This window comes from Nicotiana tabacum, chromosome 2 (genome assembly GCF_000715075.1).
Source record: "Nicotiana tabacum cultivar K326 chromosome 2, ASM71507v2, whole genome shotgun sequence".
Taxonomy (NCBI): domain Eukaryota; kingdom Viridiplantae; phylum Streptophyta; class Magnoliopsida; order Solanales; family Solanaceae; genus Nicotiana; species Nicotiana tabacum.
Window position 1 is genome coordinate 72,326,940 of NC_134081.1, and position 72,089 is coordinate 72,399,028.

Genomic DNA, 72,089 nt, shown 5'->3' on the forward strand with positions numbered 1-72,089 from the left:
AATAGTATTAATACTAATAAGAGCAATATGTTTTGGAACTATTAGAACCAGTTTAAACTAGTTGACTAGGCTATAAAGGAAGTAAGTACACATGGACTAACAAGTTATACAGAAACAGGAACAACCTAATTCTTGAAAGACTAGATAGGTGTTTTGCTAATGACTCATAGATTACTGAGTACCCTGAGGTCGCTGTAACTCATCTACCTAGGACCCACTCAGACCATTGTCCTTTACTCATTAAGTTAAAAAATGATATTAGGCCTAGTAATGTTAAGCCTTTCAAGTTTGAGACCATGTGGTGTAGCCACCGCTGCTTCTCCAAATTAGTCCATGGTTCCTTCTCCCCAAACTACAATCTCATCTATGCCACCCATCAATTTTAAGTTGGTGCCACTCAATGGAACAAGAACACCTTTGGCAACATCTTCCACAAGAAGAATAGGCTTATGGATAGATTAGCCGGCATTTAGAAATCCCCCTACTACTAACACAGTCTATTCCTCCAACAACTAGAAGCTAAATTGATTGAGGATTATGACTCTATTATTAAGAATGAGGAAGATTTCTAGAAGTTAAAGTCTAGAATTAGCAGGCTAACTAATGGGGATGCTAACACCAGATATTTTCCACACTTCCACCCTTAATAGAAGAGGGAGGAACAAAATTCTTTCCCTTAGAGATGAAGCTGGGAATTGGCAACATGAACATCATGATAGCAAGGATTCCATTTTAAACTACTTCAAGTGCCTCTACTTTTTCCTATACATATTCCCCCTCCTGACATCTAATCCCCTAAGCTAGAAAAATACTTTATCCCATCTCCAAAGAGATAACCTGGCCTCCCCATTAGAGATAGTAAGGTCAGGCAAGCCATCTTCTCCTTTAAACCCTTCAAAGCTCCAGGCCGTGATGATCTACATTATTTCCTTTATCGCAAATATTGAACTATAGTGAGAATGACTATCGTTGAGTTCCATAAGAAATCATTTGACTCTCAAATAATGCATCCCACTATGAATGCCATACTTTTTTGCCTAATTCTTAAGTGTCCAAATGCCATTATGCTAAAAAAAAACAAATTAACGTATTGGGCTTTGCAATACAATCTGCAATAATGATAAAGATTGTTGTTAACAGGATCAAACCATATCTCCTCGATACCAGTCAAGTCAGTTTCTTATCCAATAAAAGACTTCTGACAATAATATCATTGTCCAAGAATACATTATCCATTTCAGAAAGATGAAAGAAAAAAATGCAAACATGATCCTGAAAATTGACCTGGAAAAAGCCTTTGATAGGCTAGAATGGTCTTCCATCAGAGACATCCTTCATGCTTTCAATTTTTCTACTACCCTTATCAAACTCATTCTCTCCTATGTCAGCTAATCTTCTATCTCACTAGCCAAGCTTGGTCAAATACATGGAATAAGCTAAAGAAGAAGCCCTTCAACAATAACTTATCATAGGAGATTCTTCCCTATTTCTTCTTCTAGCATATGTGGCTGACCAGAAACCACAAGCTTTCAACAAAAAATGAGACCATACATCAGCTCCAAATACAATGTCCAAAGCTACTGAATACCACATTCTTTTTGGCAGGAAGGTAATTGGCAGTAAGCTGACTATTACTGTTAAATGGGAGCCCCTAGAAATGGGGTACTACAAACTAAATACTGATAGTGCAGCACTAGGTAATCCAGGATTAGAAGGCAGTGGTAGTGTCTTCAGGAACTCCAGTGGTGACTGGGTAACAGGATTCCTGGGCAGCCTCATGCACACTACTAACATTTATTCTGAACTAACAACTCTTCTGGAGGATTTGCAAATTATTGAGGACATGAATCTCACTCAACTGAGGTTATAAGAATGCTAAAACTGGAAAAATGACATTATGATCCTATTATCTCTTAGTGCAGCTTGTTTATTCAAAGAATGGGCATGACAACGATCAAACACAACTACATGGAGCAGAATAGAGTAGTTGTTCTTTTGGCAAAAGAAGGAGCCAAGGAATTTTTTTTGTGGAAGATGACCATGTCGGTAGTTCCTCCGATGTTTGCAAATGAAACATCCTAGGGACTACTTTTCCTAAATATGTTTTGGAATGTAATATTGATAGTCTTCATACTTTGTCTCAATATCCATATTTGATAGGGTATCCCCTCTGATATATCTATTCAGATAGCTTAACTAGTTCTATAAATGCATCCTTTTAACCAAAAAAAAATTCATTTTCAAGAACTTCTATTTTTTATTAAATTTTTATTTTACAACTCCAAATATTATCTAATACTAATATTTGTGCGAATTTTTGAAATTAAGTACTCATTGATATAGTACACTAGCTTTCACGACCCAAAACCCACTATAGGTCGTGATGAAGCCCACGTCGCCGTTAGGTAAACCGACGGTCTATCAAATTAATTACTAATTTTATTACTTTTGAAATCATGAATTTTTAATTAATAAAGAAACTAAGTATAAAAGATCATTGTGATATAACGCATAAATAAGACATAAAAATAAAATGGTAACAATGTTAGGCAAAACCATAAACATCTACTAGTAATTCCCAAAATCTGGTGTCACAAGTGCACGAGCAATCTAGTAGAATATACATAACCCCTATAGCTACTGTCTGAAATAAAATAGACAGAAATAGTAAATACAACAAGGAGGAGACTCCGGGTGCTGTAGATCGGAGGAGGGTCGACATCGACACTTACTAGTGGTCAATAAATAAAGTGCAAGAATTATAAATAGGCATGAAATACAACAGCAACAATGGAATAAGGAACAATAAATAAGTGATTCTTTAACAAAATATCAATTTAAAATCTCCAATTATCACATGCCAATTTCAACAAATAAGATCCATCAAGTAATTATCAAATCTCAAGTCATAAAGAAATATCAAGTATAATCGGACTCCTAGCGATATTATGCACGAGTTATGTCGAGGTCGTACGGCCCGATCCATAATATTCGTGTACATACACTACTGAGGTCATACGGTCCGATCCATGGATGCATCTCAATATACATATTACCAAGGCGTTCGGCCCGATCCACAAAGTAACGAGGCTCGGCCTAACATAATCCCTAATCAAATTTTAATTATAAATTCAAGTAATTAAACTAACAAGTTGGGTTTAAATAATATAAATATTGAATGATAAAGTCATAACTCTACCCGGACATAAACATGATTTTCAGCTACGTACGGACTCTCGTCACTTTGTGCGTACGTCGCACCAACAATTAATAACAAATAACAATTTAAATACCTACGGGGATAATTCCCTCTTACAAGGTTAGGCAAGAGACTTACCTCGCTTCCAAGTTCACTACTCGGCCCTTCAACCTCACTAGTTGCCCTAAATCGATGCCGAGCAATCTCAAACTAGCCAGAGGTCGTACAAACTAATCAATATATGCTCAAAAGTTCATAATTCACCTATTAGAGTAATTACCCAACCCAAATCAGAAAGTTCCTAAAAGTCACCCCCTAGGCCCACGTGCCCGGATTTCAAAATATTTTATAGAATAATATTACCCATAACCTTACGAACTCAAATATATAATTTTTACTCAATTCTATAATTCATTTCGTGGTCTAATCCCATTTTTATCAAAACCTAAGTTTTTCAATATAATCCCATAATTTATATAATTTATATGTCAAAATCTAACAATAATCTATGTATTAGACTCGCATTATATAAAAATTACTTACCTCAAGATGCTAGGTGACAAATCCATCTCCAAAAGCTCCAAAATCATCCAAGAAATGTAAGAAATGAAGAAAATGCCCTAAGTCCCGTTTTTAAAACAAGCTACTGCCCATGTATCCCTTCTTTGCGATCGTGAAAGAAGCCTCGCGATCGTGAAGGCAAAAGTTGACACTGCCCAGATTTTTCCCTTCGCGAACGCGGCAGGGGCCTCGTGATCGCGAAGGCTAACCTTGCCAAAACTTCACGAACGCGAAGGCTAGCAGTATGTCATCCCCCAACCTCACCTTCCTCTTCGCGAATGTGAAGCTTCACAGTCCTCTCCTATCGCGAACGCGGCTCAGTCTTCGTGAACGTGAAGCACAAAATCTCCCCTAGACCAAATCCTTTATCACGAACGCGGAAGTTTCCTCCGCGTTCGCAAAGAAGGAAACCAGCACCAGCAATTTTTGTAATTTTGGACTTAGCTTCGGGTGGTCCGAAACACACTCGAGCCACCCGGGACCCCGTCCAACTACACCAATATGTTCATAAACATAATCCGGACCTGCTCAAAACCTCAAAACACATAAAATAACACCTAAACTAAGAATCGCACCCTAAAACCAAATTAATCAACTTATGAACTTCAAACTTCTTCAACTAGATCTGAACGCGACGAATCACACTTAGACAACTCGGAATGATGCCAAATTTTACGCACAAGACACAAATAACTATACAAACCTATTCCCAGGCTTGGAATCGCAAACGGACATCAATAACACCAAAGTATACTTCAAACCAAATTTAAGAAACTCTAAAACCTTCAAGGCTCCAACTCTCGACATTAAGCGCCGAAACGCTCCCGGATCACCCCGAAATTCGATTCGAACACACGCCCAAGTCAAAAATTATCATACGAACCTATTGGAACCATAAATCGTGATTTAGATGTCATTTACTAAAAATGCTGACTCAAGTCAAACTTGGCCACCTTAAGCTACTATTAAGCAACTAAGTGCTCTGAATTCAACCCGAACTTTTCCAAAACCAGATCAACCATCCCCGCAAGTCATAAAACAATAAAAGCACATACGAAAAGTCTTAAATAGGGAAATGGGGAAGCTGGTTGGCCAAGGCTTAAAGTGCCAGACAGAGACAAGCTAGTTGGACTCTCCTAATTGACTACTTATTAGGATAATAAACATTCTAGTTAAAAACTAAAAAATGAAATGCATACATTTGTCTCATACACTATGGGGATCGAGAAATAAATGTGTGATTACCTGAGGTGAGGTTGACCTTAATTCTACCTTAGAAGAGGTATAGTTTAGGCCAGTGCTCTATTTTTCTATAAAATTGAGATTTTTAGGCAATACCTATGAACTTAGCTCGGACTGAATCCGCATCCACCTACCAAGTGGACTATTCTCTCCTTATGGAGTCTAAGAAAACCATACTTTACTTTTCTGTCCAGAACTAGAATAGCTACTTCGGCCTCACCCCTGGTATTTCTATAAACACATCAATTTTTAAGACCGACTCTTTCAACCGCTCAAACATCCATCCCCTTCGCGCTTCGCCTGCCCATCTACTTCCTGGTCCTTTCGAACCAGGTAAAACCTGTAGCAAGGGATTTGAAGAACTTTATCAATGAACTGGGACTAATAGCAATATCTGCAGTGGCTATTCTGTTGATTCTATTTTTGTGAAAAGAGATCAGATTCGCAGGTTCATGTTCTACCCATATGGGGAGGTCCTTAGTGAAAGGGTTCCAGATGATGCGGATCCAATCTCATCTCCTGAGCTATACCTATAACTTATGCAAATTTTTATTTTCGAATTCTTTTTAATTAGGCTCTATAGTCTGGTCCTTGTCCCTCATAAGGTCTGATTGTTATCTGTAAGTCTTGTTTTGACCGCAGGAAGGTGAACTTTGCAAAGGTGCTTATTTAGTTGGGAAGAATAGGACTTCTAACTCCAAGGATGAAACCGAAAATCGAAAGATGTCTATCAAAGAGCGAGAGGGACTGACTAGACGATTGTCAACCAGCTCTAAAGAGAAAGAAGGGGAATCACAAGAAATTTTCATAGACCTAGGTTTAATTCCATCGATGAATCATTCAAAAATGAATTTTGGCCTAGCGAGTTCCTTTTTTTTCCAAAGAAGGTCCTTTTGTTTCCTCGGACCGATGACTCTCTTGTTCAGTACTGCTAACTATTATAGGAGGATGTCGCCCCCTAGGGACTACGCGTAACTTCGGTTGTTGAATCTCGTGCAAGTTAGGTTGTGGTTGTATTGGTTGCAAACGGAACGTAGGCGCTGATTAGTCGAATGAGCCCATCTCTATGGCCTATCATTTGACAATCCCCCGTATGGAGCCATCGTCGTTTTATCTGGCATGTACTCTTTAGTCACCACTCCTCCGAGTACGACAAAGTGAAAGGAGACAAGACTCACCTCCCCCTACTTTGTCAATCACAGTCGTCTCGTCTATTCTATTCTCGAAAGCATGTAGAGAAAGCCCTTTTTCGGACTGTCTTGTTTTCAGGCTTCCACGCTAGAAAGCAAAATGACTGGTTAGGTCGTTACACTCACAAAGCACATATCATAAGGATAGTTATATAAATAATGTTAAAGTGCTAATCTTAAAATAATTTGTATTTTAATCTGAGATTATTATCTCTTATCCCACAAATCAAATGATCATTGAACACCTAAGAAACTATCTTAATTTTTCAAACATGAAAAATTTAAACATAAAAGGGAATATGTAATAAAACAATAAAAGAAGAAGAATATTGCAGAGAAAAGACAGAGGGAATTCTTATTAGTTTTGGGATGAATTACAATGGAATATGACCCCTCTATTTATAGGGAAAAAGTGACTTAGCCACAAAGTAACAAACTCTAAGGTCTCTCTAAAATATAGACATTCACCTTAAATACAATTCTAGTTATAACACTCCCCCTTGAATGTATATTCAACAGATAATGTACCTCGTTAAAACCTTAACAAAAATAAAACCCAATGGAAAAAAATTCTAGTAAATGAAAAAGAGTACACATGTTTAGAAATATGCCTTTTAGTATCCTCGTTAAAAATCTAGCAAGGAAAACCCAGTGGGACAAAACCTTGTAAGGGAAAAAGAGTACAACGTGTATTCAATCCCCTTGATGAGAGCATCAATTCACATCTTTAAGCCTTCACATCCCAATCTTGTACGCTAGTTTCTTGAAGGTTGACGTCGGTAGAGATTTGGTGAACAAATCAACCATATTATCACTTGAACGAATCTGTTGCACATTGATATCACCATTCTTTTGAAGATCATGTGTGAAAAATAACTTTGGTGAAATGTGCTTTGTCCTATCTTCATTTATGAATCCTCCCTTCAATTGGGCTATGCAAACTGCATTGTCTTCACACAAAATCGTGGATAGTTTGTCATACTTCAAACCATATTTGTCTCGAATAAGATGTATTATAGACCTGAACCACACACATTCTCGACTTGTTTCATGAATAGCAATTATCTCAGTATGATTAGATGAAGTAGCCATGATTGATTGCTTAGTCGATCACCAAGATATGGCAGTACCTCCATATGTAAACACATAGAGTGTTTGAGATCGAGCCTTGTGTGGGTCGGAAAAAATACACAGTATCGGCATAACCAACAAGATAGGGACTGCAATCATTGCCATAAAATAAGCCCATATCAGTAGTCCCTTTTAGACACTGCAATATGTGTTTGATTCTATTTCAATGTCTCCTTGTAGAAGCAGAGCTATATCTTGCTAAGACATTCTAAAAAAGTTATGTCAGGCCTTGTAGTATTATCAAGATACATTAGTACACCAGTTGTACTAAGATATGGTACTTCAGGATCAAGTAGCTCTTCATTCTTTTCTTGAGGTCGGAACGGATCCTTATTCACGTCAAGTGATCGAACAACCATCAGAGCACTTAATGGATGTGCTTCATCCATGTAAAACCGCTTTAATACCTTTTATGTGTAGGCAGATTGATGAACAAAAATCATGTTTGCAAAATGTTCAATTTGTAAACCGAGACATAATTTTGTCTTTTCGAAATCTTTCATCTCAAATTCTTTCTTTAAATAATCAATTGTCTTTTGGAGTTCTATAGGAGTTCCAATAAGGTTTATGTCATCGACATATACGTTAAGTACAACAAATTTCGATGTTGTTTTCTTTATAAAAATACATGGACAAATGGCATTATTTATATAACCTTCCTTTAATAAATACTCACTAAGACGGTTATACTACATTCATCCTGATTGCTTTAGACCATAGAAAGATCTTTGCAATTTGATTGAAAATATTTCCCGGGACTTTGAATTATGTGCGTTAGGCATTTTAAATCCCTCGGGAATTTTTATGTATATTAAATGCATGTCAATATTTTCATGGACAGTAAAACTAATGAGATAACGAAGCGTTATAGCATCCATAACAGGAGAATACGTCTCTTCATAATCGACACCAGACCTTTGTGAAAATCCTTGTACAACAAGGTGTGCCTTATATCTTCGTACCTCATTTTTCTCATTTCTCTTACATACAAAGACCCATTTATAGCCAACAGGCTTAACACCATTAGGTGTTTGGACTACAAGCCCAAAAACTTCACGTTTCGCAAGTGAATCCAACTCAGATTGGATTGCCTTTTGCTATTTTGGCCAATCATGTCTTTGTCGATATTCTCCAACAGATTAAGGTTCAAGATACTCACTATTTTGCATAATGCTAGATGCAACATTATATGCAAAGACATAATCCACCACTATATCCAATCGATTCAAATTTGTCTCAATATCGATTGGGTTTATTGATAGTTCCTTATTTTCTTGAGTCTCAGGCTCGATGATTTCCTCATGAATCTCAATATTGGTTAAATTATGGGTTTCTTTGTGAGATTCTTTTATAGTGTCATCTTCATCATTTATTTTTCTTTTTCTAGGATTTAGATCCTTAGAACCCAATGGTATGCCACACTTTAGACGTGCTTTTGACTCATTAGTTATGACACTAGAAGATTGTCCAACAGGGACATTAATAAGGATTTGAACATTTTCTGCAGGGATATGTGGTTTTGTTATCCTTTTCAGATCCGTAAATGTGTCTGACATTTGATTTGCTATTTTCTGCAAATGAATAATCTTTTGCACCTTTTTTTCACAAATAGAGGCACGTGGATCAAGATGAGACAATGATGAATTTTTTTCACAAAATTTTCCGTTTGGTTTCACCAATTTCTTCCCCTAATTTTGGGAAAAGTGTCTCATCGAATCGACAGTCTGCAATCGAGCAATGAACAAATCCCCCGTTAATGTTTTGAGGTACCGAATAATGGAGGGCAATTCAAACCTAATATATATTCGTACCGATCCGCGAGACTCTACTAAACCTGCTTGTGACTCATAACTCCTATGAACCTAGTACTCTTATACCAACTTATCACAACCCCAAGTTCCCTCCGTAGGATGTCGTGATGGCACCTAGTCTCTAAGACTAGGTAAGCCTAACAATTTGCGGAATAACTGAATAATAAACTGAAATCCAATCTCAACACATGATATATAAATAAAAATTGTGATTTAATAATTACAACTCCCAAAACTCGGTAGAAATAAGTCACAAGCTTCTAAGAGAGAATACTAAGTATCTCTATACATCAAGTCTAAAGAGAATAAGGGAAACAACATAATAAGGATAGAGGGGGACTCCGAGTTCTGCGGACGCTGACAAATATATCTTGAAGTTTCCACGTGCGGTTGGTATCTGGTCGGGTGGGAAGAACCAGGATCTGCACAAAAAGATAGGCAGAAGTGTAGTATGAGCACATCACAACGGTACCCAGTAAGTGCCAAGCCTAACCTCGGTAGAGTAGTGACGAGGTCAGGTCAGGGCCCTACTGGTTTAAAAGATAAGCAAGACAGAAGATATAATAATATTTTAAAATGACTGAGAATTTAACAACGTGAAGTTTCAGAAAATAATAGCACAACAAATAGAGGTAAATAACAGGGGCGCTCTCGAGGTATCGCCTCGTAACCCAAATGTAAATGCTCAACAGGGGGATCTCCCGAGGTACTGCCTCATAGTCCCAAAAGTAAATATGCAAGACAGGGGGGATCTCCCGAGGTACCGCATCGTAGTCCCAAAGTAAATATGCAAGACAGGGGGATCTCCCGAGGAACCGCCTCGTAGTCCCAAAGTAAATATGCAAGACAGGGGGGATCTCCCGAGGAACCGCCTCATAGTCCCAAGATAAATATGCAAGACAGGGGGATCTCCCGAGGAACCGCCTCATAGTCCCAAGATAAATATGCAAGACAGGGGGATCTCCCGAGGAACCGCCTCGTAGTCCCAAAGTAAATATGCACCAGATAACTGAAGGAACGACGAATTCACAGCAAGAATCTTACAATTAAAGATTTAATTCAAATCAAGGGAAGCAGATAATTTAACTAAGCATGTTGCACAACTTGCAAGTAAGAGTTAAGGCACGTAGGCATGCGATACTAGGCTAAACATGATCACTACATATGCTAAGGCAACTCAGTTAAGGAATTTAAAAGAAGACAATTCGGCAAGAATCGGAATTCCCACATTTAGCCCGTGTACGCACTCGTCACCTCGCGTACACGGCGCTCACATATCACAAATTTATTACAACAGTACCAAATCCTTAGGAGATTTCCCCCACATAAAGTTAGACAAGTCACTTACCTCAAATCTCGCTCAATCAATCGATAAGGATGCCTTTCCCTCGATTTTCCGACTCCGAATTGCCCAAATCTAGCCAAAAATAATTACATATCATGAATACCATTGCAAGAAACTAATTTAAATCATAAATCTATGACTTTAGCAAAGAATCAAAAAATTGCCCCAAACGTCGACCCGGGCCCACGTCTCGAAATCGGATAAAAGTCACAAATTACGAACACCCATTCGATATCGAGTTCACCCATACCAAAATTACCAAATCCCTAAATTTAACTCTCCAAATCCCTAGCCTCCAACTCCCAAATTTCACCTTAAACACATACAATCTAAGTGAAAAAATCAATGAGGAAACATGGTTATTGATTAAAAATAAGTACAAGAGACTTATCTCAAGAAATCTCTCGAAAATGCTCTCAAAAATCACCAAGACCCGAGCTCCAAATGTCCAATAATGATAAAAATCCTGAACCCTTGAATTAATAGAGTCTGCCCAGTGTTTTCGTTTTTGTGGACCACTTGACCGCATTTGCGGTCCCGCTTTTGCGGAAAATGCACCGCTTCTGCGATTTTGCCCAGGCTGCCTTGCCTCTGCTTCTGCGATCTCCTATCTGCTTCTGCGGACTCGCTTATGCGAGAGGCAATCCGCTTTTGTGGGTCCAGCGCACCTGTGACCTCCTTGTCCGCATCTGCGGTCTCGCAGATGCAGAATTTTCCTCGCATCTGCGACCTCTGCCTACACTGCTCCAGCCCGCTTCTGCGATCAACGTGCTGCTTCTGTGGGCTTGGACCTGCGGTCAATCTTGCGCTGGTGCGATTACACCAGAGCTAGTTCCTTTAGCCATTCTCACAAGTCTAAATTTGATGCGTTAACCGTACAGAATCCACCCGAGACCTCCGGGACCTCAACTAAACCTACCAACAAGTCCTAAAACATCATACAGACTTAGTCAAGCCTTTAGATCACATCAAACAACGTTAAAAATACAAATTGCATGTCGATTCAAGCCTAATAAACTTTAAAACTTCAAACTTCTACATCCGACGCCGAAACCTATCAAATCAAGTCCGATTGACCTCAAATTTTGCACACAAGTCATAATTGACATGACAGACTTACTCCAACTTCCGAAATCGGAATCCGACCCCGATATCAAAAAGTCCACTCCCGGTCAAACTTTCCAAAAATCATCCCATTTTCCAACTTTCGCCAATTGACGCTAAAATGACCTACGGACCTCCAATTCAAAATCCGAATACGCTCCTAAGACCAAAATCAACCTACGGAGCTGTTGGAACCATCAAAACTCCATTCCTGAGTCGTATTCATACAATTCAAGATACGGTCGATTCCTAGAACTTAAACTCCCAACTTAGGGACTATGTGTCCTATTTCACTCCAAAACCAAAAACAAATCTTCCTAGCAAGTCACAAAACCCAAAAATAAAATAGAGGGAACAATAAATAGAGGTTCGGGGCTAGTACTCTCAAAACTACCGGTCGAGTCGTTACATAATATTCTTGAAATCTTACGTTTCACTTGCTTATTTTATAAGCATAGTTAATTTTTTTATTTCAAATCAAATTACCTATAATTTAGACCATTCCAACATAATAAGCTATAAGAAATGTATTCGTACCCATACTGAAACATTGGTTAAAATGAATATTAGAATTATATTCAATCAAAACGAACTAACACTATTTCATTAAACAAATAATACTAATGACTACTACTCAGGTAAAGAACTATGATTACATGATGTTTATTCACTGGTTACTACGAATAGACAAAATAATAATAATAATAATAATAATAATAATCAAACTATTCAATCATCTTTAACCACATATCCGTCACCGATTAAGTAGTCTATTTTTCCATCAGGGTGCTCAAAGAAGTCTGCCACATCCAAGTGGGTGATGTCAAATTCATTGTTAGAGACAAAATTAGCTTCAGGGCCTTTATTCTTTAGAGACGCTTGATAAAGTTCAACCAAATATTTTGGTGTACGACAAATATTTGCCCAATGCTCTTTTCCACCGCAATGATAACATTCAGTTTCTGAACCCTTTGCCTTTGGCTTCTCATCTTTTCCTTTTCACTTTTGGTGGTTATTTTTCTTTGGGGATGATTAACACCAGGAAAATTTCTTCCTTGGCCATGGCCACGACCTTTTCCACGCTTAGCATAATGGGAATATACCCCATCCACTTCAGACAATGGTGTAGATCCAGTGGGTCAATTTTCATGATTTCTCATGAGCAAGTCGTTGTTTCGTTCAACCACAAGGAGAAGAGAAATCAACTCAAAGTACTTCTTGAAACCTTTCTTTCGGTACTGATATTGCAAGACCATATTGGAGGCATGAAATGTTGTGAACGTTTTTTTAAGCATATCATAGTCAGTGATACTATCTCCACAGAGTTTCAATTTAGAAGTAATTCTGAACATTGCAGAATTATATTCAGAAACATACTTAAAGTCTTGGAGCCTCAGATGAGCCCAATCATATCGTGTTTGTGGAAGAGTGGCCAACTTTAAGTTGTTATATCTTTCCTTTAAGCCATTCCACAAAACAAGTGGATCTTTGACTGCGAGATATTCTATTTTCAACCCTTCATCAAGGTGATGGCGCAAGAAAATCAAGGCCTTAGCACAATCTTGAGTAGATGCTTTATTTTTATCTTTAATGGCGTCTCCAAGACCCATTGCATCTAAATGGATTTCAGCATCCAACACCCATGACATATAGTTCTTGCCCGAAATTTCAAGGGCAACAAAATTTCTTTTCATAATATCAGTCATAATTAAAAGAGGAGAAAAATTATACCTTAGTCTTCTCAAAGAGCTTTTCTTGAGACGGTCTCGTGCTGTTAACGTGTAATAAAATAATAAAAGAAGAAGAAGAATATTGCAGAGAAAAAAGAGAGAATTCTTATTAATTTTGGGATGAATTACAATGGAATATGGCCCCTCTATTTATAGGGAAAAAGTGACTTAACCACCAAGTAACAAATTCTAAAATCTCTAAAATATAGACTTTCACCTTAAATATAATTCTATTTATAATTGAATATTTGATTTAATTGATTATTCATAATTTTGGTTGTTGTATGGCCAGATCCACTTTGTTCGTAGTGGTTGCTATAATTAATTGTGTTCAAATCCTTTTTTTTTGGTTCGAAAGAAACGTATTTATATATGATATAAATTATCTTTAAAATATATTTATAGTTGGTGGGTTGACACTCGACACTTCTGCAAATATTACAAATACTAAAGTATATTTCAAAAATCTTTATAACGTTATTTCCAACTCTTTTTTTGCTGGATACTTGTTATTTCTCACAAAAAAATAATTAATGTATATTATAATTGTTATAAATATAACTCAAAATAACAATAGCGAACAAGAAAAAACAAGCTAAGAGATATAGAGAGAAAGAGAGGAAGAGAGATTCTTATTTCTTCTTCAATTGTGTGTTTTTTCCTATCTATTACAAGGCATTTATATAGTCATGAACAGTGAATAAAAATATGTCATTGAACATGTCATTAAGTATAGAAATATGTCATTAAGCATTTGAGAAGATCATGGAGGAAGAGTAGACATCCAACATAATTTGATTTCTCTATAACACTCCCCCTTGGATGTCCATAGATAATGTGCCTTGCTAAAACCTTATTAGGAAAAAATCCTATGGAAAAAAATCATAGTGAAGAAAAAAGAGTACACATGTTTAGAAATACACCTTTTGATTGCTTCGTTAAAAACCTTGCAAGGAAAACCCAGTGGGACAAAATCTTATAAGGGAAAAAGAGTACAATGCGTATTAACTCCCCCTGATGAGAGCATCAATTCACATCCTTGAGCTTTCGTATCCCAATCTTGTACACTAGTTTTTTGAAGGTTGACGTCGATAGAGATTTGGTGAACAAATCATCCATATTATTACTTGAACGGATCTGTTGCACATTGATATCATAATTCTTTTGAAGATCATGTGTGAAAAATAACTTTGGTGAAATGTGCTTTGTCCTGTCCCCTTTTATGAATCCTCCTTTCAATTGGGCTATGCATGCTGCATTGTCTTCATACAAAATGGTGGGTAATTTATCACACTTCAAATCACATTTATCTCGAATAAGGTGTATTATAGACCTCAACCATACACATTCTCGACTTGCTTCATGAATAACAATTATCTCAGCATGATTAGATGAAGTAGCCACTATTGATTGCTTAGTCGATCGCCAAGATATGACAGTGCCTCCATATGTAAACACATAGCTTGTTTGAGATCGAGCCTTGTGTAGGTCAAATAAATACCCAGCATCGGTATACCAACAAGATCGGGACTGCAATCATTGCCATAAAATAATTCCATATCGATAGTCCCTTTTAGATACCGCAATATGTGTTTGATTCCATTCCAATGTCTCCTTGTAGGAGCAAAGCTATATCTTGCTAAGACATTAACTGAAAAAGTTATGTCAGGCCTTGTAGTGTTAACAAGATACATAAGTGCACCAATTGCACTAAGATATGGTACTTCAGGACCAAGAAGTTCTTCATTCTTTTCTTGAGGTCGGAACGGGTCCTTATTCACATCAAGTGATCGAACAATAATTAGAGTACTTAATGGATGTGCTCCATCCATATAAAACGGTTTCAATACCTTTTTCTATGTAGGCAGATTGATGAACAAAAGTCTCATTTGCCAAATGTTCAATTTGCAAACTAAGACATAATTTTGTTTTTCCGAGATCTTTCATCTCAAATTCCTTCTTTAAATAATCAATTTCCTTTTGGAGTTCTGTAGGAGTTCCAATAAGGTTTATGTCATCAACATATACAGCAAGTACAACAAACTTCGATGTTGTTTTCTTTATAAAAACATATGGACAAATGGTATCATTTATATAACCTTCCTTTAATAAATACTCATTAAGGCGGTTATATCACATTCTACCTTATTGTTTTAGACCATACAAAGATCTTTGCAATTTGATTGAAAATATTTCCTGGGACTTCAAATTATGTGCGTCAGGCATTTTAAATCCCTGAGAAATTTTTATGTATATCTCTTTATCAAGTGAGCCGTAAAGGTAGGCTGTAACTACATCCATTAAATGCATGTCAAGCTTTTCATGGACAGCAAAACTAATGAGATAACGGAACGTTATAGCATCCATAACAGGAGAATACGTCTCTTCATAATCGATACCAGGCCTTTGTGAAAATCCTTGTGCAACAAGGCGTGTCTTATATCTTTGTACCTCATTTTTCTCATTCCTTTTACGTACAAAAACCCATTTATAGCCAACAGGCTTAACACCATTTGGTGTTTGGATTACAGACCCAAAAACTTTACGTTTCGCAAGTGAAGTTAATTCTGCCTGGATAACATCTTCCCATTTTGGCCAATCATTTCTCTGTCTACATTCATCAACAGATTTTGGTTCAAGATCCTCATCTTGTTGCATTATTTCAATAGCGACATTATAAGCAAAAACGTTATCGATAACAATATTATTTCGGTTCCATCTTTTTTCCGTTGAGACATAACTTATTGAGATCTCTCCATTCTTATCATTTTCAGGTACCTGAACCTCCCTTGAGGTTTTATCATTTGTTATGTCTTTGTGCTCTTCTTAAGTCACTACCTCCGTATTATGATCACTTTAATCATTTGCTCTTTTTCTTTTTCGAGGATTTTTATCCTTAGAACCAATAGGTCTACCACGTTTCAAGCATGGTTTAAACTCATTTGCTTTAATTAATTGTCCTACGGGGATATCCACTCTAATTGGAGCATTAGCAGTTGGAATATGTGACTTAGTCACCCTTGGTAGGTCAGTGAATGCATCTGGCAGTTGATTTGCAATATTTTACAAATGAATTATCTTTTGAACCTCTTGTTCACATTGATTTATTCGAGGATCTAAATGAGATAGTGATAATACATTCCAATCTATCTTCTTTCTCAGCTGCTTATTTTCTCCTCTTAATATTGGGTATACTAATTCATCAAAATGACAATCAGAAAATCTTGTTGTAAATAAATCTCCAGTCATAGGCTCCAGATATTTTATAATAGAAGGAGATTCATACTCAACATATACTCCCAACTTCTTTGGGGACCCATCTTTGTGCGTTGTGGTGGAGCAATTGGAACATATATCACACAACCAAAGATTCTAAGATGAGAAATATTTGGCTCCTGACCAAAAGCCAATTGCAATAGGGAGACTTTATGATAACTTGTAGGCCTTATCCGCACAAGTGCTGCTGCATGTAAAATAGCATAACCCCATATTGAAATGGGAAGTTTTGTTCTCATAAGCATTGGTCTAGCAATTAATTGGAGGCGTTTGATCAATGATTCCGTTAGACCATTTTGTGTATGAACATGAGCAACCAGATGCTCAATTATTATCCCAGTTGATATACAATAATCATTAAAGGCTTGGGATGTAAACTCACCAGTATTATCAAGACGAATTGTCTTAATTGCATAATCTGGAAATTGTGCTCTTAGCTTTATTATTTGAGCCAACAATCTCCCAAATTCCATATTGCGAGTTGATAGTAAGCACACATGTGACCATCTTATAGATGCATCTACCAAAATCATATAATATCAAATGGGCCCATATATATATCACCCTGTATATATTTCAGAAATGTAGGGGATTCCATCCTAACTTTAATAGCTGATGTTCTAATAATTAATTTGCCTTGAGAACACGCAGCCCAAGAGAATTCTTTAAATTGAAGAATCTTTTGGTTTTTCATTGAATGTCCATGTGAATTCTCAATTATTTTATGCATCATAGTAGAACCAGGATGACCCAACCGGGAGCAGGTAATATTTCAAGCACATATTAATTACCAGACATTATTGTAGTAATATAAAGATATTCAATCTTTTCATCATTTGTAGTCTCAATATGGTAGCTATTTTGGCGAATATTTTTGAAACTTAATAAGTTTCTTTGAGAATTACTACAATATAGTGCTTCATCAATAGCCAAATTTGTTCCTCCTGGTAGTAATAAATTGGCTCTTCCAGAACCTTCAATTAATTTTGTACTACCGGATATTGTATTAACATTAACTTCTTTCATTACCAAATAAGAGAAATATCTCTTATCTCTTAAAATAGTGTGTGTTGTAGCACTATCCAGAAGACATATCATCTTTATTAATCTTGAGTCCAACTGAAGACTGGAAAATTTGCATATTCTTCATAAAAAAAATCAAAAAGTACATTATAAGAAATATGAAAGACAAACAAAATATATATTAAGAAATACATTAGGAATGTAGAAACTAGCAACACATGATACATTAGGAAAATACACTTAAGAAAAATAAATTAGTTGCAAACATCACAAAATGATAACTTTTATTATAGCTTCATTCCCAGTAAGATGATTAGTTCTTAAGTCGATATCCTCAAAGAAGTCTCCAGCTTCTAAATGAGTAATATTTGCTAGGCCTCCAAAATCATCATCTTTATATGCAAGATGTGCCTCAGAATCATATTTGTTTGAGGGGCCTGCTTCATCATCATTATTTTGAAATGTCAAGTGTGCCTCCACATTATTTTCTTTCTTTCTAAGGGAGGCTTGATAAAGTTTGACAAAATAGTCTGGCGTACGACAAATGCGTGCCCAATGACCTTTCATACCACATCTGTGACACATATTAATTTTACCTTTTGAAGGATTAATTTGAGAACCCTTATTGTTCTCCTGTTTATTTTCACCATAATGATGATAATTGTTTCGTCCCCTGCCACGTCCACGTCTACGACCATGTCCACGACCATGGTAATTATTTTATTTTCTTTCAAACTTATCATATGCTGCTATAGCATTCACTTCTAGGAATAGTGCTGACCCAGTGAGACGGGCTTCATGATTTTTCATTAATAGAGTATTATTCTGCTCTGCCACAAGTAGGCATGTGATTAACTCAGAATATTTCTTAAAACCCTTTTCATGGTATTGCTGTTGTAGCACCACATTTGAAGCGTGAAAAGTAGAAAATATTTTTTCTAATAAGTCCTCATATGTGATAGTGTCTCCACATAATTTTAATAGAGAACTTACTTTAAAGATAGCAGAATTATACTCACTTACGGTTTTAAAGTCTTGCAACCTTAAATGTATCCACTCATACTGAGCTTTCGGTAATACCGTAAGTTTTAGGTGGTCATATCGATCCTTCAAATTAATCCATAACTCAAGTGGATCTTTTACAGTTAAATATTCAGTTTTTAACCCTTCATGTAGATGATGACGAAGGAAAATCATGGCCTTCGCTTTATCCTAATTTGATGCTTCATTTTCTTGTATAATAGTATTTCCAAGACCTTTAGCGTCAAGGTGAATTTCAGCATCAAGGACCCGTGATAAATAATTCTTCCCGATAATGTCTAGTACCACGAATTCAAGCTTTGACAAGTTTGACATATTGAAACTAATCACAAAAGTAAATGGGTTAGAACGAATAAAAATAATTTTCAATTAAAATATACTTGTAAAAATAAATCAGACAACTAATTAAGAAGTTGATCACTTCAAACATGTAGTATAAAAAAAGAGAGGTGTAAGTAACATATAATATATATGTCAAATAAATAAGAATTATGGAGTATACGAATAAACACAAAGAGAGATATTTAGTATAGTAAAAGAAAAGCAATTTATTATAAACGTGGATTTGAGAAATAACCATATACGGTGATAAGAGTGAATGTATTCAAATATTACTTTCCACCAATTGTAAAGTAATTAAACTAGTAGTACAATAATTACTTTGTCACCTTGATTATCACGATTTTATTTTTGTAGAAAGTCTTGAAGATAAGTTTTGCTCTACGCAAGTCCACACATATTTATTAAATTATTTTTGTTAGTTTAACGTACTCAAGATCTATATCTTATATTTTCTTTAACAATAAGCAAGGTAAGAGAACTTCAATAACATGATCAACTAAAATAAATGCTTAATAGTATATGAATTTGTTAATAAATAACATATTGGTGCATATATATTATCATAAACTAAAAGAATATATAGTGATATACCTAAAGGAGAATCGAACACAACTAGGATGTGATTGTGAAAATGAAGGTAACAATCGTGCTGATAACGTGTTATAAATATAACTCAAAATAACAATAGCGAACAAGGAAAAACAAGCTAAGAGATATAGAGAGTAAGAGAGATTCTTATTTCTTCTTCAATTGTGTGTTTTTTCTTATCTATTACAAGGCCTTTATATAGGCATGAAAAGTGAATAAAAATATGTCATTGAATATGTCATTAAGCATAAAAATATGTCATTGAATATGTCATTAAGCATTTGATAAGATCATGGAGGAAGAGTAGAAATCCAACATAATTTGATTTCTCTTATAACACTCCCCCTTGGATGTCCATAAAGACTTAAACGGATTGTTTATAATTTCTTGTTTCTATAAAAATTTAAACCCTGATTGTCATAATTTTCGCCTACACAATTGAGGCTGTTCAACATTTGGTGAAATTTCAAATCCACAAGTTGTGTGAAGATAATTTCAACAGTTACCGAGCTCAACCTTCTTTTTGGTAGCAAATTCAATACTGAAATTTGGCTAAAATAATAGTAATATAGTAGGAAAAAAGGAACCAAAAGAACTGAGGAAGGCAGTCCACTTTGTACGACTTCATCGGAGACTCCACCAAAACTCCGATCTACCCACCCTCCTAATCCCTATGGATATCACCCTAAATTCCCAAATCTCCGGCGACTCCCCTTCTTCCTCCACTTCCTCCACCGTTCAAACCCCCTCCACTTCCAACCACCACCACCAAAACGGCGGCACTCCGATCATCAACAACAACAACAACAATAATGATCCGAACCCCATGCATTCTTGGTGGGAATCCATCTCCAAAGCTCGTTCTCGCATTCACCTCCTCTCCTCCCTCCTCCTCCCGTCCGACTCCTCCGCCGCCGATTCTCTCTGCTCCCTCGCCGACTCCGACCGCCCTGCACGATCCCTCCTCCTCTCTCCGGCGGCCTACTTCTCCATTTCTTCCTCCCTCTCTTCCCCTTCCTCCGGCTCCGGCGATGACCCTCTTTGTCACTGGCTTTACGACACTTTCCTTTCTTCCGATACTGATCTCCGCCTCGTAGTCCTCTCCTTTATTCCCCTTTTAGCCTCCATTTATCTCTCACGAATCCATTCTTCTACTTGTACTACTTCTCTTTCTGGTTTTGAAGCTGTTCTTCTTGCCCTTTATTCTGCTGAAACCAAAGCGCGAAATGGAAAGCCCATACTCATTTCAATCCCCGATCTATCTCAGCCTTCTTTGTATCATACTCCAAGAAACCCCACGTCAGCAAAATCAAACCCCAGATCGAGTGGGGCCCAGAATCAACGTCCTTTGGTAGGAGTTTTATCGCAGCCTCTTGAGCACCAAATTGCTGTGAAGTCAACTAAACGCGCTTGCATTGTTGGGGTCGCTTTAGATTCTTACTATAAACAGATTTCCCACATGCCCACTTGGTCAAAATTGGATCTTTGTAAGTTTGCTGCTGATTGGGCCGGTCAAGATTGTGCCTGCCTGTCGGATTTTGATGAAACTGATGGGAATTCAGAGAATTCTGTTGAAATTAGTAATGGTAGTTTGGAGGGTGTTTGTGAAACAATGGAGAATTTGGGAATTCAAGATGGGTATGATGAATTAAGGCCAAAGGGTGCAAGAATTCCGCTCCCGTGGGAGCTGTTGCAGCCTGTGGTTAGGATCTTGGGGCATTGTTTGTTGGGTCCTTTGAATGCTGAGGATGTGAAGGATGCTGCTTCTGTGGCTGTGAGACGGTTGTATGCAAGGGCTTCGCATGATTTGGCCCCACAGGCTATTTTGGCAAGTCGGAGTCTGATTCAGCTTGATAAGAGAGGCCGTGAGGCAGCTAAAGTAGCTGCTGCAGCAACTGTTGTATCAAATGCTAACACGCCGAGTAAAGCTAAGAAGCCCGAGATCCTTCTGGTTTCCAAATGACTGCAGTGTATCCTGATGGTTTGACTGGTTTTCTCTTATTGATTTTTTTTTCCTCATGGTTTTCCCTTATTACTGAAGAGTTTGTGTAGGGTTAGACTTATAAGTATATTGTTGCTATTATTTCTGTAATTAGACCTTGGTAGTATTTATAATTAGTAGTAAATGTCTAATGATGAAGAAGTTCTGTATGATTTTGAATTTGACGAATTGCTAGCATGCTTTGTAACTTCTTGATGTTCTTTTTTTAATATATATTTTGGAGAGAAAACATTAGTGATTCTGCATAGTTTACTGCCTTTTCTCTAATGGATTGTGTATTATTCATCTGCTTTGCCTATCTCTTTTTTGTCTATCCATGTCTTGTCTTTTAGCTTTGAGACTTGTAGCAGTTAATAACTTGGTGTGCATTGTATTTCTCGGCCAATCTCATTAGGTTGGCATGTACGTGTGTATATATATATATATATATATATCCTTGTTTATGCCACTGCCGATTCATGTACTTGTCAACTTACTGAAGTCAAATCCTTTAGTTGAATGTTCATATTTGTGCTCAGTTTTGTCATATGGTTTATATAGTAGATGAATTAATTTTAGAATTATGATTGATGAATGTGTTAATTGCGTTGTGTTTCATAAGGTAATTTTTTTGTTTTAGCATTTGTGCTCCCAATATGTGTATAATAAACTTCTGCAATCTTCTTTTGTTACCTGCAATGTTTTGTACTCCTCCTTAGTGCCAAATTGATAAGTTATTGTATATATTTACTTATCAAAAATAAAAAAGGTACTTGTGTAAATTTAGCCTAGATAGCTCGTCCACTATTTGTGTCTATACTATATGAAAAAATGAGCCGAGGGTCCATCGGAAATAGCCTCTCTACTTTCCCAAGGCAGGGTTAAGGTCTGCGTACACATTATTCTCTCCAGACCCCACTTGTGGGATTACACTGGGTTTGTTGTTGTCGTTGTTGTTATTGTTGTTGTATTTTTTGTTTCTTTGGGATTATTGGATTGTAGTATTCTATGGGCAAGTGTGTCGTATGCTATGGATATACACGTCGAGTACTCAATAAAGGTACTTTTCCCTTTTAAACAAACTTGTTGTCTCAGTCTCTCATATCAATTAAAATTAGCTTCAATATATTATTTGATATGTGGACAATGTGGATGATAAATTAGGCAGACTTTAACAAATAGTTGAAACTTTTGTCGCTTAGTGAAAATGCAGCAGTTCTCTAAAGGAGGGAAGTTCATTTCCATAATTAGCTTTTCTGGGTTTATTTAAAGATTTAGATTATAAACTTCATATACATAGGGCCTTCTGAGTGTTAGATGTTGGAGCAAGCATAGTGTTTGGAAATTACCAACTAGTGAATGAAGCGAGTCTCCAAATTTTTTTTATGTAGTTTGGCCAATAAATTTATTAAAACTCTTGATCCTCTTTTAAGCTTGCACTAGATTCTGTTCAAATGTGCAGGTGGGTCCTGGGTCTAACCAGATCTAAATGGGGAAACATGGTAAATGAATATTTATATAGCTGACCCCAACTTGTTTGGGACTTTGGCGTAGTTGTTATTGTATATATGTATTTTAACTAGGTGATTTCTTTTGAAAACTGTGAAACTCATATTTGGTACATGATGTATTTGTTGTTTTACACTGAATAGATTCTGCTACACTGTCATTGGGATCTGACAGGAATGATATTTTGCATTGCACAATTGATGCAGAATGGAACTAATTATGAATTTGAATGTACATAAGTTTAAAGATCAGTGGAGTTATTTCACAGCTGCTCTTGTTCATTTTCTTATGTTTCTGGTCTTAGCAGTAAAGTTCTTTATTTGAATTTCATAGAAACGTACCTGACTTCAGTTCTCAAGCACTGTACTTCAAATTTTGTTGCTCCCTGCTTTATACCCTAAAGGGAGGGGCAAAGAATCTTTTGGTCCTCCCTTCCCCAAGACGTGTATTCCAGAAGTTGGGATTCTAGCAACCTCTACTTCATGTATATGCTTTATGCACGTGTTGCACTCGACCTATTCAACATTTCTCTGAGATACCATGTTCATTTTCGCATGAATTTGTTGGAATGATGACTCATTCCTTCATTTAAGTGCTTTCTTTACACTTTGTTAGTCACGAACATGCCTGAAGTGACAATCTTTGAAATACTGGCACATCATTTTTGTTTCTGTTACCAATGAGTTATCTTGCAGCGTTTGCACATTAATTTTATGTTTTAGTATAGCAATTGGAGAGGAAAAATTACTGTTTCTGCGTGCCATTCCTCTAATGGATTACACATTATTATTCATCAGCCTCGCCTATCTCTTTTGTGTCTATCCATGTCTTGTCCTTGTAGCTTTGAGACTCTTAGCAGTTAAAAAAACTAGGTGGATTTTTTCTTTATGTGCCACTTCATTAAGTGGGTAAGTATCTGTATATTTACATTGTTTAATTGAGGTATTTGTCAACTTAAGAAAGTCAAATTTCATATTTGTGCTCGGTTACATCATATGGTTTATATTAGTAGATGACTTGTGATTGAATGTGTTAACAGTGTTGTGTTTTAGAACCTTTATTTATTCACCGCTATATTCATTCTTAAACCTGCAATGGTTTGTGCTCCCTTATAATCCCCATGTATTTGCATCTGTAGTCTGTGTATATATGGAGGTCAGGTCACCAGGAAATCTGATTTTAGTATTCTAGGGATTATGAAACATCAAGTGTTTGTATTGTAATCCTATTTATTGATTTGATTGATATACACTTGGAAGGAGGGAAAATGATAGGCTTTTCTGGCTTATGGCCTTTTTTGTAAACGAAATAGTTTACCACATGAATCATCATCGCATACCTCCTAGTGTGGGTCTTTTTTTTTTTTAATACCTCCTCGTTTTTCTTTATATTTGTTTTTGTTTTTGTTGTGTATACCTCCTAGTACCAATAAATACATAACAACTTGAGGGCAGTTGCAAAAACTGGGTAAATAGCTGAAGAAGAGTAGGTCACTTTCTTAAAATGGGATAGTTTGAAAGCAGCAAACTTTGTGAATTTCACCCTAAAACTCCAGGCAAGAATTGAAGACCAAAAATAGAAGTATTGCTTGAATCATAAGGCAATTCTTCCATTTTCCTTTTCTCAAAAATAATGTCCAAATATGAATTTCATAATCATCTTAATTAGAGTTTTAGTTCTCTCTAATGTGGGTATGAGAATTACATTTAAATAATTTGTGCTCATCTAAACATAAGGTTGCTGTGGTGTAGTGGTTATCACGTCAGTCTTACACACTGAAGGTCCCCAGTTCGATCCTGGGCAGCAACATTACATTTTTTTATTTTATATTTTTTATTTCCTGCTTTCCTTTCTTTAATTGCATTGAAGCAAAGAGATTCTTTCATGTTTGGGAGCAATCATGAAGAATGGAAACCAATCTATAAGACGACATGAATAAAGGAAAGGGAATATGACTACATAATATAAATCTTCCGCTTTCCTTCTACAGTTATAAAATGTATTATCCTTTGTCACCTTGCCTAAATTATCTATATGGTTTTCTAATTGATGTGCCTCTTCTTCAATCCATTGATTAAATTAAGTAATTAAGCTCGAAATTGTATTGATTAGAATGAGAAAATGTAAGAGCTTTTGAATCTTTACAATCCAACAAGATAAAGAGGATTAAATTATAAATTTGTATTCTCCATTATCTTATTTATCCCCTCTCACTTCACCCACCAATAACAACTCAGAATCAGATTCAGATCCCATGCCCGTGAATGCCATCCTTTTTGACTTTCTATGCCATCGTTGTGATCAACCCTCCAACTTGAACAATCTCTCCTTCTCAACTTATTTTCTTCCAATTTTATTATTTAAGGATGTCATGTTTATGGAAATTACACTTGAAAAGACGGTGCAAATTTCACCCCAATATCTAACGGAAAAAGAGTGACACAATTAGTTTTTAGAGAATTAAATAATTTTTCACTTGATTATGATTTTTCCTATATTTTATTATTTTAATAGTATAAATCATTTAAATTTATTAGCCTAAATGGCACATTTACTTGTTCTAGTTTGTCATCCCGGTTTCGGTACTTGCGATTTTATAAAGTAAACACTTACACTCATTCAAATCCTGTATAATACACGCTTATAACTAGAGGCTGAGCTTATGTGTCATAATTGGTTCTAGTGCGTGATTCACATGCCTGTAAGGGACGTGAGGATAGCTGAAAAAGCCCAAATGGTAACATTTTGGCCTATTTAACAACCATCATCTTCTTTCTCCTTCATTCTCCATTATTGAATATGATAGAAGCTCACTTCTATCCAAATCGAATGCCTTCTTCTTTCTCGCGTTAATTTAAGACAGTTAAAATTGAATTTTTTGTTGGGATTCTTCATTGCCCATCCATTTCTGCCATCTCCTTTTTCTTTTCAAGGTCCATTTTATTCTTCTTATTTGGTAAGAAATAATAGCTACTCCCGTATTTGTCTTCTTCCTCAGCAATGAAGAAGGAACTTTTGTGTTATTGTGGAGTTGTTGCAGATCTTAAAATATCACGAACACCCACCAATCCTGGAAGAAGGTTCCTAGGCTGCCGAAGATATGAGATTTGTGAAGGTTGTGACTTTTTTCAATGGGTTGATCGTGCGATTGATGAAAAACACAAGTCTCTTCTTGCGGGTCATATTAAAAAGAGTGATCGATGTCATTGCCATAGAAGACTATTGAAAAAATTAGTGGTATCTCAAAATGGAATGTGCATTATTTTGATTAGGAAAAGCTTTTCTTTTTATTAATACTTATTATGTAGTAAATTATTTTACATTTAATAGAGTCAACCGTTACTACCCGTGTAATGACCCGGCCGGTCGTTTTGAGTATTACAACCCCGTTTTTCCATTTAATTCTCAAATTGTACTTTACAGTTATTGTGTGAATTGTCGGAATAATAGGTTCGAGTCCAGTGAGGTTTTGGAAGGAATTGAAATACTTAGTTCCAATGTTTAAAGCTTAAGTTAAAATAGTGACCGGATGCGGACTTATGTGTAAACGACCTCAGATTCAAATTTTGATAATTTTAATAGCTCCGTATGGTAATTTTGGACTTAGAAGCGTGTCCGGAAAATTATTTGGAGGTCCGCAGTGGAATTTGGCTTGAATTGCCGAAAGTTAAATTTTTGGGAAGTTTGACCGGGGGTTTGACTTTTTGATATCGGGGTCAAAATCTGATTCTGAAAATTTGAATAGGTCCGTAATGTAAAATTTGACTTGTGTACAAAATTTGAGGTCAATCGCACGTGATTTGATAGGTTTCAGCGTCATTTGTAGAATTTGAAAATTTGGAAATTTATTAGGCTTGAATCCGTATGTAGTTCATATTTTTGAGGTTGTTAGGTATGATTTGAGGCCTCGAGTAGGTCCGTGTTATATTATGGGACTTGTTGATATAGTTGGTTGAGGTCCCGGGGGCCTCGGGTGAGTTTCAGATGGTTAACGGATTGATTTTTGAATTTGGAAGACTGCTGGAACTGAAGCCTTCTGGTATAATCGCACCTGCGGAAAAGTGGTCGCAGGTGCGAGCTCGCAAGTGCAAGCAGGGGTGCGCTGAAGCGAGGTGCGCATGTGCGGAAGATGCTTCGCAGGTGCACAATCGCACCTGCACGTGAAAGAGCGTAGATGCAGGCAAAGGGCTGTGAGACATTGGTCGCAGGTGCGAGAAAAAATTCCGCACCTGCGTAAGCGCAGATGCGGACGGATGCACGCAAAAGCAGAAACTGGGCAGGCGAGTGGAGTCCGCAAATGCAATGTTTTGCTCGCACAAGCGGAGGCGCAGATACGCAAATCTTGTCCGCAGATGCGAAAATCGCTGGGGCAGAACCTTAAATTCGAGGGTTCGACATTTTCACCCATTTTTCGAATTTTGGAGCTCAAGTTGGGCGATTTTGGAGAGAAAATTTTCCACACAACTTGGAGTAAGTGTTCTTAACTCCCTTGTGATTATATTCCATGAATTAATCTTTATTTTTGGTGTAAGATTATTGAATCTTCAAGAGAAATAGAAGAAAATTTCTATAATGTCACAAAACGAATTTTTCAAGTTTGAATACCGATTTGGAGTCGGATTTGAGTGAAATTAGTATGGTTGAACTTGTAATTAGATGTGTTATCGTATTTGTGAGTTTCATTGAATTTTAAGACTTGGGCCCCACGAGTAATTTTTTTTGAGCGTAATTTCGGATTTTATGGAAAATATTAGCGTTTTGATATGGAATTAATTCTTATAAATTGTGTGGACTGAGTCAAATTATTGTGACTAGATTCAAGCCGTTTGAAAGATGATACGCGCAGAATGGAATTTCTGGAGCATTGCTTAGCTTGCTCGACATTGGATTTGGCCTGTTCGAGGTAAGTAACTCTTGTAATCTTGGAGTTGAGAGTATGAACCCTGAATATATGTATTTTGTGAATTGTTAGGAGGTGACGCACATGCTAGGTGACGGGCGTGTGGGCATGCACTATAGAAATTGTGACATAATTATTTCTGTGAAATTTGTAGTTAAATAATTTTGGTATTTTCCATGCAGTTTTATGAGTTATTGATATTGAGCTGAAAAGCATATTAAAAATCATGTTGAGGCTATATGCCAGTATTATTGGGACCCCCAGAAGTCATATTGCTGTAAATTATTTATTTTAAATTAAAAATCCACACTTAGTCATATTCATTTCATTGCATATCATATCATATCTCAATCTCTGTTGTTATTTATTGATACATCATATCATCATTTTTGGGCTATTTTCTATGACATTATGAGCCCGAGAGACTCGAGAGATTGATGACTGAGTGAGGTCGAGGGCCTGATTTGTGAGGATACTTATGGGATCGGGCTGTACGCCGCAATATGTTGCATATTTATGGGATCAGGATGCACACCGCAACATGTTTCATATCGGCCGAGGGCCTAATTGTGAGGATGAGTGTGGATCGGGGCTACTCACATGCAACATACTTTATTATTATAGCACGTGAGTTGTCCGTGTAGATTATAGCGCTTGGGCTAAAGGAGCCCCTCTGGAGTCTGTACACACCCCCAGTGAGCGCAGGTAACTACTGAGTGCGAGTGTCGAGTGCTGAGTGACTGGGAGGCATGAGTGATTTTGAGGTATGCCCGAGTGGCAAGAGTGATTGTGAGGTATGCCCGAGTGGCACGAGTGACTGTGAGGTTTGCCTGATAGGCTGTTCATGATTTTATCACTGAGCTGCATTGCATTGGCATGCACACATGACATACAGGCATAGGGATATATTTTTTCTCATGTTGTACAACATCACATCATTCATAATTTCTCACACATTTTGACAGATGGGCATAGTGATGCATTTGTTTTACACGGGTTATCCGGAAGGAAAATGAAACATCTTATTTATTATTGAAAAGATTTTTGGAGAAATTTATTATTTTCAAACTATTCATATTATTGGCAACTTCGGCAAACGATGTGGGTTTTCACTGATGTATTTGAAAGAAATAACTAGTATTTTTGAAATCATGATTTGGCTGAGTATTTTATCCCTGAGTTACTTCTGGTATTATTTGCTTTATGTTATTATGGATTGTTGTGGACTATTGGTTTTGGACCCGAACTTGGTGGAAACTCATCACTACTTTCAACCTACGGCTAGGTTTGTTACTTACTCAGTATATGGGGTCAGTTGTACTGATACTACACTTTTGCACATTGCGTGCAGATGTTGGCTGCTATTGTTGTTGTGCTCGATGGTTGCAGGATTTGAAGATGTACATCCGTTCCTGTTGTAACTTCCTCTTGTTTAGGGTAGCCTTAGATTTATAAAAGCTCTGTTTATATATTATTCAAATAGACTATGTATTTATTTTATTTCCGCTTTGTATACTCTATTCTTAGAAGCTCATGATTTGTACTACCAGTTCTTGGGGATTGTATACGATCAGAATCTTTATTCACTTAAATTGCTTTAATAATTATTATTGAAATTGGATTGTTGGTAATTGGCTTACCTAACGGGTTGGGTTAGGTGCCATCACGACTAGTTGGATTTTGGATCGTGATAAGGTAATATTAGAGCCCTAGGTTCATAGGTTCTACAAGTCATGAGCAAGTGTCTAGTAGAGTCTTGCGGATCGGTATGACGTCGTTCATACTTATCTTTGAGAGGCTACATGGAATTTAGGATATATACTTCCCATCTTTCTTTCCTTATCGTGCGAGATTTATTCAGCTTGAGACATAACTCTTTGAATTCCTTCCACGTATTCGTATGCGCACATGAGCGCTCGGTATCAGCTGTGCAACGCCGGCTTGTGATTCCATAAATGAAGTTCGAGATGAGTATTCTATATTTTGGTGATGGGCCAGTCTGGAGGACTTGAGGCCAGGTTTAGACCGCAGCTTAAGCTTGGTAGCTTCAGTTGTAATCTGTACAATTGGACTCATATGTACGGTAATGACCCTGTAGTGGAATTTGTGGCTCGATGAGCGGTGGAATGGCTTTGTGATGAGTATGATGTAACTACAGAATGTGTTAAGATGATTTGAATGTGACGAGAAGTGTTTCCTTGAAATGTAAAGGAAGGCCATTGGGTGCTTGATTTTCGTTTTGATGTGATGTGCAATATTGAGTGTTAATGTTTTGAAGGATCTTTCACGATTATTAAATTTTGGGACCAATTTAAATTCTCATGTCTGGTTAGTGAGTTTGGACTCAGATAGACTAAGTGATTGGATAGTAATTGTGGTTGCGAAAAAATAACAAGATGCAAATTTGAGGCTAGGGAGGTGGGTTATCTCCTAGAGAGTAATCTACTTAGGTGTGTTCCTTGTGATGTGAGTTGAGGGTTTCTTTTCTGCCAGTGGGGCGCATGTGTGGAGATTTGAATTCGAATTTGGCTGAGAAAGTCGACTTGAGTATCAAGAGAATGATTGCGATCTTAGCGGATGATTTGGGGTGTTTTTATGGTTGACATTGCATGAGTTTGAGAAGAAGCTTCGTTGAACTGACTGTGGCATTATGACAGTAATAGAGTATTGGTATTGTGAGTTATGGAATGTTTTAATCTATGGCTTTGAGCCAAGTGGGGGAGCCTGGTATTGATAATTCAATTACATAACTTTTATGTAAAGGTTTAGTTTTGGGCCGAGGCATACTAGTGGGTCAGTTATGACTTGCAAAGTTGAGACCGATAATGACTCGAATAAGGAAATTCTTGGATACGAGTTATATTGTACTTTATGAGTATGTGGAAATCATGGGGTGAGTGAGTTATTATTTTCAAAATATGTAGTACGCACGGAGTATGAATTTGATTGGGGGTATTAGAGTAGAGTTACTTCTTTGAGTGTTGTTGTGCTAATGGGGCACATGTCCTTGGCCCATTTGGGCGGTGTAATTTATATTGGAGCAAAGTGGGTGACTTATGAGAGAATTCTAGTGGGTTTGAGAATTCTATATAAAAATTGAGAATTTCTCCGGACTTGTGTATGGATAAAACCTGAGATTTGTATTTGATGGTGCCTAGACTTACGAAAGTTCTATATGACTAGGGATTCTACATTTTAGTATAAGGAAGGTAAGAAGAATAATTTCAAATTCACATAAGGTATTCTTAGAGTGAGTGTTATAGTTGTGGTATTTTTGAAGGTGCTTAAGAAGAATACATTTGCTAATGGGCCGTAGGGCGTTGTGGTTCTATGCTAAGGTTTGTAGGATGAGTTGTGGTTAAGGATCATGGTATTTTAGCAAGAATAAGTATCAATCTGAAGACAAATTCAGAAGGGACTCGGAGAAAATAGGACAACTGGGTAGTAGGTTGGATTAGTATGGTAATGGATAAGATCAGTTCTTTGGGTGCTTAGGATGTGGGGGTTTTCTATAGGTGCTTTGTGGCAATACACCTGGACTTGGCGACCTGCGTGGCTTGGTCGATTCTATGCTAAGGTTTGTAGGGATTGATTATGTGCAAATGGATTCCAAAGTATTCTTGATGGTTTCTACCGGTATGGATAACGTGTTGTGTATTGTGATTTCTTCCTGGAAAGAAGCAAGAGAAAGGTTTCTAACTAAAATGGTATGTAAATTATTGGTGACTCAAAGTTGATAATAAGATTCTTGTGCTTTTCACATGATGGCAAGATAGATGTTATGTGTTATACGAAAGCTAGATTTTCATGTACAAGGTGGCAGTACATTCTTGAAAAGAAGGTAACGAATGTTGGACAACATGGACTGTTTCAAATAACTAGATGAATACTATTATTACTTGGTGTTGTATGAGAAAGGGGCGGACTTCAAAAGGCACATTGTATTTTAACTTACGAATGTATAAATTAGTATTGCGGTACTCACATGGTTGATAGACTGCTGATATTCAATTTTTGTCAAGTGGCACGGAAGAACTTTTAAAGTATTTCTCGTGGGATGATCGTATATGAGAGAGGTGTTAGGCATTCGGGCGGTGGGAATGGAATCAAATATGGCGATTCGCGTGTTCTATGGATTTGGAGATTGGGAGTTCCCAGGAGCAGATTGTTTAATGGTTGTGAATTGTGAAGTTGTGGCCGGAGCTAGCCAGATGATAAAATGTGTTATGATTCAGTCATTATGGATTTTCGGAGGGATTTTTATCTATTTGTGGGTAACCCGAGTTGATTTGGGGGTCCATAGGTAGGCCCTATTAAGATGTGTATTCTACACTGAGCCGGAATGGTTGGCTTTATACTGATATTATTGAGGGATGTGTCATTCGATTGATGTTGAACTTATTCGTGTTCTCAATGATCTGTGAGTTACTCCTTTATGCTACGAGGAGTTGTGATTCATTGGTTATGTGCACAGATGGTGCGGTTCTATTTGAGCTTTATAGCGAAATTTGAGTATGATGAGTATTTGGGTATTGCATGATCGATAGCGTAATGGTTATGTCCTTTCAGGTTTTGTATGGTATTTTTGTCATTTGCCTCCCCGTCGTTATTAATTTGGAGCAGGGTGGCTCGGAGTATATAATATGAACCTCGTGTTAGAATTGGGTGATGATTCTACGGTGTATGATGAATTTTCAGTATTTCGTTGTGACAGTACTTGTTAATCTGGTGGGGCAGTTCTCTCATTTGAGTCATTTTCCATGACTGGATACATTTGAATGTTGCGTATTGGTGCACGGATGGCACGGGAAGTGGCTCCAAGTTATATTGGTGCGGTATTTCTGTGGACCAGCTATGTTTAGTAATATAAGGTCATTGGACTTGGAATGGGTACTATCAAGTTTAATTACGGTATATTCGGGAGTATAATATTGAAAGTAGGCTCAGAAAGTGATTATGGTTCCGGTTGGGGGGAGAGATCTCCATGATCTGTTGGTCTGATAAGGGGTTACGAGATTCTACATGTTTCTTTTATTATCAACAGTGTACGAAGGTTTTGGGAAGAGGTTTGGTTCTATATGGGTTTAATACTAGTATGTGGTTGGTTTTGGAGTAGTCACTGCGATCAGGAATGGTGATACGAGCATGCGAGTTGTGTAATATGTTGGTTGATTATATCCGAGGTTATAGTTATAGCTCGATGCAACTTATTCGGACTTATACAGAGTGTAAATGTAAGATTTGTGTCTTGAAAGAAATTTTAAAGGTTGGAAATTAAACTCCAAGGTTTATGGGCTAAGGTTAAATTAATGATTTTCAGTTGCATTGTGTAGTCAAGCCATGTGTGGGATAGGGTGATGTGGGTTTACCCCCGGGTACATTTGTGGTAAGATGGAACGATGATTTGATGGCTTGGAAATAACTCTTGGCACGTTCGAGGACGAAAGTATGTTTAAGTGGGGGAGAATGTAACGACCCGGCCGGTCGTTTTGAGTATTACAATCCTGTTTCCCCATTTACTTATCAAATTGTACTTTACAGTTATTGTGTGAATTACCGGGGTAATAGGTTCGGGTCCAGTGAGGTTTTGAAAGGAATTGGAATACTTAGTTCCAAGATTTAAAGCTTAAGTTAAAATAGTGACCGGATGCGGACTTATGTGTAAACGACCTCGGATTCAAATTTTGATGATTCCAATAGCTCCGTATGGTGATTTTTGACTTAGGAGCGTGTCCGAAAAATTATTTGGAGGTCCGTAGTGGAATTTGGCTTGAATTGCCGAAAGTTGAATTTTTGAGAAGTTTGACCGGGGGTTTGACCTTTTGATATCGGGGTCGAAATCTGATTTTGAAAATTTGAATAGGACCATATTGTGAAATGTGACTTGTGTGAAAAATTTGAGGTCAATCGCACGTGATTTGATAGGTTTCGGCATCGTTTGTAGAATTTGGAAATTTATTAGGCTTGAATCCGTGTGTAGTTCATATATTTGAGGTTGTTAGGTATGATTTGAGGCCTCGAGTAGGTACGTGTTATGTTATGGGACTTGTTGATATAGTTAGTTGAGGTCTCAGGGGCCTCGGGTGAGTTTCAGATGGTTAACGGATTGATTGTTGAATTTGGAAGACTACTGGAACTGAAGCCTTCTGGTGTAATCGCACCTGCGGAAAAGTGGTCGCAGGTGTCAGTAGGGGTGCGCTGAAGCGCGGTGCGCATGTGCGGAAGATGCTTCGCAGGTGCGCAATCGCACATGCGCGTGAAAGAGCACAGATGCGGGCAGAGGGCTGCGAGGCATAGGTCGTAGGTGCGAGGAAAAATTCCGCACCTGCGTGAGCGCAGATGCGGACGGATGCGCGCAGAAGCAGAAACTGGGCATGCGAGTGGAGTCCGCAAATGCGGCGTTTTGCTCGCACAAGCGGAGGTGCAGGTGCGCAAATCTTGTCCGCAGATGCGAAAATCGCTAGGGCAGAACCTTAAATTCGAGGGTTCGATAGTTTCACCCATTTTTCGGATTTTGGAGCTCGAGTTGGGCGATTTTGGAGAGGAAATTTTCTACACTACTTGAGGTAAGTGTTCTTAACTCCCTTATGATTATATTCCACGAATTAATCTTCATTTTTGGTGTAAGATTATTGAATTTTCAAGAGAAATAGAAGAAAATTTCTATAATGTCACAAAACAAATTTTTCAAGTTTGAATACTGATTTGGAGTCAGATTTGAGTGAAATTAGTATGGTTGAACTTGTAATTGGATGGGTTGTCGTATTTTGTGAGTTTCATTGAATTTTAAGATTTGGGCCCCACGAGTGATTTTTTTGGGCGTAATTTTGGATTTTATGAAAAATATAAGCGTTTTGATATGGAATTAATTCTTATAAATTGTGTGGACTGAGTCAAATTATTGTGACTAGATTAGAGCCGTTTGGAAGTTGATACGCGCAGAATGGAATTTCTGGAGCATTGCTTAGCTTGCTCGACATTGAATTTGGCCTGTTCGAGGTAAGTAACTCTTGTAATCTTGGAGTTGAGGGTATGAACCCTGAATATATGTATTTTGTGAATTGTTGGGAGGTGACGCACATGCTAGGTGACGGGCGTGTGGGCATGCACTATAGAAATTGTGACATAATTATTTCTGTGAAATTTGTAGTTAAATAAACTTGGTATTTTCCATGCAGTTTTATGAGTTATTGATATTGAGCTGAAAAGCATATTAAAAATCATGTTGAGGCTATGTGCCAGTATTATTGGGACCCCCAGAAGTCATATTGCTGTGAATTATTTTTTTAAATTAAAAATCCACACTTAGTCATATTCATATCATTGCATATCATATCTCAGTCTCTGTTGTTATTTATTGATACATCATATCATCATTTTTGGGCTATTTTTCATGACATTGTGAGCCTGAGGGACTGGAGAGATTGATTACTGAGTGAGGCCGAGGGCCTGATTTGTGAGGATATTTATGGGATCAGGCTGCACACTGCAGCATGTTGTATATTTATGGGATCGGGCTGCATGCCGCAACATATTTGATATCGGTCGAGGGCCTGATTGTGAGGATGAGTGTGGATCGGGGCTGCTCGCCTGCATCATACTTTATTATTATAGCACGTGAGTTGTCCGTGCAGATTATAGCGTTTGGGCTGAAGGAGCCCCTTCGGAGTCTGTACACACCCCCCAGTGAGCGCAGGTACCTACTAAGTGCGAGTGCCGAGTGCTGAGTGACTGGGAGGCATGAGTGATTCTGAGGTATGCCCGAGTGGCAAGAGTGATTGTGAGGTATGCCCGAGTAGCACGAGTGACTGTGAGGTTTGCCCGATGGGCTGTTCATGATTTTATCACTGAGCTGCATTGCATTGGCATGCATAGATGACATACATGCATAGAGATGTATTTTTCCTCATGTTGTACAACATCACATCATTCATGATTTCTCATAAATTTTGACAGATGGGCATAGTGATGCATTTATTTTATACGGGTTATCCGGAAGGAAAATAAAACATCTTATTTATTATTGAAATTTTTTTTGGATAAATTTATTGTTTTCAAACTATTCATATTATTGGCAACTTCGGCAAACGATGTGGGTTTTCACTGATGTATTTGAAAGAAAGAACTATTATTTTTGAAATTATGATTTGGCTGAGTATTTTATCCCTGAGTTACTTCTGGTATTATTTGCTTTATGTTGTTATGGATTGTTGTGGACTATTGGTTTTGGACCCGAACTTGGTGAAAGCTCGTCACTACTTTCAACCTACGGCTAGGTTTATTACTTACTCAGTACATGGGGCCGGTTGTACTGATACTACACTTCTACACATTGCGTGCAGATATTGGCTGCTGTGCTTGATGGTTGCGGGATTTGAAGATATACCTGCGTTCCTATTATAGCTGCCTCTTGTTCAGGGTAGCCTTAGATTTATAAAAGCTCTGTTTATGTATTATTCAAACAGACTATGTATTTATTTCATTTCCGATTTGTATACTGTATTCTTAGAAGCTCATGATTTGTACTACCAGTTCTTGGGGATTGTATAAGATTAGGATATTTATTCACTTAAATTGCTTAAATAATTATTATTGAAATTGAATAATTGATAATTGGCTTACCTAACGGGTTGGGTTAGGTGCCATCACGACTAGTTGGATTTTGGGTCGTGGCAAGCTGTTAGCTAGTCGTTGGAGTAACGCCTATATAAACATGATATTTGGAGAGCTAAAGACAGACTTTCTAAAATAACTTTCTGAATCATCTTCTTCCTTCTATATGCTGTGTTTCTTTCTTGAATTTTCTGCTAATTCTTTACCCAGTTTTGTAACTGGAAGAGCTTGTTGAATCCTGGGAGATACACCTAATTTTATTCATCACTGTGTGAGCGATATATACTTAAGGACAGTGTCCTTAACACGCTTCAAGCTTTGATAAATCCTATTCTCCATAATCAAATATTTTTCCAATAATCTTAAGGATAGTTGCACATTTGGTATTATGGAGAATCAAATTTGACATGTTCCAAGTTATTCTTCTAATTCTAAAAATGAACACTTCAAGTTTGCAGAATGGTCTTATGGAGAATACCACTGTCTATTCAAATTATTTTTCTGAGCTACGAAATGTTAATCAAGTTGTTTTAATCTTGTGCATTATCGCATTATGGAGGATAAATTGCACCACAAAATTAAGGTACACTTTTTCTAGTATTGGAATGCGCCTAAGCCTATGTAAGTGTAGATTTTGTATAGTTATATAATTCAATCAGTGGTACAAAATTATATTTATTTAAGAAATCACTTTATTCTAAAATCTCTAAAAAAATATTCTTTCATACTTTTTATTATCATCCATGCCTCACTGTAATTTCTTCGAGAACTAATGTGTTTAACTTCAGTACAAACTATGTGAATTTGATAGTAGGAGTTTCCTGCAGTGAATTATTTTATTCTTGTTAGATTGATTCTTATTGTTAATTAAGAATTACATTGAAAAGTGGGTGACTGAATGAATCTCTTCAATAGCAAAAATTGACTAAATTTGCTATGCCAAGTTTGCCAAATTTTCAATTGAAGTATTTTCATTTTCTTTGCAATCACATGAACAATGTTTATCCAAACCTTTATCAAGACATATGTGCTTTGAAAAAAAATTTCCTAGATAAATTTCTATCTCTTGGACGAGTTAATTCTATTCCTGTAATTGGAGATTTGGGTGAAGGAGAATTGGAAAAGCACATAAGATTAAATAATTTAATTTTTTGTGATGATGTGCTGGATTTAAATATTTATTTTACTGTAATTACTTAAGATATTGTGACTTTTTAATTAATTAATAAATTACATGCTTGTTGGTCCTTATGATAATCATCGAAGTGAAGCTATATTATTAGCTTGTTAATTATAAAATAGAATTCCTTATGAGTTGTGAAAAAATTATCTCCTTATACCTAAAATTTTTGAAAGTGTGGGGGTCGAGAATGTATTGCCACAATTATGTATCCTGATCATAAGGGGAATAATGAGAAAAAGTTTTTATTAAAATTATTTTAATGAAGCCTTATAAATTTGAGATTTTTTGTGGTGAAAATTTGTATTGGAAGATCAAAAATATATGTTGTATTTCTGGCTTTGAAAAATTATTTTGCTTCGTGTCTCTTAGTCATTTGGGTGAATACATCATTGAATTATGATCCGTTTTCTATTAATTTGAGATATTTCTGTAGAAGTTAAAGTTGCTTCTTAAAAAAATTTACTTTGATATCTGAATATGGAAGATACCAAAAGAAAATAAATTCTTATATTGTGTTGAAAGATATTTCAAAAGATACTTGTATGGAAGCCAAGTTTCTTTTCATTTGAGATGATTTTATGCCTTACTTGAAAAACACTATGAGTTAGTATTCTATATGTGAATTTTTCACTGTATTAGAAGGATACTCATGTTAGAAGAGCAATTGATGTTATTCAAGAAAATAATAGAAAATCTAGACTTAGAGAATTTAAGGCTAAGCGTACTAAATATAACTTTAACCCGAGATTCATGCCAGATGAAATTGTTACTAGGTGAAATTTATCACGACCTAAATTTTCCTCCGTAGGATGTCGTGACGGCACCTAGTCTCTAAGACTAGGTAAGCCTAACACTTACTGAATTAATAGAAGAATTTGACCAACAATTGATAATTATGAAATATAACCTTATTACACAACTTACAATTTTCAAAATCGGTAGTACAAGTCATAAGCTTTACTGAGTTTGCTAGAAAATCCTACAAATATGCAAGTACAATATAAGAAGGTGACTCTGAGGCCTGCGAACACGATAACATATTTACCTTGAGTCTTCACAACAAGACTCGTACAACTAGCTAGCGATCAACCAACTCTGAAATACCTGGATCTGCACAAAATATGCAGAAGTGTAGTATGAGTACACCACAACGGTACCCAGTAAGTATCAAGACTAACCTCGGTGGAGTAGTGACGAGGGACAATCAAGATACCTACTGGACTAAACAACCTGAACAAGTATGAAGGTGAACTAACGAAAAAACAATGTTAATATAAAGCTAAGCATGGTAAGGAAGACAAAACAATATTCGCAATGAAACACTAGAAACAATAATTAGCAACAAACAAACAAATAGTAATATTGTAGAGTAAGCTGGACACAGTCAAAGTCCAATGAAAACAAATAAGGGAGAACAAGTAACAACTCAACAAGATCAACCGCTTTTACACCAGATCTATTCAAGAATTTCTACGAGGTACCAAACCTCTTAATCACAAGTCACGGGTCATAATTCTTGAACCCTAATAACTTAGCCTCTTGTTCCCACATTACAAATTCATTACCGCACGGATGACTCGCGTGCCAAGTGAGTGAAAATATTTAATATTCTCACGGAACACTCACGTGCCAACAATAATAATGACTTATGACTGCACGGACAACTCACGTGCCAACAGGATAACTCTCACACAGAAGGCAAGTACACGGGAGTACATGTAAATGGTCAATAACATCAGGATTCATCTTCTTAACCGATATGGGTGATTTATTTACATGTATGCTTGTGCAAGTGTTCTACCATAATTTAAGTCAACAAGTAAGAGTAGAGACAATGAATGGCATATAAAAAATGATCACCACGAAATGTATACGGTATAACTCACACAGGGTAGGTACACAACTACTAAAATAACAACAATAATAATGCCCCCAGGCCATCACAAGTCACCACGAATAATTCCCCGACATAGCCCACCTTGTCTCGCCACGTGCGCAATAATAAAGTAAATGCCCGCCTTATCTCACCGCACGCGCATAATAATATTCCCACCTTGTCTCACCACATGCGCAAACCCACATATATAGCCCGCCTTGTCATGATGTATGTGCAAATATCAATAGTAACCATTGCATGACAGAAACCTCGTGCAAACACCCAAATAAATCTTCCCAACAATTTCACGCGCCAAAAACATGACAACACCATAAAATGTCCCTCACAATACGTGCACATATTCAACAACATTTCCTCGAAACAGTTTCAATACCACAACCGCAACCCTTGGCTCACAATACTGAGAATAACAACAACAACAACAACAACAACAACAATAATGACACGAGAATACGACAAGTAAATCAACTCAAGTACTTAGGAACACAAAGAAACGGCAAAACGAGCTCACAAAGAAAGACGAAACAAAGAATACTAGTCTCAATAAGAATAGCTCAACAAGGAAGGAAATAATATATAACAATGACTCCACAAAAGTAAAACTCGACAACAAGAGAGGTAACCTGAGTCAATAATTCCAATTAAGGATGATACAACTAGGATAACGGATAACTAAACTTCATTTAGGGTTGAGCTATTACAAAAGAGATACAACATATTCAATTAAGGATAAACAATTAGGGAAGGATATCATGGCAATAAAATAGGCAACAACTTCAGTTAAGGCACATAAGAGTCAAATAGGTAATAAGAGTGGAACATGAATAATTAATTCCAATTAAGGCATGTAGATGTGAAACTAGCAAATTTACTAAATGGGGGATTTAACATAACAAAAAAACTTCATATCTAATGAACATAAGAACCTAAGAGCCCTAAACGATAAAATTTCTACAACTAAGCCCGAGCACGTACTCGTCACCTCGCGTACACAGGCTTATATTGAGACAATTAGCACCAAAGACTCAAATCCTAAGGGGTAGTTCCCCCCCTCCCCCCCCCAAGGTTAGGCAAGATACTTACCTCAAACCGCACTCAATCAATCAATTAGAAGTCCTTTCCCTTGATTTTTCAACTCCGAACGACTCGAATTTAAATAACTATAGGAAACTAATTTAAATAATGAAATAATGATCTTAGCTAAGAATTAAAAAATCGCTCCAAAAAGTCGACCCGAGCCCGCATCTTGGAACCCGACCAAAATTACAAAAACCGAACACCCCATTCGATATCGAGTTCAACCATACCAACATTATCAATTTCCGACCTCAATTTATCCTTCAAATCATCATTTTACATTTTGAAAGATTTTACAAATTTTTCCCAAATTTCCAACTTAATTCACTAATTAAATGATGAAAATAGCAATGGATTCATAAAATATAACAAGATTCATGTAGAGAGCACTTACCCCAATGAGTTGCTTGAAAAACCCACGAACAATCTCCCAAAACCGTGGTCTACAACTCAAAATATGTTAAAATATCAAACCCTCGACATTTAAGTGTTCTGCCCAGTGCCTTTTGCATTTGCGAACAGAAAAGTCACACCCGCGGCCTCGCATTTGTGAGACAACATTCGCATCTGCGAACCCAACTTACCAGGCCTAGGTACGCATCTGCGGAGAATACAGTCGCACCAGCGACACTACAAAAATGCCAACAGGAGCGCATAAGCGAACCACTTTGCATGTGCGATCGCTGGACCGCAAAAGTGGCCTTCGCATCTGCATGCCAACCTCTGCAGAAGCAAGCTCCTTCCCACGCCACTATGATCGCAGAAGCGACTAGGCTCACGCAAAAGTGGAGCCGCACCTGTGCTCCAAAATTTCGCAGGTGCGAAGCACCAGAACTGATCACAAGCATGAAAATCATCTGACACTCGTCCGACACACACCCGGGCCCCCCGTCCAAATATACCAACATGTTCCATAATACAACGCGGACCTACTCATGGCCTCGAATCACATCAAACAACGCCAAAACTATGAATCGCACCACGAATCGAACTCAAGAATTTCCAAGTCTTCTAACTCCCTAAACTCGTGTCGAACATATCAAATCAACCTGGAATAACACCAAATTTTGCATGCAAGTCCCATATGATATAACGGAGCTAATACAACTCTTGGAATCGTATTTCGACCCTGATAATACCAAAGCCAACTCTCGATCAAACCTCTCAACCTTCCGAAACTTCAACTTTCTAATGTTCACCGAAATTCTCCAAATTACCCTACGGACCTCCAAAACCAAATCCGGATGCACGCCTAAGTCCAAAATCACCGTACAAAGCTATTGGAACCATCCAAATGCCATTTCCGAGCCATCTACATAAAAGTCAAATTCTGGTCAACTCTTACCACCTAAGCTTCTAAAATACGAATCCTTCTTTTAAATCAATCCCGAATCATTTGAAATCCGAATTTGGCTGCGCAGGCACGTCATAACACATAATACAGAGCTTCTCGAGACTTTATGCCACCGAACGGGACATTAATTTCTCAAAATGACCGGTCGGGTCATTACATTCTCTCCTTCTTATACAAACGTTTGTCCTCGAACGTGCCAAGAACTATTCTGAAGTCATCAAATCACTGAGTGAACTTACCATATATACACCCGTGGGTGATCCCATGTCACCCCAATCCACATAGGCCCAACAACACTATCTCAACTGACATTTTCCTCTTTCGCCAATACTAATAATCCTTAGAACCAAATTTCTCATCATCCCATCATTCCTAAAAGACCCGATTCCAGCATCAACACACGGTACCAACCTCAACCAGCTGCAACAACTTATGCCTATGCCCACATGGCACCACCACACGACGTAACACATCACACATATGCCCTTAACAACAATCCTAGCCACAACAGCTGCCCATAACCAAATCTAGCACCGACAATTAGACTCACATCCGTTAGAACCATATTTCAAACCTTCACAACACTAACAACGATGTAATAAACATGAAGACCTCACAAATATTCACCCAAATCAACAAATTACATCTAATGCCACCTGGGCATATACCTCGCAAGCTAAAACCCAATAGGCACAACGCGAATATGACTAAATATGCAAAGAGAAACACACGAGAGAACTATCAAACAAGTTTGACAGGAACAACCCCTATCAGTACTGCACTACGAATCAATTTCACAAAGGAGAATCAAAGTATATGATATAATCACAAGGATCTCATCCTAATATAACTTCACTGCGGCCCTCAGCCCAATTCAAACATATCAAATCACATGAAGATGCGAGGATCCCATCCTCAGCTCTGAATCGCAGGTAGCATACACATCATACCGACCGAAACCTTCCACTAATTCAATTCCACCAAAACATATCGAAATCTCACATCGATAGAGCATCTAAATCACAAGTCGTAACCTATCACTAGAAATCACATCAAAACTACCGAAATTCGGAACAAAAGTCACTCAAAATCTGATAACTCTCAATAATGAATAAAAACAAAATGGTAGACACGGGCTACCACTATAGAATCTCCTAACAGAGATAAACACATAAGCATAGTACTAAATCATGAAACTCACTCACATATGAAGCAAAATAGGAGGACTCATCCCGATAAACAAAACCAAAACAAAATACGAATGATGCTCCTATATAACAAATCGAAACCATACATGTATGACATCATCTATTGCATCGGCCTCAGGCCTACTGTAGGAAACACAAGTTGGGCCTTCCCTTCTTGGGTTCCCTCTACTCGCCTGACATGTAACCCAAGCTGGCGGTGCAGGGATATTAGCAGTTGGAACTGAATCCATAGCCTAAATACCCTACTTTGATACATCTGTTCGGAGTCTGGGACATTCCCTCACCATATGGCTGGTATCTCAACACTCAAAGCAACCTCTCTGCTGATGTGGCTATGGAAATTATGTGGTACGTGTACTCTGAGACCCGTGGGTGACTAAAACATGGTGCGAAGACTGAAGTGCAAACTGAACTGGCTGACCCACAAAACCTCTACCATGTCGTAGCCTGCCTCCAAAATAAGGCCCCGCCTGTCTTCTCTATCCTGGTCCCACATGCCCTCCAATCGGCGAGCGATATATCCCAACTGCTGAAATGGAACATCTGACTCCAACTCCCGAGCCATGCTAAGCCAGATACTATGTTTGAGCCCCTTAATGAACCTACAGACTCGTTCTCTAACTGTAGCAACCAAAGTAGGTGCATGTCTAGATAAATCAATGAATCTAACGGCATACTCTGATACTAACATAGTGCCCTATAGCAGCTGCTCAAACTCTGCGCGCCATGCATCCCGAAGGGTCTGAGGGAAAAACTCTCTGAGGAACATCTTTGAAAACTGAGCCTATGAAAGTGAAGCTGCATCGGCCGGGCGACTTAACTCATACACTCGCCACTACCGATATGCCGCTCCCTTAAGCTGAAACATAGTAAAATCAACCCAACTCATCTCCACAATGCCCATAGTGCGAAGAATGCGATGGCACTCCTCTAGAATACCATGTGCACCCTTTGAAGCCAAACCACTGAAAGTAGAAGGGTGATACTTCTTGAACCTCGCAAGTCTAAGCTGTTCTCCCTCAGATTTTGTTGCCCTACCCACGGGCTGAACTGGGATCACACGTTTTGTCGCCATGACACCTGAAACCTGACCAACGTGGACTCACTGCTCTGGAGTACGGGCGATGGGAGTCTGAGCTCCTCCCCTAGTCTGTGAAGTAGCTGGTGCAATCGGAATCAACCCCGCTTGAGCTAATATACCAAATATGCTCAGGAACTGTGCTAAGGTATCCTAAAGTCTGCGGGCAACAACAGGCGCCTCCGTTGCCTGTCCCCTAACATGATCTACTGGCGGCTCCTCAACTGCTACTCTGACAGGTTCTCTAGCTGTAGCACATGCTCCTCCTCGGCCCCTATCTCTACCCCGGCCTCTAGCAACACTGGCTCTAGGGGCAGTGTCATCAATAAGTGCAGCTCGTGTCCTCACCATTTGTGAGAGAATAGAATGATAAAGGCTCAAACTCTAAGGTCAATAAACTCACACGATATGAATGGAAGAAGTGAAACTATCCTAATAGTTCCATAGCCTCTCGAAGATAAGTACAGACGTGTCTGTACCGATCTGCAAGACTCTACTAAACTCGCTTATGACGCGTAGCGCCTATGAACCTAGAACTCTGATACCAACTTGTCACGATCCAAATTTTCGTCCGTAGGATGTCGTGACAGCACCTAGTCTATAAGACTAGGTAACCCTAACACATACTGAATTAGTAGAAGAATTTGACCAACAATTAATAATTATGAAATATAACCTTATTACACAACTTACAATTCTCAAAACCAGGAATACAAGTCATAAACTCTACTGAGTTTGCTAGAAAATACTACAAATTCAACCGTTTCGAAATAAAGATAAAACAGTGCAAGTATAATATCAGAAAGTGACTTTGAGGCTTGCGAACACGGCAGCAAGTTTACCTTGAGTCTCCACAGCAAGACCCGTACAACTAGTGTAATGACCCAGTCGGTTGTTTTAAAAGTTGTAGCCCCGTTCTCCCATTTACTGCTCATTTTGTACTTTATAACTGCTATATGACATACCAGGGTAGTTGGTTCTGGTCTGGAAAGGTTTTAGAATGGGCTGGGGCACTTAGTCTTAAGGTTGGAAGCTTAAGTTAAAAAGGTTGATCGGGTGTTAATTTACATGTAGGAAACTCCGAAATGTAGTTTTGATGGTTTTGTTAGCTCTGTTGAGTGATTTTGGACTTAAAAGCATGTCCAGATTGTGATTTGGAGGTCCGTAGTGGAATTAGGCTTGAAACAGCGAAAGTTAGAAATTTGAAAGTTTGACTGAGAGTGGACTTTGTGGATACCGGGCTCGAATTGGGATTTTAGGAGTTGGAGTACGTCCGTGGTGTTATTTGTGACTTGTGTACAAAATTTGAGGTCAATCGGACGTGATTTGATAGTTTTCGGCATCGTTCGTAGAAGTTGGAATTTCCTTAGTTTCAATAGGCTTGAATCGGGGTGCGATTCGTGTTTCTGAACCTGTTGGTATATTTGGTTGAGGTCCCGGGGGCCTCGGGTTGATTTCAGATGGTTTTCGGATCGAAATTTGAGTTTGAGTGACTACGGCAGCTGAAGCCTTCTGGTGCAATCGCACCTACGGAACATTGGTCGCAGGTGCGAGCTTGGGAGCGTAGGTGCATCCGGGAGTGAGGAGAACTGGGGAAGTATGTGCGAATGACTTTTCGCACATGTGTGGTCGCACATATGGCGTGAGGGGTGTAGAAGAGGTGTTTGGCGAGTGGGGAGGCTGCGGAAGTGTGATGGGAATTCCGCACCTGCGGTTGCGCAAATGCGAGGGCAGGATCGCAGAAGTAGAGGCCCAGTCCCAATGGTTCACAGCAAAAGCGGAAGTATTGTCTCTTTTGCGACGCCGCAAATGCGGTTAAGTTTTCGCAGAAACGGAAGGGCTGGACAAAACATTTAAATTCAAGGGGTTTCTGGAGGTAAGTCCCTTGTGCTTATTTTTATTTAATAATCTTGTTTTCCCATTGAATTTCCCACCTAGTTTGTGTGTATTTAAGGTGGAATTTGGGAGTTTGAGGCTAGATATTTGGAGAGTTGAATTTGGGGATTTGGGTGGCGATTTGGTGTTGGATTTTGGCAAATTTAGTATGGTAGGACTCGTGGTTGAATGGAATTTTGGGTTTTGTGACTTTTCTCGGATTTTGAGACGTGGGCTCGGGGCCGGCTTTTGAGCTGATTTTTGAGTTTTGATTAATAACTTAGTATTTTCTTGCGGAATTGATTCCTTTAGCCCGTATTAATTGTATCACACTGTTTGTGGCTAGATTCAAGGCACTTGGAGGCTAATTCACTAAGCAAGAGCATGTTGGAGTAGGGATTTGCACGGTTTGAGGTAAGTAACAGTTCTAAATTTGGTTCTGAGGGTATGACCCCCATAATATATGTCATGTGATTGGTTTTGGAGGTGACGCACATACTAGGTGACGAGCGTGTGGGCGTGCACCGTAGGAATTATGGCTTAGTCAATTCCATGGAGCTGAATAGTTGGAAAACTTTATTGTTATCCATATATTCTCCATGTGTTATAGAAATTGAACTGCAAATCATGTTCAAAATCATGTTTAGACTATGTGTTGGCACTGTAGGGACCCACAGAGGTCGTTTACATGTTAAATTATCTGCTAAATTGATGTTTTGTACTCAGTCATAGTTTTACTTGCATATTACATCTTAGTCTCTATTGTTCATTATTGATACATCATATCATTATTTTTTGGTCTGATTATTATGATTACTAAGAGCCCGAGAGATTGGAAAGGTTGATGATTGGGTGAGGTAGAGGGCCTAATTTTGTGTGGATATTATGGGATCATGCTGCACTGCAACATGTTTTATTGATTTGTGCCGTAATTAACATGTTATAGCACTTGGGATGAAGGAGCCCCTCCAGAATTTGCACACCCACATTGAGCGCAGTGGATTTATATTGAGGGATGGATCTTCCCTGGGCATGGATCTTGCCCGAATTATTTATATTTAGGAATGTATTTTCCCTGGGCTGGATTGGCCTTATACAATACTGAGTGACTGACTTTAAGTCGATGTATATATATTTGGGATGGATCTTTCCTGGGCTGGATTGGCCATATACAATACTGAGTGATTGTGTATTCTGAAAGTGTGAGTGCACAAAGCTTCTAGTGTGGTGCATTACATACAGCATGTACATTGGCATGTAGATATAGAGAGGTTGTATTCATAATATCATTCAGAATTGATCTATCTTACTTGCACTGAGTTTAACCATTGAACTTGAAAGCATTTATATCTTTCTATGTTGAAATTTCTATAATTGAATTATATCCGTGAAGCTCGTCACTACTTTCAGTCCATTATTTAGTCTTGTTACTTCACGCTACACCCTGCACTTGGTGTGCAGATCCAGGTGCTTCTGGACACGGTGGGTGTTGATTTCCTCGCGTAGCTTGATTGTTGGAGATTCCAAGGTAGCTGCCCGGCGTTTGCAAACCTTGTCTCTCCTTCCCTATCTTCCCGCTTTATGTATTTGGTATTAGTCTTTCATAGACATTACTTCTAGATTAGTGTTGTGTAGACGGTCATGTACTCAGTGACACCCTGATGTTGGGAACTTTCGTATTGGGTTTTTGACTTTCTATCCAGTTTTTGAGGGTTTTGATGATTTACACCTGTGTTATTCTTATTTTTCATTTAAAAGTGTTAGTCTGTGTGAGGTGCCGGCTTGCCTAGTACTATGATAAGTGCCATCATGACAGGTCGAGTTTTGGGTCGTGACAAGTTGGTATCAGAGCCTAGGCTACATAGGTCTCACGAGTCATGAGCAGGTTTAGTAGAGTCTTGCGGATCGGTACAGAGATGTCTCTACTTATCTTCGAGAGGTTGCCAGACCCTTAGGAAACCTCACATTCTTGTATTCTTGTCGTGCTAACTTGTTGATTCCGGTAACTAAACTTTTGTATTCTATTTTTTAACAGTTGGTGAGGACACATGCTATCAGACATGATGGATAGCCACTAGTACCACCAGCTAGGGCCACGAGATGCCAAGGTCATGGTAGGGGCAGAGGTGCAGCTCGTACAACAGCTAGTGCAGCATCTGCAGATCCACCAGTTGTTCCAGCTCAGGAGCAATTTCCCGATAAGGTTGAGCCAGTGGGGCCAGCTCAGGCACCAGCCGTGCCCATTGTGACTCCAGGCCTTCAGGAGGCTTTGGCCCAGATATTGATTGTTTGCACTGGCCTTGCTCAGGTAGTTTTGGCTCAGGCCGCGCCAGTCACTTCTCAGGCCAGGGGAGGTACTCATACCCCCGCCGCTCGTACTCCAGAGCAGGTGATACAGGGACTTCAGATACCGGGGGTACTACCAACCCAGCTGGTTGTAATTGCTTAGGCCTAGGTGGGTCCCGTTATAACTGATGATGAGCAGAGGAGATTAAAGATATTTGGGAGGCTCCAGCCTCCAGCATTCAGTGGGCCGAGTCTGAGGATGCCCAGGACTTTTGGACAGGTGCCAGTGGATTTTTCGCACAACATGTATTCTGGAGACCATTGGGGTCTCGTTCACTACTTTTCAGTTTACTGGGGCTGCCTTCAAATGGTGGGAGGATTACAAGAGGCGCATGCCAGTTGGTGCAACACCATTTACATGGCGTGAGTTCTCTGTTCTCTTCTTGGAGAAGTTCGTGCCACAGTCTTGCAGGGAGGAGCTACGCCAACAGTTTGAGTAGCTACGTCAGGATGGCATGTCTGTGACTCAGTACGAGATGAGATTTTTTGAATTGGACCATCACGCAGTTTGGTTGGTTCCCACGGATAGGGAGAGGATTAGGAGGTTCATTGATGGCCTCACATATCAGCTGTGGTTGCTTATGACTCGGGAGAGGGTATCTGGTGCTACTTTCGATGAGGTGGTCGATATTACTCGACAGATAGAGATGGTCTGTAGTCAGGAGAGGGAGGCCAAGAGGCCTCGAGGTTCGGGTGGTCCCAGTGGTGTTCATTCTGGGGGACAGCCTTACCACAGCAGAGGTCGTCCTTATAGGCTCGTTGAGATGGCTCGTCCAGTTCACCGTGGTGCATCATCCAGCCATGGTTCATACAGTGCTCATCAGAGTCAGTCATCTCTCACTGCCCTTCCAACTCAGAGTTCGTCCCGTGGTCCTTTATTTTAGGGTTCATCTATACCGGGTGATTCTAGCGGGTATTCTGGTTCTCGGGGTACGCCTTAGTACTTGCCGCCATTTTCAGAGAGGGGTTGTATTGATTGTGGAGATTTGGGTCACATAAAGAGATATTGCACCCCACCTTTCGGGAGGTCCAGATCAGCATAGGAGTCAGACTACGACTTCAGCACCAGTTACTTCACCACCCGCCTAGCCAGCTCGGGTTGGGGCTCAGTCAGCTAAGGGTCACCCAAGAGGGGGAGGCCGATCAGTTGGCCGTCAGGCCCGATTCTATGCTATCCCTGCCAGACCAGATGTTGTTGCTTCAGATGCAGTGATCACATGTATTATCTCAGTATACCACAGGGATGCCTCTATATTATTTAACCATGGTTTCACTTATTTGTATGTATCATCATATTTTCCTCATTATCTGGATATGCCCCGTGAGTACTTAGTTTCATCTGTTCATATATCTATGCCAGTGGGCGACACTATTATTGTGGACCTTGTATATCAATCATGCGTAGTGACCATTGGGGGATTGGAGACTAGAGTTGATCTCTTATTACTTAGTATGGTTGATTTACATGATCTTGGGTATGGATTGGTTGTCTACATGTCATGATGTTCTGGATTGTCATGCTAAGACCGTGACGTTGGTGATGCCGGGGTTGCCAAGGATTGAGTGGAGAGGTTCTCTAGACTATGTTCCCAACATAGTAATTTCATATTTGAAGGCCCAGCAGATGGTTGGGAAGGGTTGTTTATCGTATTTGGCCTTTGTGAGGGATGTTGGTGTTGATATTCCTACTATTGATTCTGTTCCGGTGGTGCGTGACTTTCCGAATGTGTTTCCTACATACCTACTGGGCATGCCACCCGACAGTGATATTGACTCGGGTATTTACTTGGTGCCGGGCACTCAGCCCATTTATATTCCTTCGTATCGTATGACACCAGCTGAGTTGAAGGAATTGAAAGAGCAGCTTCAGGAACTTCTTGATAAAGGGTTTATTAGGCCTAGTGTGTCGCCTTGGGGTGCACCAGTTCTGTTTGTGAAGAAGAAGGACGGTACTCTGCGGATGTGCATCGACTATAGGAAGTTGAACAAAGTTACAATCAAGAACAAGTTTCCTTTGCCGCGCATTGATGATCTATTTAACCAGTTTCAGGGAGTGAGGGTATTTTATAAGATTGATTTGAGGTCTGGGTACCACCAGTTAAAGATTCGAGACTCGGATATTCTTTTGGGCTGACCAATGCCCTAGCAGCATTTACGCATCTGATGAACAGTGTATTTCAGCCTTATCTCGACTCGTTTGTCATAGTGTTCATTGATGATATCCCGGTGTACTCTCGTAGCCAGGAGGAGCATGCCCAATATTTGAGGGTTGTGTTGCAGCGGTTGAGAGATGAGAAGCTTTATGCCAAGTTCTCCAAGTGTGAGTTTGGGCTTAGTTCAGTGGCGTTCTTAGGGCATGTGGTGTCCAGTGAGGGGATTCAGGTGGATCTGAAGAAGATTGAGGCGGTTCAGAGTTGGCCCAGACCGTCCTCAACTACGGTGATTCGGAGTTTTCTCGACTTGGCCTGTTATTATCGTTGCTTCGTGGAGGGTTTCTCATTTATTGCATCGCCCTTGACCAAATTGACCCAAAAGGGTGCTACTTTCAGGTGGTGGGATGAGGGTGAGGATAACTTTCAGAAGCTCAAGACTGCCTTGACCACAGCTCCAGTTCTAGTTTTTCCTTCAACTTCAGGCTTTTATACAGTGTATTGTGATGCTTCTCAGATTGGTATTGGGTGTGTCTTGAGGCAGGAGGGTAGAGTGATTGCATATGCTTCGCGTCAGTTGAAGCCCCATGAGAAAATTTACCCTGTTCATGACTTGGAGTTGGCTGCCATCGTTCATGCATTGAATATTTGGAGGCACTATCTCTATGGTGTGTCTTGTGAGGTATTTACAGATCATTGTAGTCTCCAGCACTTGTTCAAACAGTAGGATCTAAATTTTAGGCATCGGAGATTGTTGAAGCAGCGAAAGGATTATGGCATCACCCTTCTATATCATCCCAGGAAGTCAATGTGGTGGCTGATGTCTTGAGTAGAAAAGCGGTAAGTATGGCTAGCCTTGCATTCATTCCTATTGGTGAGATACCTCTTACAATTGATGTTCAGGCCTTGGCTAACCAGTTCATGAGATTAGATCTTTCGGAGCCCAGTCGGGTTCTAGCGTGTGTGGTTTCTCGATCTTCCTTATATGATCGCATCAGAGAGCTTAAGGACATGGTTTAGCACGATGATGCCAAAGACGTTACTATTGGGGATGATGGGGTCTTGAGGATGTAGGATCAGATTTGTGTGCCTAATGTAGATGGGCTACGTGAGTTGATTCTTGAGGAGGTCCACAGTTCACAGTATTACATTCATCTAGATGTCGCGAAGATGTATCAAGACTTGAGGCATCATTATTGGTGGAGGAGAATAAAGAAAGATATAGTGGGATTTGTAGCTCGGTGCCTTAACTGTCAGCAGGTGAAGTATGATCATCAGAGACCGAGTGGATTGCTTCAGAGGCTTGAGATTCCAGAGTGGAAGTGGGAGCGGATCACCATGGATTTTTTAGTTGGGATTCCATAGACTTCGAGGAATTTTGATGCTATTTGTGTGATTGTGGATCGGCTGACCAAGTCCGCACACTTCATTTAAGTTGGGACTACTTATTATTCAGAGCGGTTGGCTGAGATTTACATCTGCGAGATTGTTCGCCTTCACGGTGTGCTAATGTCCATCATTTCAGATTGGGGCACGCTGTTTACATCGCAGTTTTGGAGAGCCGTGCAGCGAGAGTTGGGCACCCAGGTTGAGTTGAGTACAACATTTCACCCTCAGACGAACGGATAGTCAGAGCGCACTATTCAGATATTGGAGGACATGCTACGTGTTTGTGTCATTGATTTTTGGGGTTCTTGGGATCAATTTTTGCCGCTCGCGGAGTTTGCCTATAACAACAGCTACTAGTCAAGCATTCATATGGCTCCATATGAGGCTCTATATGGGAGACGGTGTCGATCTCCGGTGGGTTGGTTCGAGCCGGGGGAGGCTAGGCTATTGGGTACTGACTTGGTTCAGGATGCTTTAGACAAGGTTAAATTGATTCAGAATCGGCTTCACACGGTGCAGTATAGACAGAAGAGTTACGCCAATAGGAATGTTCATGACATTTCTTTCATTGTTGGGGAGAAGGTACTGCTCAAGGTGTCACCCATGAAGGGTGTTATGAGGTTCGGGAAGAAGGGCAAGTTGATCCCTTGGTATATTAGGTCATTTGAGGTACTTCAGAGGATTGGATATGTGGCTTACAAGCTTGCCTTGCCACCTAGTTTGTCGAGTGTGCATACAATGTTTCATGTTTCTATTCTCCAGAAGTATGTCGGCAATATGTGTCATGTTTTGGATTTCAGGACGGTTTAGTTGGATGGTGATTTGACTTATGATGTGGAACCGGTGGTCATTTTGGATCGGCAGGTTCGAAAGTTGAGGTCAAAGAACATAGCTTCAGTGAAGGTGCAGTAGAGAGGTCAGCCAGTTGTGGAGGATACTTGGGAGACCGAGCGGGAGATGTAGAGCATATATCCATACCTATTGAGACTCCACGTATGTTTTTAGACCCGTTCGAGGATGAAAATTTATTTAAGAGGGGGAGGATGTAATGACCCAGACGGTCGTTTTGAGCGTTGTAGCCCCGTTCCCCCATTTACTGCTCATTTTGTACTTTATAACTGCTATGTGACTTACCGGGGTAGTTGGTTCGGGTCCGGAATGGTTTCGGAATGAGTTGGGGCACTTAGTCTCACGGTTGGAAGCTTAAGTTAAAAAGGTTGACCGGATGTTGACTTATGTCTAGGCGACTTTGCAATGGAGTTTTGATGGTTCCGTTAGCTATGTTGGGTGATTTTGGACTTAGGAGCGTGTCCGGATTGTGATTTAGAGGTCCGTAGTGGAATTAGGCTTGAAATGACGAAAGTTAAAAATTTGAAAGTTTGACCGAGAGTGGACTTTGTGGATACTGTGCCCGAATTGAGGTTCTAGGAGTTGGAGTAGGTCCGTGGTGTCATTTTCAACTTGTGTGCAAAATTTGAGGTCAATCGGACGTGATTTGATAATTTTCGACATCGTTCGTAGAAGTTGGAATTTCCTTAGTTTCAATAGGCTTAAATCGGGGTGCGATTCGTGTTTCTGATGTCGTTTGATGTGATTTGAGGGCTCAACTAAGTTCGCATCGTGTTTTAGGGCTTGTTAGTATATTTGGTTGAGGTCCCGGGGGCCTCGGGTTGATTTCAGATGGTTTTCGGATCAAAATTTGAGTTTGAGTGACTGTGGTAGCTGAAGCTTTCTGGTGCAATCGCACCTGCAAAACATGGTCGCAGGTATGAGCTTGGGAGCTCAGGTGCGGCCAGGAGTAAGGAGAACTGAGGGAGCAGGTGCGAAGGATTTTCCTCACCTGCGTGGTCGCAGATGCGGTCTGAGGGGTACATAAGCGGAGTTTGGCCAGTGGGGAGGTTGCGTAGGTGCGATGGGAATTCCGCACTTGCGGTTGCGCAGATGGTAGGGTAGGATCGCAGAAGCGGGGGCCCATTCCCAGTGGTTCACCACAGAAGCGGAAGTATTGTCGCTTCTGCGACGCCGCAGATGCAGTTAAGTTTTCGCAGAAGCGGAAGGGTTGGACAGAACATTTAAATTCAAGGGTTCGCGATTTTGCTTCGTTTTAAACATTTCAAGCTCGGGAATGAGCGATTTGTGAGAGGATTTTCAAGGGGTTTCTGGAGGTAAGTCCCTTGTGCTCATTTTTAATCAATATTCGTGTTTCCCCATTGAATTTCCCACCTAGTTTGTGTGTATTTACGGTGGAATTTGGGAGTTTGAGGCTAGGGATTTAGAGAGTTGAATTTGGGGATTTGGGTGGCGATTTGGTGTCGGAATTTGGCAAATTTGGTATGGTTGGACTCGTGGTTGAATGGAATTTCGGGTTATGTGACTTTTATCGGATTTCGAGATGTGGGCCCGTGGGCCGGCTTTTGAGCCAATTTTGGACTTTTGATTAATAACTTAGTATTTTCTTATAGAATTGATTCCTTTAGCCTGTATTAATTGCATCAAACTATTTGTGGCTAGATTCGAGGCTTTTGGAGGCCGATTCTTGAGGCAAGAGCATGTTGGTGTCGGGATTTTCACGGTTTGAGGTAAGTAACAGTTCTAAATTTGGTTACGAGGGTATGAAATCCTATAATGTGTGTCATGTGACTTGTTTTGGAGGTGACGCACATGCTAGGTGACGGGCGTGTGGGTGTGCACCATAGGAATTATGTCTTAGTCAATTCCATGGAATTGAATAGTTGGAAAATCTATTGTTATCTGTATATTCTCCATGTGTTATAGAAATTGAACTTCAAATCATGCTAGAAATCATGTTTAGACTATGTGTATGTACTGTAGGGACCCACAAAGGTCGTGTACATGTTGAATTATCTGCTAAAATTGCTATTTTATACTCAATCATAGTTTTTCTTGCATATTACATCTTAGTCTCTATTATTCATTATTGATACATCATATCATTGCTGTTTGGACTGATTATCATGATTACTGAGAGCCCGAGAGACTGGAGAGGTTGATGACTGAGTGAGGCCGAGGGCTTGAGTTTGTGAGGATATTATGGGATCGGACTGCACGCCGTAGCATATTTTATTGATTTGTGCCATGATTGGCTTGTTATAGCGCTTTAGCTGAAGGAGCCCCTCCGGAGTTTGCACACCCACAGTGAGCGCAGTGGATTTATATTGAGGGGTGGATCTTCCCTAGGCATGGATCTTTCCCGAATCATTTATATTTAGGGTTGGATTTTCCCTGGGCTGGATTGACCTTATACAGTACTGAGTGACTGACTGTCAGTCGATACATATATATTTGGGATGGATCTTCCCTGGACTGGATTGGTCATATACAGTACTGAGTGATTGAGTATTCTAAAAGTGTGAGTGCACGGAGCTTCTAATGTGGTACATTACATACAGCATGTACATTGGCATGTAGATATAGAGAGGTCGTATTCCTCATAGCGTTCAGAATTGATTTATCTTACTTGCGCTGAGTTTAACTGTTGAAATTGAAAGCATGCCTATCTTTCTATGTTGCAATTTCTGTAATTGAATTATATCCGTGAAGCTCGTCACTACTTTAAGTCCATTATTTAGTCTAGTTACTTACTGAGTTGGTTGTGCTCATGCTACACCCTGTACTTCGTGTGCAGATCCAGGTGCTTTTGGTCACGGTTGGTGTTGATTTCCTCGCGCAGCTTGATCGTTGGAGATTCCATGGTAACTGCCCGGCGTTCGCAGACCTTGTCTCTCCTTCCCTATCTTCCCACTTTATGTAACTGGTTTTAGTCTTTCATAGATATTGCTTCTAGACTAGTGTTATGTAGACGCTCATGTACTCAGTGACACCCCGATGTTGGAAATTTCCGTATTGTGTATTTGAATTTCTATCTAGTTTTTGAGGGTTTTGATGATTTACACCTGTGTTATTCTTATTTTTTATTTAAAAGTGTTAGTATGTGTGAGGTGTCGTCTTGCCTAGTACTTTGATAGGCGCCATCTCGACAGGTAGAGTTTTGGGTCGTGAAATCTAGCTAGCGATCGACTGACCCCAAAATACCTGGATCTGCACAAAATATGCAGAAGTTTAGTATGAGTACACCACAGCAGTACCTAGAAAGTATCTAGACTAACCTTGGTAGGGGAGTGACGAGGGACAGTCAAGAAACCTACTAGACTAAATAACCAGAACAAGTATAAAGGTGAACTTACGGGGAAACAATGTTAATATAAATCTAAGCATGGTAAGGAAGACAAAACAATACTCGCAATGAAACACTAGAAACAACAATTAGCAACAAGAAGCAAATAGATAGTAATGTTGTAGAGTAAGCTGGACACAGTCAAAGTCCGATGAAAACAAATAAGGGAGAACAAGTAACAACTCAACAAGATCAACCACTTTTACACCAGATCTATTCAAGAATTTCTACGAGGTACCAAACCTCTTAATCACAAGTCAAGGCTCCCAATTCTTGAACCCTAATCACTTGGCCTCTTGTGCCCACATTACAAATTCATTACCGCACGGACGACTCGCGTGCCAAGTGAGTGACAATATTTAATATTCTCACGGAACACTTACGTGCCAACAATAACAATGACTTATGACTGCACGGACAACTCACGTGCCAACAGGATAACTCTCACACAGAAGGCAAGTACACGGGAGTACATGTAAATGGTCAATAACATCAGGATGCATCTTCCTAACCGATATGGGTGATTTATTTACGTGTATGCTTGTGCAAGTGTTCTACCACAATTCAAGTCAACAAGTAAGAGTAGAGACAATGAATGTCACATAAGAAATGATCACCACGAAATGTACACAGTATAACAACTACTCAAATAACAACAATAACAATGCCCCCAAGCCATCACAAGTCATCGCAAATCATTCCCCGACATCGCCCACCTTGTCTCGCCACGTGCATAATAATAAAGTAAATGCCTGCCTTGTCTTGTCGCACACGCATAATAATATTCCCACCTTGTCTCGCCACATGCGCAAACCTACATATATAGCCCGCCTTGTCACGTCGCATGTACAAATATCAATATTAACCATAGCATGACAAAAACCACGTGCAAACACCCGAACAAATCCTCCCAACAATATCACGTGCCAAAAATATGACAACACCATAAAATGTCCTTCATAACACATGCACATATTCAACAACATTTCCTCGAAACAGTTTCAATACCACAACCATCCATAGCTCTCGGCTCACAACACTGAGTACAACAGCAACAACAACAACAATGACACGAGAATACAACAATTAAATCAACTCAAGAACTTTGGAACATAAAGAAACGGCAAAACGAGCTCACAAAGAAAGACGAAATAGAGAATACTAGTCTCAACAAGAATATCTCAACAAGGAAGGAAATAATATGTAACAATGATTCCACAAAAGTAAAATTCGACAACAAGGGAGGTAACCTGAGTCAATAATTCCAATTAAGGATGAGTCAACTATGATAATGGATAACTAAACTTTATTTAGGTTTGAGCAATTACGAAAGAGATACAACATATTCAATTAAGGATAAACAATTATGGAAGGATAGCATGGCAATAGAAGAGGCAACAACTTCAGTTAAGGTACATAAGAGTCAAATAGACAATAAGAGTGGAACATGAAGCAATTAAGTCCAATAAATACATGTAGAGGTTAAACTAGCAAATGGGGGGGGGAGAGGGGGTTAACATAACAAAGCAACTTCATATATAATGAACATAAGAACCTAAGAGCCCTAAACGGTCAAATTTCCACAACTAAACCCGAGCACGCACTCGTCACCTCGCGTACACGGGCTTCACATGACACAATTAGCATCAAAGACTCAAATCCTAAGGGGTAGTTCCCCCACACAAGGTTAGGCAAGATACTTACCTCAAACCACGCTCAATAAAATAATTAGAAGGCCTTTTGCTCGATTTTCCAACTCCGAACGACTTGAATCTAGCCAAAACAATTTCATACTATAATTATAACTATAAGAAGCTAATTTAAATAATGAAATAATGATCTTAGCTAAGAATTGAAAAATTCCTCCACAATATCGACCCAGGCTCGCGTCTCGGAACCCGACCAACATTACAAAAACCGAACACCCATTCGATATTGAGTTCAACCATACCAACAGTATCAATTTCCGACCTCAATTTGTCCTTCAAATCATCATTTTATATTTTGAAAGATTTTACAAATTTTCCCCAAATTTCTAACTTAATTCACTAATTAAATGATGAAAGTAGCAATGGATTCATAAAATATAACACGATTCGGGTAGAGAACACTTACCCCAATGAGTTGCTTGAAAATCCTAAAACAATCATCCAAAATCGAGGTCTACAACTCAAAATATGTTAAAATATCAAACCCTCAACATTTAAGTGTTCTGCCCAGCGCCCTTCGCATTTGCGAACAGAAAAGTCGCACATGCGGCCTCGCATTTGTGAGCAAACATTTGCATCTGCGAACTCAACTTATCAGGACTAGGTCAGCATGTGCGGAGAATAAAGTCACATCAATGATATCGCAGAAGTGCCAACAGGAGCGCAGAAGCAAACCACTTCGCATGTGCAATCGCTGGACCGCAAAGGCGGCCTTCACACATGCGTGCCAAACTCCGGAGAAGCGAGCTCCCTCTCACACCACTATGATCGCAGAAGCGACCAGGCTCACTCAGAAGCTGAGCCGCACCTGCGCTCCAATATTTCGCAGGTGCGAAGCACCAGAACCAGACCTGATCACAACCATGAAAATCATCTGAAACTCGTCTGACACACACCCGGGCCCCCCGAGACCCCGTCCAAGCATACCAACAAGTTCTATAACACAATGCGTACCTACTTGAGGCCTCGAATCATATCAAACAACGCCGAAACTACGAATCGAACTCACGAATTTCCAAGTCTTCTAACTCCCAAAACTCATGTCGAACATATCAAACCAACACGGAATAACGCCAAATTTTGCATGCAAGTCCCAAATGACATAACGGAGCTAATACAACTCTCGGAATTGCATTCTGACCCCGATAAGACCAAAGCCAACTATCGGTCAAACCTCTCAACCTTCCAAAACTTCAACTTTTCAATTTTCACTGAAATGCTCCAAATATCATTTTGGAGTCGTCTATACAAATGTCCAAAATAACCGTACGAATCTATTGGAACCATCCAAATATCATTTTGGAGTCGTCTATACAAATGTCAAATTTCGGTCGACTCTTACCGTTTTAGCTTCTAAAACACGAATCCTTCTTCTAAATCAATCCCGAATCATCCGAAATCCAAATTCGACTACGCACGCACGTCATAACACATAATACGGAGTTGCTCGAGACCTTATGTCACCATATGAGACGTTAATTTCTCAAAATGACTGGTCGGATCGTTACATTAAGCTGACAATATTTGTGTCGATGAATTATGATTTCCAAGGTGCAATAGCCATTGTAAGAAAATTAATTTTTCAATGCGAAGTGTAGATGCATGTTCTTGAGACATAATTGGATAAAGAAATTGCTTAGTGATGAGAATTCTTCATACATATTATGTGTAGTCAAAAAAGGAATTGGCCGCTGACTTATAAGTGAAACATCGAGGGGTGGAGACTTTTGCCAATTTGAAAAATATCAACAATAATGGTAACCCAGCCTATGTGATTGGAGATCTCATGAAGTAGTTTCATATGGGTAATAACAAGTCATTAGTTGATCGAATATGCACTATTAAATGATGTCCCTTCCTATGGTGAGTGTATATAGTGCAAGACTTCAAGGAATGTGAGGCTGAGTTATTAAACTCTTAATCTAATAATCCATATCCTTTTATAGGTGGTGTATTGCACTGTAGAATATACTTGATGGATGGACCTATATGAGCGTGGAGTGGTGGCGCTCCTATGAAATTTATGGCAAAAAATTTCTAGAGCACTCATGAAAATCAGGCGCTCGCATGGCCTATTAGCGCAAAATCGTGATAACAACAGAATTGTGGAGGGTGTAATATGATGAATAAGATCCCTAGCTTGCAACAAGAATATGGTTCATAGAAGTTATTAACTTCATCAATTATTCCATAAGTTAAATCTTATTTTATCTATATCTAGTTTATAGTCTATAAGACACCAGATGAATTTCATTATACCCGAAACCCAATAAATTATACTTTCACTCTTTATTTATTATTATTACTAGTAGATGTGCCCGCTCTTCGCGCGGTAATGAAAAACCTAAATAATATTTTACAAATATTCTAGTCTTGAAATCTTAAAAGATTAGATTTTAAGTTGTGATCTATTTTATTATTAAGAATTAACATCAGTTAAGTCTTTTTAGTTTTCTAAGATAAAAAGAAATATTAATCTTCTTAAGTGAATGTGTAACAAATTTATAAGCATGGCTTTTCCGCTGAACATTTATTACAAGTATCTAACTTTTTTCTTTTTAAGTATCTAACTTTTTTTATTCGAATTAAATACTAAATACTTTCATAAAATTCTCGTTGTTTAAAATGTAAAAAAGAAAGGATACTACATAAATAACACCTCTGTAATGACCCAACCGGTCATTTTAACTTTTAGAACACCGTTTCCTAAAAATAAAACTTTTCGTATGTGCTTTTAATGATTTATGACTTACAGGGATGATTGGTTCGGGATTTGGAAGGGTTTGGGTTGAAACCGGAACACCTGGTTCCTTAAGTTAGCCTTAAAAGGATAAGTTTGACTTCGGTCCACAATTTTAGAAAACGACCTCGGAATCAGGATTTGACAGTTCCAATAGCTCCGCATGGTGATTTTGGACTTAGGAGTGTGTTCGAAATTTTATTTGAAAGTCCATAGTTAAATTAGGCTTGAAATGGATAAACAAGAATTTAAGTTTGAAAGTTTGACCGAGGAGTTAACTTTTTAATATCTGGGTCGGAATCCAGTTTTGAAAATTTTTATAGCTCCGTTATGTCATTTATGACTTGTGTGCAAAATTTGAGGTCAATCAGACTTGATTTGATAGGTTCTGATACCGAATGTAGAAGTTGGAAATCTTAAGTTTCATTAAGCTTGAATTGAAGGATGATTCGTGGTTTTAGAGTTGTTTGGCGTGATTTGAGAGCTCAACTAAGTTCGTATTATGTTTTGGGACTTGTTGGTATAATTGGTTGAGGTCCCGAGGGGCTCGGGTGAGTTTCGGACGGCTAATAGAACACTTTTGGCCTTTGGGAGACTGCTGATAGCTGCTGATATTTTTCTTCTAATTTCCTTATACGCGATCGCGTAAGTTGGTCTGCGATCACGTAGGGTAATTTGGGCAAGAGGTGAATTTGTTTTACGCGATGGCATGAATGGGGTTGCGATCGCGTAGGCTTAATTTGGGCAGCTGGAAATATTGTTCTAGGCGATCGCGTGGAAACGTCCGCGATCGCGTAGGTTGGGCCAGCATGTACATCGCGATCACGTGGCGTTGTTTGCAATTGCGTAGGGGAAACTGGAGAGGAAGCTGGCCACGTGTTTGCTCTATGCGATCGCGTGAAGAGGGATGTGATCGCGTAGACCGCGATTGCGTGAGGAAGTTCGCGATCGCATAGAAGAAATCACTGGGCAGAGAGTTTAAGTCCATTTTTAACGATTTGGAGCTCGGATTTGGACAAGTTTTGGGAGATTTTCAGAGAAAACAATAGGGTAAGTGTTCTTAACTCAATATTTGTTAAATTACCCGAATCCATCACTGTTTTTATCATTTAATTGATGAATTGAGTTGGAAAAGTTTGAAAACCCTCTTGGATAGATTTGAAGATTTGAGGGCCGAATTGTTATCGGAATTTAGTGATTTTGGTATGGGTAGACTCGTGGTTAAGTGGGCGTTCATATTTCGTAACTTTCGCCGGATTCAGAGATGTGGGCCCCATGGGCTATTTTTGAATTAATTTCGAATTTTTATTGAAAAATGTAGTATTTTCTTATGGAATTTATTCCTATAATTTTTAGTGATTGTATCGAATTATTCTTGGCTAGATTCGAGCCACACAGAGTTGGATAATCGTGGAAAAGGCCTTCTATTGGATTAAATTGGAGCAAATTGAGGTAAGTCTCTTGTCTAATCTTGTGAGGGGGAAATTACCCCATAATAATTAAAGTAATAATTGTTGCTAATTATGGGGGCTACGTATGCACGAGGTGACGAGAGTCCGTGCGTAGCTACTATTAATGCTAAAGTTCGGGTAGTTTAGGACTCAAAGCATGAATTACTTGTGTAAATTATATTCTTTGTTTAATTAATATTATTTGATATATATATATATATATTGTGAATTTGATATATACATATATTGTGAATTGTTAGATAAAAATATTAAAGGATGAAAATCTCATATACTTGATTTTCTGTTTTAATTAATTAATTGTTAAGAGAAATTTGTTCTTCCTCCTGAATTTATCTTATAATAAATATACTCTCATTCCGGAGGTACATAAGAAAATGCCCTCCTTTCTTGTGAAGCGGGCCGAACACCTCGGCAGGATAGATGCATCTATGGATCGTGACGCACGTCTCTCGGCAGTGTACCCGACACTCTGGATCGGGCCGTACGACCTCGGCAGAAATCGTGCTTAATAATAATAATTACACGATACTTTGATAGTTTATTGCAGCTTGCGAAACTAATTGATAAATTAAAAATCTTTGGAATTTAATGAATTATTATTCCTGCTTGTTAAGAAATTATTGTTATTCCTGTAAATGAGACTAATTGATAAATTTGAAAATTTATTGGAATTGAAGGAATGTAATTATTATATTGAGAATTGTTGCATTTGAAGGAATTTAATTATTTCTGTTGGTTAAATAAATTATTATAAATTCTGTGAATCATGCTCATTTAGATATTCTAGTTTTATTTCAATTATTATTATTGACCCATAGTGAGCGTCAAAATCGGCCATCTCGTCTCTACCACTTGGAGATTAGGCTTGATACTTACTGGGTACACATTGTTTACGTACTCATACTACACTTGCTGCACTTTTTGTGCAGGATCTCAGACAAGTACTAGTGGGCGACCTATCATCTTACACCCACGTTATCTAGGGGCATAGTGGTGAGCTGCCTTTCTGAGCCGTTCTACAGCTACCCGGTGTCTCTCCTTGTATTTTTCATTCTGTCTATTTTTATTTCAGACAGTGTTTGAGGTTTTGTATAATCTACTAGATGCTCATACACTTGTGACACCAGGTCTTGGCACACACATTGGTAGAATTTGGAATTGTATTATTATTCTTTTTTGGATTTAAGTTAATGGGTTTCTTTTCTAATTTCTTAATATTGCTAGTAAAATAATAAAATTTCTTAGAAAAGTATTCTGAAAATAATTAATGAATGTTTGATTTATTAAGTTGGCTTGCCTAGCCGTAGTATTGGGCGCCATCACGACCTATAGGTGAAATTGGGTCGTGACAATATGGTATCAGAGCACTAGGTTCACGTAGGTCTCACAAGTTATGAGCAGACCTAATAGAGTCTTGCGGATCGGTACGGAGACGTCTGTACTTATCTTCGAGAGGCTATAGGGTGTTAGGAAACTACCTTTCTTCATATTCCATCGTGCAATTAATGTAGTACTAAATATCCTTCTCTTATTCTCTCACAGATGGTGAGAACGCGCTCTAATGAGGTTCCAGACCAGGGAAGAGCTACTCTCCCAGTTGGTAGAGGCCGAGGCAGAGGCCAAGGGAGGGCTCCAACCCATGGTAAAGGGCGAGGACGTCCCAAGACTGTTCCAGTTATGCCGCCAGTAGGTCCAACAAAGAATCCCATTATTGAGGAACAGGGTGAGGTGCCTGTGGCAGAGCCAGCTCCGGTGGATTTCACATATGCACCTGGATTCCAGGATGCTATGGGTCGTATGTTGCGGTTCATGGACAATATGACTCAGGCCAGTTTTGTTACACCCTATATTTTCGTATGTAAAAATGCGTCGTAAGCAAACTAATGTAGGACAAAAAAATGAGATAATATTTAAAAGTATATAAAGTAAGTTAATCATGTTACCTCTGAGGTTACAAATATTGAAGATCATGAACAACAAGTACAAAGAGGGTTGGACAGTTCAGAAGCTAAAGCAATTAAATAAAACAATGTTTCATCGAAAGTCGACAAGTTGGGAATGTTATAACATGTACCTTTGGGGTGAGACTAGGGTGATTAACATGATAAAGAGATTATGTTATGATTTATATTAGTCGTATTACATCCGTGTGTTATGTTTTTAAGTCAAGCGAGTTGTGGAACAAAAGTCGATGAAAGTCATCACAAGTTACATTCATAAGTTTTACTGAAACTTTGGGTCAAATGTAACTGCAATTTTCTCCCAATATACTTAGAGTTATGGTGTGTTCCACACATCAAATTAAAGATCTATGAGTCTATTTTCCAACGCATTAAACCATTTGTCAATACGACATCGGAGTAGAGAGATATGTGCATTTTTGCGATACTGCGCAAGCTGCTAGGTGACAAGTAGGTGTGTCACCTACTTGCTTAAATGAAAGCCCAAAAATGGGCCATTTCGGGTCGTCCAAAGAGGCCTTTTAAGGGCCTATTTTCTTCATATATTAGACTTAAAATAGAGCATAATAACCAGACATAAGCTCTGCAAAGAATCCTCCCAAAAATTTCCCACAAACCCTAATTGATTTTCTCTCCCTTTCAAGTTCCAATTGGAGGTAAAACTTAGAGTTTGAAGAACCAAGATAGGAGCTGAGTTATCCAACAAATAAGGTGAGTTTACTGCTCTCTTTCATCCATTTTTTCTTCTGTAAATTCATGGTAAGTCGTTCTATACTTGTAAGAACTCACGGGATGGTGATCGGAAGCCGTGAGTTCGAGTTATTCACTTGTAGCGGACTGTTTTGTGGACTGTTTTGTGTTGCTGTTGGGCTGCGTGTTTTATTACTATTTTGTGGAGTTTTGGAGTAGGAAGGGGGTTTATAAACACCATATAAATGTAGGGTGGTTGGCTGGTCGTTCGTCATAACATTTTTGGGTCGTTTGACACTACTACAGTGGTCGTTTTGTGTACGAAGAGATTGGGGTGTGTTGGGCTGTTTTGTAGTATTTGATGGTGTATATAGGGCTGGAAAATGATGTATATATGTTGTTATTGTTCTGTCCTTGTATTGTTGGTGTTATCTTGAAGTTGGAGGAAGGGCATATTATAGGGGAGATGCTGCCCGTTTTAATACAAAATAGGTTTGTCGTTCGTTGTGCGATAGTTGTACCTTTCGTAACTTAACGATAGTATTATTATCATTCTTGTAGATTAAGGTGCGAAGAGGTGAGTTCAACTTGGTGATTGAAAAGATTGTGATAAGGTATGTTAAGGCTAAGCCTTCCTTCATTTTGGCATGATCTCGTAGCTACATGTGTTAGTAATGAGACAAAAAGAGAAGTTCATATTCATGAATTTATTCACAGTATTCTAGTCTCATAAGTTACAATATTATTCCTTATCGAGACTCTATATTCAATTTTAGTATTGTCTTCTTTCAGTCAAGAGAGCAGCAAGCCTATATATACAGTATTACAGTATTTTCATTACCATCGAGCTATAATCGATGGGCAGGCCCCTATTGGGCAACCTCTGATCAGATGGAAAGTTATATACCGAGCCTACTGTGGCCGAGCGCCTATGAGCGAGCCCAGCATGGTCGAGATACATAGCCTAGTATGGCCGAGCGCCTATAAGCGAGCCTACTATGGCAGAGCAGTTATATATACCGAGCCTTATAAGGCCGTACAATTATTTTACTTACTATATTGAAGGAGTTGAGTCAGTATCAGCAGGTAAGTATATCTCCAGATCATCTTTGACTCCCAGTTAATTTCAGTTATCATATTATCAGTTCAGTTTCAGATTTCAGTTATTTTATTGCCTTACATACTCGGTACATTATTTCGTACTGACGTCCCTTTTTTGGGGGCGCTGCATTTCATGCGTGCAGGTTCAGACAGACAGACGGGTAGACCTCCTCAGTAGGTGTTTTCCGAGTTCCGCCTGATCGGTAAGCTCCACGTCTTTCGGAGTTGCCAGGACTAGAGTTTTGTGTACATCTTATGTATATCTGTATATATGTTATGGGTAGGTCGGGGCCCTGTTCCGATCACAGTACATCTATCAGTAGAGGCTTGTAGGCATATCCTGTTGGTTAGTGCAGTATGTTGGGTTTGTATAAATTGGTGGTTTGTCAGCTGTAGTAGCTATGACGGCCTTGTCGGCCTAGCTTTATATTGATATTTAGTTAGTGCTAGTTTCCATTCAGTTTTATATTTTGCTTCGCAAATTGTCTTGCAAGGTGGCCCCATGGCCAAAGTATGACATTATGTGTTCAGAGTCCCTTAGTCGTAATTTGGTACGCCAGGTTAGGTGAGGCACGGGGTGCTTGTCTCGCTCCTAGGTTCGGGGCGTGACAAACTTGGTATCAGAGCAGTTCTGTCCTAGGGAGTCTACAAGCCGTGTCTAGTAGGGTCTTGTTTATAGATGTGTTGTGCACCACATTATATAAGCAAGGAACTACAGGGCATTTAGGAGTTGGTTACACTTCTTTGAAATCTAAATCGTGCTATAGAACTGAGTTATAGGAAATTTGAATTAAACTTATGTGTTGGTGTTTGCATGCACAGATAACGGTGACTAGGAAGACCACGGCTAGCCAGAGGAGAGATACAGTAGTAGGTGAGGGGACCAACAGGGTACCCCCAGTAGATGGGGCCCAATCTGAGGCTCAAGGGGAGACCCCTACTCAGCCATTACCGGCTCCTCCACCAACTACGGAGATTCCTAGGGAAACCGCACATCCAGTTCCCCCTCCACTTCCATCAGATCAGGACTTAAGGAGTGCGGTGCATTTGTTGACACAGTTGGTAGCTACCCAGCAACATGCTAGGGCATCAGCTAGTGCAGGAACTTCTGAGGGGTCTGGGAGTTCAAGGGTCCGAGAGTTTATTGCTTTGAGTCCCCCAGAGTTCACGGGGACAGATCAGAGGGAGGACCCGCAGGATTTCATAGATCAGCTTCACAGGATCTTTCGTGTTATGCATGCCACGGAGAAAGAGGCAGTTGAGCTAGCAGCTTTTCGACTCCGAGATATAGCCATCCTTTGGTATGAGGGATGGGAGAGGTCCAGGGGACGTGATACACCTCCAGCTATTTGGGAGAATTTTTCAGATGCTTTCCTTGACCAGTACTTACCGCGGGAGATCCGACAGGCTCGAGTCGATCAGTTTCTAGCCCTCAAGCAGGGTAATATGAGTGTTCGAGAGTATAGTCTCCGTTTTGACTCATTGGCCAGATATGCACCATCCATAGTTTCTACTATGCGGGACAGGATTCACAGGTTTATAGCAGGGTTAGCCCCAGAGTTAACCGAGGCATGTGCCACCGCTGCATTGCAGGATAGTATGGATATCTCCCGAATTCAGGCATTCGCCCAGAATATAGAAAGGGGTAGGCGTCGGCAGCAGGGTACAGAGAGGGCTGAGCAAGGGCAACGTAAGAGGATGAGATTTCCCAGGTCTCAGGAGCAATCTCAGGGTAGTTATAGGACCCAGTACTTCGGATGGCCACCTAGGCCTCCTCCACCTCAGTTACAGGGTTACGGGTATGACCGCTATACTCAGTCAGGACCAGGTGAGAGCTCACGGGCGTCGGGTTTGCAGCGACAACGAGGTTCTGCGCAGACATGGTCATTTCCTCCGCGGTGTGACATCTGTGGTAGAGGACACTTGGGTCAATGCCGAGCAGGTTCTGATGCTTGTTATACATGTGGGCGTCCGGGGCATATGATGCGAGATTGCCCAAATAGAGATTCTGGGGGAATGGCACAACCAGCGAGTTCAGCAACAGGATCGTCTATGTCCGTGCATCCTTCAAGGCGTGAGTCTCAGTCTTCGGCTGGTAGAGGTCGAGGCAGAGGTAGAGGTTCCAGTTCAAGTGGTAATCAGAACCGTATCTATGCTTTAGCGGGTCGACAGGACCAGGAGTCTTCACCAGACGTTGTGACAGGTATATTAACCATTTTCTCTCACGATGCTTATGCTTTGATAGACCCAGGATCTACTTTATCGTATATTACCCCATTTGTCGCGAGGAAGTTTGGTATAGTGCCTGAAATACTAAGTGATCCTTTTGCGGTATCTACACCGGTCGGAGAATCGATTATTGCTAGACGGGTTTACCGAGGTTGTACGGTGACAATTTGTAGTCGTCAGACCTCAGCTGACCTAGTTGAGCTAGAGATGATGGACTTTGATGCTATCATGGGCATGGACTGGTTGGCAGCTTGCTATGCCACAGTTGATTGCCGAGCAAAGGTAGCCAAATTTCATTTTCCGGGTGAGCCAGTCCTTGAATGGGTAGGTAATACACCAACACCCAGAGGTAGGTTTATTTCCTATCTGAAGGCGAGGAAAATGATCGCAAAAGGGTGCATTTATCATATTGTGCGAGTTAGAGATGCAGATGCTGAGATACCTACACTTCAGTCTATTCTCATAGTCAAAGAGTATGCAGATGTGTTTCCAGATGAGCTTCCAGGTATTCCTCCAGAGCGAGAGATTGATTTTAGCATCGATTTGCTTCCAGGAACTCAACCAATATCCGTCCCTCCGTATAGAATGGCACCTGCCGAATTGAAGGAGTTGAAGGAGCAGTTAAAAGATTTGCTGGAGAAAGGTTACATTAGGCCCAGTACCTCACCTTGGGGTGCACCGGTACTATTTGTGCGGAAGAAAGACGGCTCGCTGAGGATGTGTATCGATTATAGGCAGTTGAACAAGGTAACTATTAAGAATAAGTATCCACTTCCAAGGATCGATGACTTGTTTGATCAGTTGCAGGGAGCTAGATGCTTTTCCAAGATTGATTTGAGGTCGGGGTACCACCAGGTCAGAGTTCGGGAAAAGATATTCCGAAGACAGCCTTCAGGACCCGATATGGCCACTTCGAGTTCCTTGTCATGTCCTTCGGGTTGACTAATGCACCCGCTGTATTTATGGACTTGATGAATAGCCTATTCCGGCCATTTTTAGATCTGTTCGTGATAGTATTTATTGATGATATTCTGGTTTATTCCCGTTCAGAGGATGAGCATGCGGACCACCTGCGAGCGGTACTCCAAACCCTCCGTGATCGTAAGTTGTATGCTAAGTTTTCTAAATGTGAGTTCTGGTTGAAGTCTGTAGCATTCTTGGGGCATATTGTATCAGATGAAGGGATAAAGGTGGACACTCAGAAGATTGAGGCCGTGAAATCTTGGCCTAGACCTACCACTCCGACAGAGGTTCGTAGCTTTCTAGGCTTAGCAGGATACTATCGGAGGTTCGTAGAGGGTTTTTCTTCCCTTTCGGCACCATTGACGAAGTTGACACAGAAAGAAACTAAGTTTCAATGGACAGAGGCTTGTGAGCGGAGTTTCCAAGAGCTTAAGAACAAGTTGACCTCAGCTCCAGTTCTAACACTTCCAGAGGGTCTAGAGGGTTATGCCGTGTATTGTGATGCATCAGGTGTCGGGTTAGGATGTGTCCTGATGCAACATGGGAAGGTAATTGCATATGCTTCAAGGCAGTTGAGGAAGCACGAGAGGAATTATCCGACCCACGACCTCGAGTTAGCTGCGGTTGTCCATGCACTTAAGATATGGCGGCATTATTTATATGGTATTCATGTTGATATATTTACTGATCATAAAAGCCTACAATATATTTTCAAGCAGAAAGAGTTGAATTTGCGACAGAGGCGATGGCTTGAGTTATTGAAAGATTACGATGTTAACATTCTCTACCATCCAGGGAAAGCTAATGTTGTAGCAGATGCCTTAAGTCGCCGATCTATGGGTAGCTTAGCACATGTAGAGCCCGAGAAAAGACAATTAGCTAGAGATATTCATCAATTGGCTTCGTTGGGGGTTCGGTTAGTAGATTCTGAGGATGGTGGAGTTGTAATCCAAAACACTGCAAAATCATCCCTCATAGCTGAAGTCAAGGAAAGGCAGTACGAGGACCCAGAGTTGGTCGAGTTGAGAGAGCGAGTTCCGCAGCAGAAGAAGCCATTGTTAGAGCTCAAGGGAGATGGGGTTCTCAGATACAAGGGTCGTTTGTGTGTTCCAGATGTAGCAGGGCTACGAGACAGGATTATGTTAGAGGCACATTATTCATGGTATTCCATCCACCCTGGATCGACGAAGATGTATCATGACATTAAGGATATGTACTGGTGGAATGATATGAAGAAGAACATTGCTGAGTTTGTCGCCCAATGTACTAGTTGCCAGCAAGTGAAGGTAGAACACCAGAAGCCCGGAGGGCTAATGCAGACTATAGAGATCCCGACATGGAAATGGGAGGCGATAAACATGGACTTTATCATGGGTTTACCTCGTTCTAATCGTAAGTTCGATTCCATATGGGTGATAGTCGATAGGCTCACGAAATCAGCTCATTTCCTACCGGTCAGATCTACATATACAGCAGAAGATTATGCAAAGTTATATATTAAGGAGATAGTGCGGCTACACGGAGTACCAGTTTCTATTATATCTGACCGTGGGGCTCAGTTTACAGCACATTTTTGGAGGTCATTTCAGAGAGGTCTAGGGACTCAGGTGAATCTCAGCACAGCTTTTCATCCACAGACTGATGGACAAGCCGAGCGCACAATTCAGACGCTCGAGGATATGTTACGAGTATGTGTGTTGGATTTTAAAAGAAGTTGGGATGAACATCTACCTCTTATCGAGTTTGCATATAATAACAGTTACCACTCCAGTATCCAGATGGCTCCGTACGAGGCTTTGTATGGGCGTAAGTGCAGATCTCCTATAGGGTGGTTTGATGTTGGAGAATCTGGGTTACATGGGCCAGACCTGGTTCAGCAGGCCATAGAGAAAGTAAAGGTTATCCGGGAGCGACTGTTGACAGCTCAGAGTCGTCAGAAGTCATATTTTGACGTGCGGCGACGAGACTTAGAGTTCAGGATTAATGACTGGGTATTCTTAAAGGTATCACCTATGAAGGGCGTGATGAGGTTTGGCAAGAAAGGAAAGCTTAGCCCACGGTATATTGGGCCTTATAGGATCATTCGGAGAGTGGGCCAACTAGCTTATGAGTTAGAGTTGCCCTCAGAATTGGAGTCTGTCCATCCGGTTTTTCACGTATCTATGCTACGGAAGTGCATTGGCGATCCTACCCGAGTGGTGCCCACGGATGATGTACAGATTACAGAGGACTTGTCATATGAGGAAATTCCAGTTGCCATCCTAGACCGACAAATCCGCAATCTACGAAATAAGGAGGTAGCTTCCGTAAAGGTTTTATGGAGGAGCAAGAATGTAGAAGAGATGACGTGGGAATCGGAGGAAGAAATGAAGTCTAAATACCCCCACCTATTTCAAAATGAAGATATGGTTCGAGATGGGACGCTACAACATAGCTCTATGTAGGCTAGCAGGTCATCAGGTAAGCTTTTATTTTTCACTTTCAATATTTATGATTTACGGTCGGTGAGGCAAATTGCTGCTATTTATAAAGATTGGCCATGTGTGGCATGCATAGTATGTTTCTGGCTACGTGCAGATTGGTTTTAACCTAGTGTACGAAGGATACTCTGGAAAAAGTTTCCAAAGTCTCCAAGAGTAAACATTCGAGGACGAATGTTCCCAAGGGGGGAGTGATGTTACACCCTATATTTTCGTATGTAAAAATGCGTCGTAAGCAAACTAATGTAGGACAAAAAAATGAGATAATATTTAAAAGTATATAAAGTAAGTTAATCATGTTACCTCTGAGGTTACAAATATTGAAGATCATGAACAACAAGTACAAAGAGGGTTGGACAGTTCAGAAGCGAAAGCAATTAAATAAAACAATGTTTCATCGAAAGTC

General features: G+C 39.4%; 1 protein-coding gene and 1 non-coding gene across 2 annotated transcripts; both read left to right on the top strand.

Moving 5' to 3' along the window:
* The first annotated feature begins 20,029 nt into the window (after window positions 1-20,029).
* LOC107805006 (uncharacterized) lies at window positions 20,030-21,814 on the top strand. The gene has a single exon (XM_016628977.2). The coding sequence runs from the start codon at window positions 20,257-20,259 to the stop codon at window positions 21,544-21,546; it is 1,290 nt and encodes a 429-aa protein (XP_016484463.2). The 5' UTR covers window positions 20,030-20,256; the 3' UTR covers window positions 21,547-21,814.
* Window positions 21,815-24,809: 2,995 nt separating this feature from the next.
* On the top strand, window positions 24,810-24,882 carry TRNAV-UAC (transfer RNA valine (anticodon UAC)). Its single transcript has one exon. It is a non-coding gene; the product is annotated as a tRNA-Val (tRNA).
* Window positions 24,883-72,089: the final 47,207 nt, after the last annotated feature.

Coding starts and splice junctions, on each gene's coding strand:
- LOC107805006 (XM_016628977.2), top strand. CDS start 20,257: ATGGATATCACCCTAAATTCCCAAATCTCCGGCGACTCCCCTTCTTCC.